Raw genomic sequence first — 72089 nt, forward strand, 5'->3', positions numbered from 1 at the left:
GGCTATGTATATATGTGTATATACAAGTATTCGCTCTCTAATCACCTGTCTGCTCTCATACCATCTTTGATATTTTGGGGTTCTTAAAAATATTTCCAGCACAGATAAATCATATGTATCAAATACAAGAGTTTAAGCCTGTGTTTGTATTACCAATTAACATTATTTACCAGGTGCCAGAATATAGTTTATTATATTCTAATACATATTATATGAAATAACATGTTATGATTTGGCTTCTGCCACTTATGGATGAATATGTATCACCGTCAGGAACTAATTTCATGCATCTTTCTCAGATCGTTGCCATTAAGTCATGTCAGCATTTCTTTCTTCCTAGGGACAGTCATCTCTTTATATACAATATTCTATTTTTTAATTTTAATATCAAAAGGCAAGTCAGATTAAGATTTTAAAAAGTACCAGTTTAATACTGAATATTTAGAAATATGATACACACAGACACTACAGCAATACAAATGCATACAATTTTAAACTACTTTTTAAAAATGAGAATCCTTAACATGGATGGCTCACAGCTTCCCACGCATAAAATTTTGGACAAAGTTACCAGGTATTATTAGGAGTTCATTTTAAATACAATTTAGTCATGCAATTAGATTTTTAAAAAAATAAATATGACAAATATATGGATTTCTGAAGTATAAATTGACATACAAATCTATATATTTTCTTAATATTTTTCATTAAAGCATCTTTATAGAAGCATTCTATAACATGAAATTGAGAGCTCAAATTAGACGAATGAAAAGGCATGAGATCTTATTAGAATTGTATAATTCATATATCAAATATTTATGTAACAATAAACACAAAATTTAAAATTCTGTTATTCTCCATATCCATATTTTATTCTCCACATCATCAACTTCAGAAAATTACTAACCAGAATAATTATAAAAGTTCCAATCCCAAATGGCTGTAACACACATAAGAGCAATTTGAGAAACCTAATTTTATCTTCTAAGAAGTAGTGGAGTAACATAACATTGCTTCCTGGGGATTGTCAAAGCTTTGCTAGAACTTCTGGTATATATTCTGTAAAATAACAAGAATTAAAACTCCATCCATTTACCAACACACATACTTTTGACAAGGCTCTCTTTTCCAAATTTAGAGATCCACAACTCTGAACCTTAGGTTAGTGAACTGGTCTTGAGTGTCTCCACCCCTATCTCTTAAAAAAGGCAGCTACAGAAGAAAAACAATCCATTATCTTTCTCACCTAAACAGTTTGAATAAAATTTTTGAGTTTATAAATAAGAAACAATAATTTTACACATAAGCAAGTTTAATAGAACTTTAAGATCTTAACTTTCAAGAAATGCATGTTTTTTATCAAAACAAACACCTTAGTGGAACTTAAACCACCATATCTGAATTGGGTTATATTACTAATCTAAAAAGTTAATAAAGGAGAGAAAAAAGAATTTTCCTGAACTAATTTAGATCAGTGGTCCTTAACACTAGTTGCAAATTGGTATCACTGGAAGTTTTGGAAAAACCAAAGCATGGTTCCATCTTCCAGAAATTCAGATTTAATTGTCATGGAGTGTGGACCATATTAAAAATCAATGATTTGGAATAATTATTACTCAGGATGGATTTGAATCAAATACATTACTTAAAATTCAAGTTTATGAGTACTTCCTGTCAGTACTTCCTATGTTATAGACACTTATTCTAAGTGCCAGTATGGAAGTTAATTTTCTATAAAAATCATTGGATAACATTAATATATACTCTTTGTCATTTGAAGAGTTATATAAATTCATTAAAGTATTATTTAAACTTTTATTTTGGTCTGTAACCATGAAGGATTGCTTTTTACTTTCCTGAACTGTCTGTCCTTCACTTAAAACTGTAGCCTAAGAGATACACTCAGAAACTCTTCCTCAAGATATATGAAGAGAACATACAAATAACATAATTTTATTTTCAAGTCATAATATATGAGGTATTCTTCACCTTATATCTGAAATCACAAAGCCATAATCTAAGAATTGAAATAAGATATTGCTTTGATGTTTAACAAAATCTCCTGGGTCTAGAATTAATACCCACTGGCACCTATGCTTGCCTAAAAAAAAAAAAAAAAAATCTATGCCAGATCCTCTGGGAACCTAATAAGACTGGGCCTTTAATACAGATCATATTTCTTGTGACCTATTTATAAAACAGTTCTTAAAAAACATTACTGGAATATGGTTTCTGTGACATATATTGTTAGAAATTAGTTATCTCAAAGGAACTAAAAAAATATAGTTTTTGAAATACTACATAATTAGAGTTACTATCCCATAATGACAGCTCACTTGAGCCTTAACATTTTAAATTAAAGTCAACGTTATTAGGTATTATAAAAACTCATTGGAAATGTATTTTAATTCAAGATAAAATCAGATCTAAATCTGTAAGTTTGATTTGTATCTATAATATTTTAAAGGTTTGAACTTGCCAAAATTCAATGACAAATTTATTAATTGTATCTTAGGCTAATTATCTCTATAACTGGACAATAGGCCAAATATGATACAATTTTGGTTAAACCATAATATATGCACATACAGGCAAATGCACTAGCAATTTGTTTTTCACACTTGATAGAATTAAAACAGCTTTAAAATTTTTATGAAAGCTCAGTAGTCAAAATAAATATTTAATAAAAATATATACCACAACAAGTTATCAAGAATTTAGTGTTCAAAAATAAACTTTGTGTCACATTGTTTTGCCTTTCAGTTAAACAGAACTGAATTTAGTGGCTTAACTTATCTAAGAAAGATTAAGGTGTGACTTAGGAAACAAAATCAAAATTCAAATACAACCAGAAAGCTAATACTAAGATTAAAGAGAATTATACTAATTCATTACTCAAAAGTCTACGGTTAGTTATCGGGACTTTTCAATATGACTGTGACCCTAAGAAACATGTGCGAATTAAAAGTAAAAATATAGTCATGATTATATGGTTTATGTTTTGACATTCTCAACGTGAAAAAAGAAAATACAGTATATATGAGCACCATTAGAAATATTTGACATTTTACTTACTTTCAAACTGCATTTTAGAGTGAAGAGTATGCAGTTATGAAAATATGTTCTTAAACATGTCATAATTCATTTGAAAATGTCTTACCCAGCATTCCTCCCCAAAATGAACCATAGCATTTAACATAAAGACAGTATTCTTTTATAGTGTAGAATTCCTTGATTTAACAGAAAAAATACTTAAAAAAAGAGAATGTGTCCAATAAGTTTTAAACCCATTGTTGGGTTCCAAGAGGTTAAGAGAAAATGACGCAGGCTAATGGGAATTCACAGAATGAACCAGCATATGTTGAATTTGTCCTCAAAGAATCACCATTCAGACCTGAAATGATTTTTAATTCAGAGTTTTATAATGATTATTCTGCCAGAAAAAAAATCTTTCTTCTGTAATAAAAAATTACATCCTGTAATTTGAAGTGTTTATGCTCTATTCACCAAAACCAAAAATTTCTACTCTATCTTACATAACACATATCTTGTGGTAAGACAGTCTTTAGTGAAAATCTTATTTTAATCCTATGTAGAGGCAGCTCATGATAGGCTGTAACATATTCCTGATATTTTTCAGAGCTCCCAGTACATGCAATTATGTAATAAAGACTGAGGTTCTTTGAATACATAGTCACATGATAAAGAATAATGCTATTCTCCATTTAAAATACGTTCAATCTCTTCTAGCCTTTTTAAAGCAGCCACTCTTTTCTTTTCAATTTCCTTGATGTCTTTTGTTGTTTTGTGGGGGGCCTCTTTGTCTGTATTTTTTGCTAACTGTTTGTTAGACTGACTTTTATTATCACTTGTTTTTATCATCTGTGTTGGTCTGGATTCACTTCCGATTTCTTTTACATTTTCAGCTGGAATTTTGTTTCCTTCTCCAACTGAAGTCTTACCAGGTGGGAATATTGGCTGTTCTATAAAACTAGAGGAGGAAATTTTATCCCTGACTATACTCAAATGGCGTTGAATATATTCTTCATGTGGTGCTAACGCCAATGTTTCAACCAGGCATCTTTCAGCTTTAAATAAGTCCTTCTCTTCAAAATAAACAACACAAAGATTGTGTTTTCCTTGTACATTGCTTGGATCCATTTCCAAAATCTTTTCAAAACATTTTTTTGCTCCAAGTATATCTTTCTTTTGATTCATCAGAATGTCTCCTTTTAAAATAAGACCCTTGATATGATCAGGGTAGTATCTCAGTAACTCTTCTAAAATTGGCAGAGCTTTTAATTCCTTTGCAGTCTGAGAATACAGGAGAGCCAGATTAAACAAAGCACTTCTGAAGTCAGCTTGTAATTTGATTGCTTTCTTCATCCATATCTCTGCCTCAGTGTCCTTATTGTCATCCATGGCAAGCATTCCCAAATTGAAGTAGCCATTAGCATCTTGTGGTTCTTCGTTTACATAGTTTAGAAGTCTTTTTCTAGCTTCTGGTCTGAGTTTAACCTCACCTAAGAAAAGTTTTTTAAAAAGAAGAAAAAATATTATCAATTTTGTTACATCTAAGAAACAGTCATTTCAAATATTCAGATTACAAAACATAGCATCAAAGCAACTAATTTCCATAAAGAAACAGGAAGCAAAAGCCTGTTTTCATTTGAAAACTAAATGTGTAACACTGAAATGACAGAAATGACAAATCATTTCCTTTAAAGCAGTAAGAATGCTTCAGAAACCAAAATGGGAGGAATCACCTCATAATTTAGAAACTCAGAGGCAATAATAGAGGAAGAGTAGAGAATTAAGAGAATACGGCATAGGATTTCCCCAAAGACACATACTCAATCTTGATTCTGTTAATATTATTACTTTATATACTGAACAAATTATTTAACTTCTCTAAGTTACCTTACTGAATTTGCTAAGAATTACATGACATATATTGTAAAAATGCTCAGCAAATAACAACTATTATTTGTATTAAAAATAGTTTCAGAATTACTAACTCAGATTTTTTGGTATGCTATGTCAAAATTTTTAGATATTTCAAGAGCAAAAACATACCATTAAATATATAGAATTAAGATTTGAATTACAAGCACTTATTGAAATAATTTACACTGCAAATAACCTTTTCAATTTTTACAACTATATACACCTTAGGGTCCAATCTTATTTTGGGTAGTGAGTAGATTTCATGACTATTAAGGTAAGATAATCTTACAAAATATTAGATTTTCTCTACATTTATATTGTTTTTTAATAGCAGGCTTTATAAAGACTTCTTTCTGTTATTTTAACTGATAACATGATAAGAAAAAATTGAAAATAAATCAATAGGCTTTAGCCCTTATCTTGGACTAGCTACTAAAGCAGCCATATGAAATTAGGGCTTAGGTCATTAGGTCTATTTTGACCTCACCTTTTTTTTTTTTTTGGTGGTACTAAGGATGGAACCCTTCTACCTCCGGACTATACTCCCAGACCTAATTTATATTTTATTTGGATCCTCCTGTCTCTGCCTCCCAAGAGCAGGGATTACAAGCGTGCATCACCACACCTGGCTTGATTTTACTTTTTAAAATACTAAATAGAAGACTGGTAAAAGTAAACTTAAAGGTCCTCTCCTAAGTTCTAAAATGTTAAAATTTTAAGATTCTTTCATTTTTACATAAATTTTAAGACATATATTTAGTAAATAATTAAAAGTATAAATAAAAAATTTCCAACAAAAAAACTGAAAAAATTATGAATCACATATGCTGTTTGTGAGGGAGAATTAAAATTCCTATAAAAATATTAATCAAAGATAAAGATTTATTGTGATGTGTAATCTAGCTTTAAAAATGATAGGAAATTACATAATATCTTGGAGAACTTAGTAAAGCTAGATATAAAAAGATTCCTAAAGTATTTTTTCTTGTAACTAAAGAAAAATATAGCTGGGTGTGGTGGCGCACGCTTGTAATCCCAGCATTCGGGAGGCTGAGACTGGAGGATCATGGTTTGCAGACAGCTTCAGCTACTTAGTGAGGCCCTCTGCAACTCAGTGAGACCCAGTTTCAAAATAAAGAATAAAATAAATAGGGCAGGGAAGTCGAATGCTCCTGGGTTCCATCCCCAGACCCACAAAAAAAAAAAAAAAAAAAGAAAAAAAGAAAAATATAATGCTATTTTTTAAAACTACATGCTGCTCTTGGTTACTTAGAACTAATTATGAAAAAAATTTCACAAAAAGGTATTATTTAGACTATATTTGATATACAAGAAGTTTGTTTACATGCATAGACTAAAAAACAATTAGGTATTGCTTAATAGACTGCCTAAAAAATTGGACTTAACATATACCAAAAGAATGAAGAATTAGTACTATAATTTATGTTAGTGCATTTTACTTGAGAAGAGCTTCAGTAATTTTAAATGTTTTTACTTTAATTCATTTAGGTACAGTTCTATTATAAACTATACGTCCAAGTATGTTTGTTTTGGGTAATGGAATTTAAATAAGGTTTTATTATATTCCAAACTACAATTTGATTATAGATGTATTTTGAGAAAACATACCTGATTCCTGCATTAATATAGCAGAATTGAATAATGCTAGCTTGTGCTTTGGATTTAGTTCTAAAGCACGATTAAAGTTTTTCAGGGCTTCATTTGGTTCTTTAAGTTCAATATACACAATTGCCAAGTTGTACCAAAGATCTGCATTATTTCTGTCCAGCTCTAGTGCTTTAAGATATGCTTCCTTTGCTTTGAGAGGTTTATTCATTTTTAAAAGCAATTCTCCCCTGTGAAAAAACAAAGATGAGGTTTTACTTACAACATTACCCTGTCAGTTTATAGATTCTATTTTTGACAAGTTTTAAGCCTTTCCACATACAACTTTTCTTCCCCTTTAAACTTAAAAGTTTCTTTTCAAAAATGTTATTTAAAAAAAATAACACTCTGAAGCTACTTTCAAATCTGAACTCTTTAGTTCAACAAATTTGGCTTGATGTATTTTCAAATATTACTAAGCAAAGAAAAACACCTGACTTTAAAGGATAAGATCTGGGTAGATATCTAAGAAAGAAAGCAACAGAAAAATTAAAAAAAATATATCTTAAATATTTTTAAGACTATAATGAGTCATAAAAATGAATGTAATCAGACTGGGAGATCAGTGAATTTGCCAATTAATAAAATTATACTAGCTGATGAAAAAATTAATATGGTAGTTATGGAAAATTTCAGTCTTAATTTATGGTATAAGGCTAACTGTATAAATAAACAACAACACCAGAAATTTATAACTCCTTATATTAATTTAGTATCATTCAAAGTATGAAATGACCATTCATTAAAAAAAGGAAATATCATTAAGAGTCAACTTGGTAGAAGGACAATAGTGCCACCTGCAGATAACTCTGAGAAACATTTAGAATTGGAGATCTGCTTAGAATCACTCTGTATCATCTTTCTAGTGTGATTCCATTTTCTGCTAGAAATGTAGCAAATATATCATTTTACTTATAATTTTTATTAATATTTTCATTAAAACAACTTCCAAGAATAAGTTCAATTATATTATTTTTAATGCAGAGAATACTGAATATTTATGGATTAAGACATGAAACAATGAGTACTGGGTAAGGCTAAAAAAGAAAACTCCCAGTTAAAAAGTAGATGTGTATCTCAAAAAGTTAATTTTTGAATGCACTTTTCCCATAGAAACAGTGTTATTAAGGTTTCCTGGCCAGGTTATAAACCAAAGTTTAACATACAGTTTCCTCAACTATACAAATGGTAGTACTTACACAGGATATTGTGTCATTTCAATTTATGATGCTAGAAAATATTTTTTTTAACTGATGACCAAGAAGTTGTGGCTACGATATTAATAATAAGGCAACTCTCAAAATTTATTTAAAAAGCTCCTAAGAGTTCAACAGTGGAAGTAACTATCAGAAAAATATAAGTTACAGATGTTTTAAATAGAGGGGGGAAAAAAGATTTTGGTGATGAAAAGAAAATGAAATTAGAAGGAACTTTTTCTATCTTTTCTTTAATATAAACTTAAGTTAGCTATTAAAAGTAGGATTCCTATGTCAATTTCAAATCAGTTTATTTAGTTTTTATGGTAGTGGGAATTGACCCCAGAAGCATTTTACCTCTAAGTTATTCCCTCAGTACTTTTTATTTTTTATTTGAAACAGGGTCTCATTAGGTTGCTGAGAGTGTCACTAAGTTGCTGAGGCTGGTCTGGAACCTGCAGTCCTCCTGTTTTAGCCTCTCAAGTATTGGGATTGCACCATCATGCCTGACCGAATCAATTTAATTTGTCCTTCTAAAATAAGCTATAATCTATGTACTTGGCTGTTAGAATAAAATCATGTAAAAAAAAGCATGCTAATTTAATCAATATGGAGATGCAGATGCAGCTTCAATCTTCTGCAGAGTTATCTCTAAAGTGAACTATGATACCTGCTAATATAAGCCTGCTTGAAGTCAGGCCTCATGCTTATTGCTTGTCGGTACAGTTGATCTGCTTCTTCCAGGCGGGACTCATTTGCTCGGATCAGGTTAGCCAGATTGATATAAACATTTAGATGGTTAGGGGCAATTCTGGCTGCATATTTTTTACCAGGAATAATCTGTATAAAAGAAAAGGCACTTTCATAATTTAATTTCAGTACCATGTAAAGTACCACAGAAACCATCAGATGAGTATGCTGCTAGTTCTAATGCATCAAAATAAGTCATAAAAAACAGTATTATTCTATTGAAAAAATGTAAATAATATTTTCTGTATGGAAGGATGCAATTTTTATTCATGCCAGTTTGGTGAATCATCATTAGCATCTATCTTTTACATCTATCTTTTAGTGAAGTCAGGTAAATCAGAATTTTTGGAGGGCAAGGTCCCTTTGTAAATCTGGATCAGAACAGGAATCTAAAGGTTAGCATACATAATATACATGGATTCAAGATTTTAACATACACAGTAGTTATGTGCTAAGAACTATCATATAGTCCAACTTGGCTATTAGAAAATTTATTAAATTGCCCAATCATGATTAATATTGCTATCATTGTATTATAATAACAAGAAATCTACATCCCACATTAAATTATCTTTTCTGACACTGAGAGTTACAGATCAGATCTTCAATCCTTGATACTGTAACGTTGTATTCAAAGAATCTTAAACTTAAATCAGTTATAATAACTGATGAATGCAACAGAGCAATAGAGATATACCCACTAATTTTATTATTTGTATTCTTTTTAGGAATAAGGTTGAATTTAGTGCTTAAGGTACATAAATATAATTCTCATTATTTAAAGTCATTTAACTCATGATAACTTAAGAAAATATAACAGCCATTCTCAAAGATCTAGGATTATAAGTGGATTATAAAAATATTAAAAAAATTAAGTGACCTAGAAAAGCAAATAAAATCATTTATAAAATTTATAGGAATAGAAGATTTATTATACACCTTAATTTTATATCATCAAAATACAAAAAAGAATTTTCCATCTAGTTAATTCTATTCAATATGGACACATAACAGACATGCCACAATGAAATATCACAACTTACTTGAGGCATTAGTGATTTAGCCATCATGTAAGATTCTTCAGCTTCTCGAGTTCTATTTAAATTTTTATAAGTTCTTCCTACATTCATGTGAGCACCAATATCATCTAAAATTGAAAACAAAGACTTGTTGACAAATACACTAAACAGTATTCAATGTAAATTACCGAGAAGACATGCTTCTAGAAACAAATGGACTAGGCAAAAGAATTCAAAAGCAGAAAACAGGCCCTACATTCTCTCTGAAGATTTTTTAATATTTGGTATAATTTATGAGCAACTATACACTACAAAATTACTTAAAGTACTGTAAACAAAAAATACACACAACATGAAAAACTATTTGCATGGACTTTTGGATGGAGATAGAGGTGATGATGAAATTTATATCACTTTTCTTCACTATAATCTTAATCTCGTAGCTTCACCTTAATCTTGTAGCTTTGAAATTCCCTCAAAAAATCAAGGCTCTATTCCATAAGCAAAAAGGATTATCATGATTCCTAGAATTGGCTCAAGTGTTAAAGTTAACAATTATGCACCATGGTGAGAGATAATAACAAAAAGAATAAGAAAAAGGGTTGTGTTAATAGCAGAATGTCAGAAACTTACGTCTCCTTTTCTGATATGAAAAATGAAAAAGAGTCACAAATTATTTCAGAGAAAGAAAAAATGTTTAATTAGGAAAGCTATGAGGACTCAATGCACACCATTTTTTTTTTTTTTTTTTGTACTGAGGATGGAACCCAGGGGTATTCTATGTCTGAGCTACACCCTCAGCCCTATTTTTTATTCATTATTTTGAAACAGGATCTCACTGAGTTGCTAAGGGCCTCAGTAAGTAGCTGAGGTTGTCTGTGAACCTGGATCATCCTGTCTCAGCCTCCCAAATGCCGGGATTACAAGTGTGAGCCACCATGCCGGCTGCACACTAGTTTTTAAACAACATACACTACCCAGTAAATATTTTACAGGTTTGGAACAAAGATGAAAGGAAGAGAGATCTTAAATTACTTTTATTCAACATGAATAACTAAATGACATGAAAAACTTTCAACTTATGTTTACAATACTTTCCTGTGACATCAATGAATTTGCAATTATGGAATAGTATTTCTCTGACTGCAACTCCCAGGAAACATAGGGGCTGCGCATATCTGTATCTATTCTGAGCATTATCCTAGGAGAAGAGTGACAGTCCTAACTAAGATCTTGCCACATTGTGTTTCAAGCTGGAAATTGTGTGTACTGCTGAAAAACTGGCAGATGTAGTATAAGTTTGATTAGAGCATTGGTGGGCAAAGCTGTGAGCAAGAAAGTGAGTTTTTATTTTTAGATGCATTGCTGAGTCACATAAAATCAGTAAGGGGTCAAGCAAAAAAAAAAAAAAAGAAAAACTAAAAGATGCTTAGGTTAGCCATCCTTAATTGTGGCAGAAAGTAAGAATACCTGTGTAGTTTTAGAAACATTTCAAAGGAAATTATATTGCACAGCTAGGATTAAAAAAAATCATTGTATTACCAAGTATATATAAAAATACAGAGTAGGTAATCTTTATTTTATAAAACTCACTTGTTTTTTTGAACAACAGATAATTTATTTGTTATAGAAATAGGAACTTATTTAGGAAAAACTAAGCATATATAGAACCTGAAAAAATTAAAGAGTAAGAGTTTAACCTAAAAAATCTAAATGGGAAATTTAGATAAAGTATAATAGGTCAACTGAGTATTTAAAATGTTACTGAAAACAGTCCCAAAAAGGACTAGGAAAAAAAAAGAGGTTATTTACTTACATAAAAAAATGAGGCGAATTATTGCCCACTGGAATAATGCCTTATGGCAAAGAGATACTGTTATTAGAGCAGACTTCAGACATTAGGGTACAGTATCTCCACTTTCTCAAAGAACAAAGGTAGCAATCAGATATTCTTTGGCATCAAAAGGACAATTCAACATAGCTAATAAAATGACAGACATAATTTCTAAGCAATGTTTTAAGTTATAAAGTTATAAGGCTTCAGAGGGTTTAGGAAATAGCATTACTTCTAAGGTAAATTTGAATTTGAAACAAGGTAAGAAAAAGACAAGACAGAAAAAAAAATCAATGACACTAAAAATAACTAAAGAGCTACAGAAAATGTCAAATATCAAGATTGTTCTTCTGAGTGCACTATTCAAACCAACAGCAGCAACTCTCAAATGTACTGTCAATACTACTTCTCTAATGAAATAACATTTTTAGAACCTCAGTTGACTAGCAGTTCATTCCTTCTCCTCTCAAATCTCTAATACCTTATTCTTATCAGGGAAATCAGACAAGAAAGGAACTTGCAAATCACCCATCACCAATGTTATAAACTTATCTGTATTAGTGTGTGTTTACAATACTAACACACACCTGTGCCTATGCACAAAATCATGGTCTGCTTTCCCTCCTATCCCTCCTCTCTGATTTAAGGTCAACCAGTTTTCATATTCCTTTTCACAACAGGACTTAGTTCAGACTTTTATTGCTAAAATCTTTATTTGTCTGTATAGCATATATCTTTTAAAGAGTTATTTATATATATTGTTTCTCTTTCTTCACTTCCAAGTGATTCATGAACAGTATTCAACATTTGTGAACTTGGAAGAGAAAACAATTAAAAATATATTTTTTTCTGACAGTGGTACTGGGAACTGAACTTAGGGGGTTTTCTACCTGTTTTACACCCCAGCCCTATTTTATGTTTTATTGGGAAACAGGGTTTTGCTACGTTGCCGATAGCTTGCTGAACTGCTCAATCTGGTGGCAAAGTGTGATCCTCCTGTCACAGCCTCCCAAGTACTGGGATTAAAAAGAAGCATTACCAAGCCCATCTAAAAAACATTTTAATTTTTACTAACCTCTACAAAAGTTAGAATTTTTATCATTTAAAAACACAGGCACCAAATCCCAGTAGAATTAGCAGTACCTCAACTTTATCACCAAGAAACCATAGATTTGCACATCACATTACAATAGTAGTAGTTATCTTGAAACTTAGTTTACATTTTCCACTCCTCTAAAATGACAACAGTTAGTGGACACACCACTGACTCCCATGTGATGTAGATGGCAATGATCAGACAATAGTGTATGGCTAATGATGCTTGAGCAGAGAAAGAGTGATGGTAGGTATTCTCATACTACTACTGTTCAAGGCATTTATGTTCCTTTCCAGTATTTCTTAGCCACAAAACTGTCCGTTTGTTTAAAAAGAAAAATCTGTAAGTATTTGGCAACTCCTAAAAATTCTTGTAACAAGTATTTCCATTCAAATGGTATCAAAGTACAGGTCCACCATCCTTTTCTTATTAGACAGTTTCCAAAGATTTATGATTTAGAAGTGAAATCATCTTTAGGCAAAACAAAAGAAAAGCAAAAAAAAAAATTTAGAAAATTTTGTTGCTTTTTGAAGAAAGTCTATCCTTGACTCTTAAAATTATGTATGGAAACTAATTTCATCTGCAAAACTTCATCTTTGCTTTTATTGGGATTTTAAAAACATACTTATAACTATCAAAAAACAACAAAAACCCCCAAAATCAATTGTTTTACCTAATGTGACATTTCTTGATAGAAAATTTAGAATAACTGTATTGAATTTGATAAGACATCTGACACCAGAGTACAAGTTCTTAACTAACTAGCATAACTTTTCCCTTCTTAGCCCTATCCTCCCCCTTTAACATCTACCTCCTTATATCTAGTCACACTACAGTTTAAAAAAAAAATACATTTCTTCTGCCAGATTCATTATGAACACAGCTATAAAACAAAGAATAAAAGTCTCTGAACGTCATTCAAGTTTATACCTTTATGTGGCTTATTTATGACAAATTCTAATAAATGTGATGACCTGTCTTCCTGCCCATGGCTTATTAGAAATAGTAATTCTGAAAGTGTGGTAGTGAAGTCATACCTAAGGAGATAAGTTCACCAAGTATCTCAAAAACAGTAATAAGTGGCAGTTCACGATGTGGAAAATTATTTAAAACTGAGTACTATACCTGCCGCATTTTGTGACAAGACACTATTTACTAGTTTAACCTGAACATGCATACATACATCCACACATATAATTTAGCCTTTACAACAAGGCTATGAGGTGGAAATTATTATTTAAATTTAAAAATGAGAAATGTGACTAAAGGAGACTGAATAACATTTTAAGAATCTCAAAGTCCTTGTGCATGTGACATGAAAGATGACAACTTCTCTAAAAACTTCTAAAATGATTCTAAAAAGCTTGAAAAAGTAATGAATTAAAACTGTCACATTTAGTGACTCTTGACTACTATAGGATCCTACAAGATAAGGAAAGTAAAAGATGATGCCAATATTTTATGCTGTCCCCAGGAAGCTCCATAGTTTAAATAACTAAATATTTTAAATAAATAAAATATAGCACTAGATAAAAATTAAAATTGTAAATATTATAGGAAAGAGAACAAGTTGAAGATTTATAAATTAAAAATATTTGCCTCTAGCTCCTAAGATAAGAAAGTATTCCAGAAGAGAGGCCATGTGAGATGGGTTATTAAAGATGACTAGTGCAGATGACTAGTGTATGGTGCAAGTTGAATGAGAGGGAAAAGAGAAAGGTGGGAGGGAATTCCTGTTTAACTAAATTCTTCATGCCTGAAACATCACTACTGTGGCTAAAAAAGTAGTAGCAGGAGAAAAAATGCAACCACACTAACTGGTTTAATTTAAATTCATTACTAATCTCAAGTAGAGTGTTATGAGCTATTTGACAATGATGCTATATTTTTCTCATCTATAATAGGAAATTATTATTACTATTTTTTGCGGTACTAGGGATGGAACCCAGGGGCTTTCTACCTCCAAGTTACATGCCCTGCCCTATTTTTTATTCTTTATTTTGAAACAGGGTCTCACTAAGTTGCTGAAGGCCTCACTGAAGCTGTCTGTGAACCTGCAATCCTCCTGTCTCAGCCTCCTAAGTACTGAGATTACAATCATGAGCCACCACGTCCGGTAGAAAATTATTTTCAATTATTTTCTTAGTTTTCTAGATCTTTGTTTCTCCATCTGGAATCTTTGAACTAAGCATCATGTGAGTGTTTATGAAAAATTGAGAATTTCAGACTCTGTCTAAACCTATAGTAGACTATGCTTTGTGGTAAGATTTCTAGGTGATTCAAATGTACAGAAAATTTCTGTCTTAAAGCACTCTTTTATACTTTCTCCTATTCTTTGATCTCAAACATTTCCTCCCATTTACTTTCTAATGATTTCACATTCTATTTTATTGAGAAAACAGAAGCAAACAGAAGACAACTTCAGAAGCTTCTTCCATGTCTTCTACTAATCTTTCTCTATCAAGGTCCATACACTTTGTCTTCTGTTACCACAGTTTAATCATCAGTCCACATTTGAATGAAATCTTTACCCTGTGCACCGGATCCTATCTATCTCCTCTCCTCTATTCAGTGACATTGATCTAGTTTTTCTCCTCCTCCCCACCTTATGTTACTTTTCCCAGCTTTACTGGATTAGCCCCAAACATGCCTTGTTTTTTCCAAATTAAAACAAAAACCCTGCCACACCATCTCTTCTCGTGACCACATACCTAGTAGCATGTCTTACCAATACCTTTTAAAAGAGTTTTCTATACTGCTTCCAATTATTCTTCCTCTACTCTCTTAAATTCACTATTGCTCCAACAAAAAAGCACTTCAGTGCCATCTAATGCCTATGTATATATAAAAAAACCTCTTGAAATGTCTAATGTAAGTGGATTTTTTCCAAATATGATCAAGGGTTTTTTCCTTTCCTTAAAGAAAGACCCTATTAAATTACTAATTAATCATGCTTACCTGGCTGAACATGAGTAGCCTGTAGGAAGAATTTCAAAGCTCTCTCAAAGTTCTTTTCATTTTCCAGAGCATGCCCCACATTGTTCCATAATTTGGCATTATTTTTATTTACCTTAAATACAAATGAAAATAGAAATGTTACAATTTTAAAATGACTCCAATTCACACAGATCTTTGGTATACTATTAAAAACTGGAATGTTTCATGGAAGTGTCCTTGAGGATGAGGAAGGAGTCAAATGATGACAGTTCACTTTCTTCTCCTATATCAATATACTAAAAACACAGGAATGTGATTTCATCCATTTTATGTATTATAATTATGTTAAAATTTAATCAAAGTACAACACTGTTTAAAAACTACAGTTCTTTTATTTGCATTATTTGGGGAGAGAAGGTATTGGAGTATGAGAAGGTATTTAAACATTGCATTGATGATTTACTTTTATGTTCGATATATTTAGAGCTATTTAATCTACTATGGTAACAGGAGTCCTGGGATTATGTTTCTGAGCACTGACTGCAATATGTGCCTGAAGAATACACAGATAGGCAGGGTGTTCTTGCATGTAGAGAATGATACCCAGCCAAGCGAGCTGCAATGGTTAGAGGTATAGGTTTACCACTGGCCTGAGAGTGAGGGTCAGTAAAAGTCCTAAAAGCTATGGAGTTCCATTGGCATAACAAAAATGTGGTGAATATAAATGGTAATGAGTTTTGTATGGAGAGCTGGGGAGACAAAATACTGCGTAGTATAAGCGTCATCTGTTAAGTACATGTCAGAGAAGTCACATAAATTACTGGAAAGAGGCAGCAATTCAACAAAGCTGGCAATGGAGAGTAAATAGTCAAAAGGAAGAATTCGGAGTTTTGAAGTGGGGCATTGGTAAGGTAGGGTTAAAAGAATCTTTGCTGATAACTCTTATAAAAAATTTGTGCTTTTAAAAAATATTTTCCAGATTTATTTTGTCTTTTCTATAGAAATGCTTTCCAGTGATTCTGTAACCATTGTTAATTTTACAAACTAGGGTACCAAGTTTTACTGCATATTTTTTTTTTCACTGAATGTAAGATGAATTACATGACTCACCATTATTTCATGTCCCATTAAGAGAGAAAAAAGGCCACAAATTAATTTTGAAATGCCTTTCACTGTAGGATTTATTTTGATTTCAGATCATCAGCTTAAAAAATATGTACCCTAAGAACCAATGAAATATAGTTGCTATTTAAATATTTGATCATATAAACTTCTAATACCTGTATAGCATTTGGAGAATTATTCAAATATGTATGGATATATAGCTAACTATTATCCACAGAATTTGGTTATGGTATATGTTAAATAAAGAACAAATTATTTTCATTAATCTTTTGATAAAGTGCTTAACATTAACAGTTAAACATCTGATTAAAAGTTAAGTAAAAACAGCCTAAAAATGGATACAAGAAATCACTGATGACATACTTTCCTTCCACTCTGCATAGTACTTTACCTTCAAGGCTGACATAAATAATGTATATTCAGACTCCCAGTCCCAATTTCTGTGGAGTGTTTTTAAGGCATGAGTAAGTATCACCACGGACAAACACATCCATGATAGTTTTTTTAATACACTGTTTAAGAGACAAAAAAATTGTTTATATTACCAAAAGCATCTAACTCTTTAGAAGAGAGGTAAGAAATGTGTTAAATGCTCCTTAATATCCTGTTTAAATCTAATTTATTCTAATGGTCATCCAATATTAAAGTGAACCAAAAAAAAAAAGAATTAAATAGTATGAATGATCTTTCAATTGAAACTTCAATTACATTATATAGTTGGCTCTTGTTATTTTGAGGAAATAGTTCTAGTCCTCTTCCCCCAAGATTCCCAAATTTGAACATGCTTAAAGTTCCTTAACTTACGCACATACTCTAGATTATTTATAATACCTAATACAGCATAAATGCATTGTAAATAATTGTTAAGAGAAAGTACATATTTGGAAAATGCTATTTGTTCCTCCAACAGATATATTTAAATCTGCAAATTAGAACTCATGGATACAGAGGGCCAACTTTATATTCTGATACTGTCTTTATTTGAAAAGTTTTTGTTTAGAATGTAAAAAAATCGAAGCTGGGTGCATGCTTGTAATCCTAGCATTCAGAAAGCTAAGATAGGAGGATCCAGGTTTGCAGACAGCCTCAGTGATTTAGTGAGGCCCTTTGAACTCAGTGAGACCCTGCTTCAAAATAAAAAGAATAAAAAATAGGGCTGGGGTGTAGCTTGGAGGTAGACTGTCCCTGGGTTCCATCCCCAGAAAAATAAATCAATAAAACCATGCTTTAATCGTGACTTTTATGACTAGAATCCTTTGTACTATCAGGTACAACTTGAATATTATTGCATTTATCAGAAAAATCTTATCTTGGGCTAATTTTTAAATATTTCTGCTTAAAATTTATACCATAAGTCATAGATTCCCCAAACCAGAGATACCTCTCCCCATGGGGTGAATACTGGATTCATGAGGTGGGTAGTAGACTCAGATACAATTGAAGGGAAACTGAATAAAAATAAGGGGTGGTGTAAGTGACTAAAGGGTGGTGAGTGATTTCTTTTTCCTGAAAGTGGGCAGGAAGCCATCAATGTTCTTAGAATAACTTTAAAGTGGGAAATGTTCAGTAGACAGCACAGTAAAATTAATTCTTTATAAAACAGATGCAAATTACTTATATTAACTTTAGGCTACTTAAAACTTAATTCTTCATTAACAATAATAGTTATATATCTATAATCTCTATGATCTTATGAGTATTAATGATCTGAGCCTGAACATGGTTCATTTTCCTGCGTTTTGATAGATCTATTCAGTCAAAACAAAGAAAGCATGGATCACTGAGAAAACTGTAATTGGAAGCAGTCAGATGCAACTTTGAATTGACTACTATTTACTAGCTGTAAATGATCTTGAGTACTTCAAGATAACTTGTATAAGCTTCAGTTTTCACATATGCAAAAATAGTTTAGGAATGTCATAATGGAAATGAAAAAAAATCTAAAGAATCTATTATGACCCTTGGAAGATGGTAGACACTCAAAAATTGAAAGTGATTTTACATGAATATATGGCTAGAAACTAAGAGAAGATGTCTGGTACATGGTAGTGAAAACTTAGACATGAATGAGCACATGCAGTGCAACATAAGTGGCTATCAGTAGAATTCTGAAAAATACAAATATTCGAAGAACAGGTACAAGAAAAAGAATCTGAGTAAAAATAAATATGCACAAGAGAAAATCAATAGAGAGACTTTTTTTTAATAGAAACCAGGAAATAAATTTAAAAGTGTTGTGATCAGATAGAGCTAGTAGGAGGCAATTTGCTACTAAAGTGATGTACAGAGAAATTATAATTCTCTGGGTTGAGGGGAGACTAGAAAATAAAAAAGTAAGAAGTAACCATTTCTTCTTCAAGTTGCAAATCTAAATTTAATATTGTCATTATGCAAAAAGTAAAAAATCAGATGCTTTTCCTAATATGCAGAAACTAGGGAGAAAAAGGGCAATAGGAAAAAATCCAGAGGAAGAAGGGAAAGATACAGATGAACAATTAAAGCGACCTGAGGGGGATGGGAGGGAAATAGAGAAATTCCCTAATGTACAAGGTTTATGCTCACAATCAAATCAAAGTCAATCACAAAGCCAAACATGAGAAGAAGGGAGGGTGGAGGAAATAGGGTGAGAACTGGGGAAGGGTTAAATGAGTGACGTGTGCATGTATGCCTCTACCATCTTGTACTCCATTAAGATGTATAACTACAATGCACCGATAAAAAATTAAAAAGATACTGTCATAGTAGCTTTATTTTTTTATGTGTGGTGTTGGGGATCTAACTCAAGGAGATTCTACCTCTGAGCTATACCTTTAGCCATTAGTATTTTGAAAGAGGGTCTCACTAAGTCACTACATGTTGGCCTCAAAGCTACAATCCTCCTGTCTTGGCCTCCCTACACTAGCATTTCTGACAATTACAATTTACTTGATTTGACAATTTTAGCAACACGACATATGTATAGAATGTGGTAATACCTATTACAATGGTAGTTTATAAGTACACTGTTCTTAAACTGTTAGTTTGTGGCAACTAGGGTACTAAGATTATAATGAAGATAGTGAAAGAAATAAATAGGAATCGCTTACTATATGCATCTTATTTATACTAAGAACTCAATATGACTCACTTAAGTAGGATGACTATATTCATTGCATATGGAAGAGGAAATGATCATTTGTGACTTTAGTTTCAAATAGTGTCCTTGATTTCATTTGGGTCTGACTCAAAGTTTGCTCTGTCTCAGGCTGTAAAATAAAATTATATATGTATGGAAAGAACACAAAATGAGTAGGTGCAGTGGAGCTTAGATTTCTAACTTGAATTACAGACAAAATGAGATGACTATCAAGATAAAAAACCAAAAGATAAAAAAATATGAAACTGAAAAATTCAAGTTTACACTGAAGAATTAAAAAATAACTTTACATTTATTTAGTAAATGAACTAACATTTTAATTCACCTTTTGTTTGAAATTTTCTGCCATCCATGGGCTACCAGAATACAGAAACCCATACTAGGAACATATAGTACTCGCTCAGCAACAACAAATCCAACTGGAAAAAAAAGGTTCGATGCAGGAATGAATGGTAATACCATTAAACAAAGTGCCTAGAAAGAAAAAGATAGTTTATTAAATTAGAAGATAAATACCCAACACCTAGATCTAAAGTCTTATCGTTTAATTTGGATTAATACAATCATAAACCATTTTAAATGATTCTATAAAATAAGTTAATTTAAACAAGAAGAGGTGAATGAAATGGAAGTTCTTAAATTCTAGAATTTATAACTGGAGGATATCTATGGGTTTTCTTTGAAAACAAGATTCCTAGGTATGTTTAGGAATGATTTCTTCTTGAAATTAAAATATAAACCTTTCATAGCATTTTAAATTTGAAAAGCATAATTAGTTATACTCATTTATTTTCTGTAAGAAATGTTTGCTGCTAGGTGTGGTTGCACATGCATAAAATGCTGGGTGTGAGGCTGAGACAGGAGAATTGCTGGTTGTAATTCAGCCTCAAAAAGTTAGTGAGGCACTCATCAACTTAGCAAGACTATTTTAAAGTAAAAAAATAAAAAAAAAATGGGGCTTAGGGTGTAGCTCAGAAGTAGAATGTCCTTTGGTTCAATCCCCAGTACTACATACACATAAAAAAGTAATAAAAACACACACACACACACACACACACAGTACAATTAAAAAATGGGCAAAGGAGATGAATAAATATTTCTCAAAAGCAAACACACAAATGGACAAAAGATGTATAAAAAGGGGTTCAAATATCAGTGCTATCAGATAAACACAAAACCTCAATGAGATCACCCTACTCCAGTAATAAAGGCTATTATAAAAAAAGATAAAAGAACAAGTATTGTTAGTGGTATGGAGAAAAGGGAACCATTATATACTGGCAGGGGTAATGCAAATTGGTTTTGCCATTATGGAGACTCAAAAAGTTAAAAACAGATTATCATTCAGCAGGCCCACTACTGGGTAGAAAATCAGTGTATTAACGAGACATCTGCATCCCCATGTTCACTGTTGCATTATTTACAACAGCCAAGAAATGGAAACACCTTAAGTGACCAGGAATGAATAAACAGATAAGTAGGGTACATTTGCAAAGTGTTATACTATTAAGCCTTTTAAACACAGATGAGCCAGGCGTGATGCTCACTTGTAATCCCAGCAGTTGGGGGAGCTGATACAGGAGGATCGTGGTTCACAGCCAGCCACAGCTACTTAGTGAGGCCCTTTGAAACTCAGTGAGACCCTGTTTCAAAATAAAGAATAAGAAACAGGGCTAATAAAGAATAAGTTACACAGGAATAATAAAAAATATTTTTTAAGAGTATGTAAAGAATACCCATCTAATTTTTGCAAATTTGGCAAAATAAACTGATAGTAAGACATTGATAGGTTTTCAACAAAGCTACAAAGGTTAGTAACACAAACATGTCATTTTTTATAACTTTATTATTATAAGAAACCATACAACATTGGAAATTTGAAAGAATGAAATAAGGTATGGTTCAGACAAGACAGCAGATTTTTTTGTTCTGTACCTTAAAATTATTTAGTATAACATTCTTAAGGCTCACATATTTAACTAGAGGCTTATTACATGTATAAAAGTAAAACTGCTCTGGTTAAATCAATAAATTGTATTCCATAAAAAATTCTAAAACTGTAACACTATATACTAAAGTGCATAAAATGTTCAGATTTATTGCCCTTGTAAACAATAGGATGATATGTAGATTCTTAATTATAATGCCACACAAAACTAGCAGACATGTGAAATTTAGCAATCTTGTGAAAGAATTTCAGTTGGTCATCACTAGGGCATGTGTCTCTATGGACATCTGTTTCTATATTTTATTAACCTGATTTGTTTTATAGTACCTAATTGAATAACTAAGTTAACCCTCCAACTCCAGTGAAACTCTTCTAATAAGGATGTCTTTTCCTTATCACACGTTATAAACAGATGTAGAGATGTATACACATTAAAAAGAATACGTTCTCTATGGATGTTCATACATTTATGACTCATAATGAGGCAATATTGAATCTATGGAAAAGAACTACTATCAAGCTGCTAAGTATCACATATGTCTGAAATTTTAGTTTTGTTTATTTTTTGAAGTACTGGGGATGGAACCCAGGGGCATTTTATCTTGGAGCTACAACCCCAGCCCTATTTTTTATTCTTTTATTTTGAAACAGGGTCTAAGTTGCGGAGGGCCTAACTAAGTAGCTGAGGCTGGTTCGAACCTATGATCCTACTGACTCAGCCTCCCAAATACTGAGATTAAAAGTATGTGCCACCATGCCCGGCTGAAATTTCAGTTTTTAAAACAAAAAATATATATAAAACTTAAAAGTGCATATAATTAAATTTTCATTTCCTAGAGATACTTGACTAAAATAATGTTCTGTTAATTTGTGGCTGTCCTACAGCAATTTTATTGAAAGGAATTAAGTTTTAAATTCATCTGAAAATACATTATAGACTGATGTATAAGTATACAGAGGAAAAACAATCTCTCTGGAAAACCTACTGGTTCTGTGATAAAGAATTTCTCTGATGATTACCTTTTTTAGAAGTCTTAATCAATGTTCTGTATTAATGTCTGTCAACCTAATTAACCATGATTAACTTATAATTTCCTTCTTCCAGTAATATCAACTGTTTTTTAAAAGGATATTAGTGGAAGGAATCTAAGAATCTGTCACTTATTTCTTATGTAAGATGAAGTAAATTACTAAAGCACCTTGAGATTATTTCTTTATAAATAAAATGGGGGTTGATAATGACTTATATTATGTTGCTAAGATCATTTGACATGTTATTTAGTAAGTGTTAATATGGTCCTTGAAAGGTACTCCTTTGCTTTACTTATCTCTTTTAGATCTTCAGAAGATATCACCATAAAAAGTATGTTTTAAATACACCAAGTACTGTGTGCCAGGTATATTTGTGTCACTTTGAACTTCACTATAATGTATAATTAAAATGCACTAATAAAATATAAAAAAGACCAGCCTGTTTTAAGTCTATGTCTAAAGCAAAGTTATGCTGAAGGTCACAATTTTTTTTTTAAACATACATACTGTATAATCCATAGAATTCTGTGTTTATTTCACTGGCACCATTCTCTTTTTATTTTTTTATTTGGCTTACATTTTTTTACAGCATTATTTTATTTGCCAAACTTTTAATTCTGCCTTTTCTTTCTTAGCTCTTTCTTTTAGTGAAACCTCAACTTTGAATATATTCTATTATTTAACTATTTACTTAAGCAGAAATGCACTTCTAGAGAAAGTCCCAAAACTGACTATATTAATATCCTCATAAACCTGGGATCACTAATTTCAAACTGATCCTCGGGATTTCCAGATTTCTCTGATAGGTTCTATTCTCTCTGAATGATCTGAATCATGACTCTTCTCAAAGTTTTGACCCCTGTTATTTCTGCATGAGTCATAGTGTCTAACTTTAGAAAACTGATCCATAAGACAAGAATTCCTTTAATGTCTTGCTACATTCACATGCATGTTAATTTTCCTTCTTCTTGTACTATGCAAGTTTCCTCCTCCTTCCATCTTGGATCAAACCTGTGTTCAGTATTCCCTTGCCCTTCACAAATCTCAACATCATTATCCCTTATCTCATTTATTCAACCACTTTCTAATTAACTGTATTCTTTGTACCTAAATTTAAATATATTCTTGCCTCTCCAACCTTGAAAATCTTTTCCTCTGACAATCCATCTTTAAACTGCCTTTGCCATTTGTTACATCTCTCAGGTATAAAACAAGTTCCTATAATTGTAGGAAGACTTTTGTAGCCATGGTAACATGTAGCTAGTTTTAAGCCCACTTAATCAATCAATATTTCAAACAAATATGTTTTTGCAAGCCAATCCTCAGTGATATCCCCTTGCTTTTAAAAGCTGAATACTCAAATGCTTCTAAATTAACCAAATAATCTCTCTGACATTGACTAGTTATGTTATCTTTCTCATCTCTAAATCAAATCACTCCATAGAAATAAATTTCACCTTAGTAACTGTTAGAGCTATAGAAGTCAAATTCAATATATATCACTTTTCTATTCAATAGCATTTATTAGGTTAACCATTCTGTCTTTCCTAAAACACTTTCCTACTTTTCTGTTCATTGGACTGTCTCCTATTTAGGTTAATTTTCTCTATTCAGAAACCTGAATCTAATAGGAGTTTCTTAAGACCTAGTATCAGGCTCTTCTTTTGCCACCCTAAATATTCTAGGGGGAAATTAAGACCAAATACTCTAGGGCATTAACTTTAATTCTATGCATCTAAAATGATACTAGCTAGCAACCATCCTTGAGAGAACTGACAACACCCTGGTTAAGAAAGGATGCCATGTTATCTACAACTTGGTTTCAATTATTACCTCTATGCTAATGAATAAACTTCACTTTGAAATTTAGGCATCTTGTCTAAATTCCACGCATGAAGTTTTGTGCCAAAAAACCCCACAAAAAACAAAAAACAAAAAACCCATGCCAGGACATTAAAAAAAAAAAAAGCCAAAACCTCTCCAAGAATGACAGTGAAGATGATTACTCTTCCAAATGCTATAATTTTCAATATTCTCTCTACCTAGGCCACTGACTTTAAATTTCTGTAGAATGCAAGCTTTCTGGAAATGGAGGACTGCTATTTTCATTTATTATCCTACCTTTAGTGTTTAAAATGCTGCCTGATATGTAGGGTTTCATAAATTTATACTGAATGAATAATCAAGTCTAGTGGCTCTAGCTATATATATATTTGTAAGTTATTAAATATACTTTCTAATATACAGTGAAAGCTAGAGAAAATGTTAGAGATTATTAATGTCTTCATTAACTAAAAGGAGGGAGAATAAAAATGGTGAACATTTCAGAAAAAATACAATAAAAATTCAAATAGAGTCTAAAATGTAATCAATTTCTTCAAATATGTATAATCTGGTTAGAGCTAAGAAACATAAGAAAATGAACTCGAAAAAAATGCTTCATGATTTTAGTGTTTCTACCAAATTAGGAAAAATTCACCATCAGTTTTCATTTTACATGCTGAATCTGTATGTCAATATTATACAAATTAAATCCCAATGTATAATTTTAAAATAACCTAAAATAAGGTCATAAATTGGGTTAGTGTTGAACAAAAGAAGACATTGCTCCTAAAAATGTGGTTTTGGTGAATTAGTCTCTCAATGAACTGGATACAAAATTTAATCAATTTCATACCATTAAAACAGTCTTGGAGGAATCACCAGGGTATCGGAGACTGAATATTCCCAAAGCTCCCAAAAGGCAAAAGAAAGCAAAAGTGGCAAGATTTCGAATATCTAGAAATGACTCTATTAGTGGTATTGTTCCCATGGTCCAATCACAGCAGAGTTCTGAAGGATTTAGTAGAAGCCAAGCATTCACAGGTAGGAGGTAGTTGAAAGTTAGCTGCCTTGTAGGAGTTGGGCTTACAGCAGCTGGGTTATCAAACCTGTAAAAAGAATGAAAACCTAAATTATTTAAAAGAAAACACCCTTTAAACATAATTTTTTCTGTAACATATGTAAATAAAATACTGAATAATGTGTAACCTATTAAATGACAGAACAAATATATTCTACAAGTATCTCAGAAATCAAACTATCTGAATTAACTATCTGGATTATATGAAGTCTAGGTGAAAGAAGTAATATCTATGAAGAAATTTTTGAAAGGCAAGTAGGTCATCTCTTCCTAGTTATTAAAATAACTCAGATGTGCACAATACAATATTATGACATTGGGCAGAAGTGCTTTCAATATATTATGTTCTTCAAATTAAAAGTCATACAAAAAGCTGCATAACATGCACTACTTTATTTTTATATGGATGCTTTCAGAGACTCAACAATGTTTTACTATATGTGACACTTCTTTAGAGCTAAATGCTAATAAAAATTATGCTTCCGAGAAAGATTTCTATGCTTTTCTCCTTTCATGGACAAAGAAGACTGTATCAATCTAGTAGTATATCCTTCTTGCTTTGACTCTAAGGAAGCTAAACTTTTCTAGCAAAGAGTAGTGACTGTGTAGGCCTATAACATTTTGTGTTCAATTTTCTGCTAGTATATATTAAAATAAGTTCTGTCTTAGTTTTTCTGAAAATCATATATTAAGAATGCATTTCATTAGCATAGGCCATTTCATGTAAATTAAATAAGATTATTTTTTAAAACAAGTGCATTACAAAATGAATAGCTTTAGATTTTCTTTAATCTGTTTCAAATTTTATAGACTATATCAAAATATTGTAGTTTAATAATCCAATGTTATTTTAAAGTGACTAAGTAAATTAAAAAGAACAAGTTTTACCATTTAGAATTGATTTTTAGAAAACATATTTTTTTCAGTGGCTGAGAAAAAAATATGCACTATTGAATAATATCATTTAAAAACATTTTCCTTTTTGAATCCCTATATGGATGAAAAATAATAAATTGAGAGTCAGGACTTGACTTAAAGTAGTTACAGTCAAAGAAGCAAAAGACCTCTACAATAAAAATTATAGAACACTAATGAAAGAAATTAAAGAAAATCTTAGAAGATGGAAAGAAACCCCATGTTCTTGGATATACAGAATAAATACTGCAAATAAACATACTACCAAAAGTGATCTACGAATTCAATCAAGGCAATACCTATCAAAACATAACTGTCATTCTTTAAGGAGCTAGGAAAAAAAATACTGTTGGTGGGACAATAAATTGGTAAAACCACTATAGAAATTAGTATGAAGGTTTCTCAACAAACTAGAAATGGAATTACCCAGATATACAATCCTCAGTATATAATGACGCACACATATCCAAGTTTATAGCAACACAATTGCCAAATTATGGATCCGACCTAGGTGTCAGTCAACAGATTAACAAAGAAAATGTGGCATATATACAATGAAATTCTAGTCAGACAAAAAAGTACAAAAATTATGTCATTTGCAAGAATATCAGCAGAAGTAGAGAATATTATGCTAAATGAGGTCAGACAGTATGAGAAGGTCAAAGGTCATTTTTTCTCTCATATGCATAAGGTAGAGAGAAAACAGGAAAACAAAAATGACTTCAGATAAATGAGGAGAGACCAGTAGAATAACAGAATGGGGCTGGGGGAGGAGTCTGGGAGGGGAAAATAGAGAATTGATGAAGAAAACAGTCCAATACTATTATACCCAAATGAGTTCAATTTATCATGGCTAGACTCAGAGGGTAAAAATTCAGGAAGTTGAAAAATAATTACCTTTAAAGAAAAAAAGTGCCAAGGACAAATAATTATATTAAAATATTATAAAGTTTGCTGTAGTGGTTTCATGAGTATACAATGTATGCCAGAACTAAATTTGTATATTTTAACTACTCTATGCAGTTTTTAGAATATATCGATAAACATCAATAAAGATGTTGAAAAACTCAGTGCAAATTAAAGACTTTCTGGAACACTTATAAACACTTAGAATATAAGTAAAAAAGACAGTATAGTTAAGGAAAAAAAAAAAAAAAAAAAAAAAGAACCAGAATGTCATACCTTGTAAATACGGGAAGTTGGGACTGAATAACTTGGACTCTAATCACAACAAGTAATAATGTACTGAACATCAAGACAATGAGTTTTATTAGTGTCTGCAGCATAGAAAATGGAATACTACCCTTTCCACGGAGGAACTGTCCAGCAGTAGTACACAATAATGGCAAAGTATACTGTAAAAAAAAAAAAAAGGTATTTAAATACTTTATTTAAAAAGCTTAAAATTAAAAGTTTAAACCAAATAATATATTACTTTAAAGTACTTTTAAAAAGTACTTTCTAAATGCGAGATTAGAAAATAACTGACTGCAACTATAAAATCAATGTAGAATAATTTGTAGAACCGATACTGAAAAATATTGAGCTCAATATTCTTATCTGATAATTAATTGTATTAATAACATTATTGCACATTTTTGGCAAACTGCCTAACAATTTCATTACTGAAACTTAAAAAGCAGTCCTTAAAAAACTAAAGGTGTCATAAAATGTTAAGTAAGTAAATATAAGTGGGTAGGAAGATAAAACATGTTTGTTTCTCAAAAATATTTAGTATCATTATTAGTAAGCAGACAAATGTAGTAACCATATTTTTAAATATAAGGTTAGCCTGGTGTGCAGTGTAGGCCTCTAATCTCAGTACTTGGGAATATGAGATAGGAGGATCACAGGTTCAAGGCCAGCCTCAGCAATTTATAGACTCAGTGACCTAAGGAGACACTTTCAAAACAGACAAAAAAAGGACAGGAAGTATAGCTCAGAGGTAGACTGTCCCTGGGTTTAATTCCTCTCCTCTCCCCCAAATTATAAATTTATTAATATTTATTGTTATTATTATTAAAATTTGATAAAACTAGAACAAAAGATAGTAAGAAATTTTTTATTTTTCCTTACCCCTTGGGCAATAAACACTTCATACACGCAACAAATCCCCACAACTGTTATTCCTTGTTCTTTACACAATGTTGCAACAGCTACTAAAAATACTGTCAATGCAATTGGAGTCCAAACTGAAATTTAAGAATAGAAAAAAATAAATAAAACTACACAAAATTTTATAGCAACAGTTTTGTCATTTCTTACTGACTGACACTTTACATTTCAGAATGTACTTATGGCTTATACTTTTTGTCTTATATCTTAAAAAAATACTGATGTGTAATTTTAACTAAGACTGTTTGTGGAGACAAAAGTTATATATTCAAATATTAATATAATACAAAGATGGAATGAGGACTTTGAAAGAAGCCATAGGCTTTAATGTGATTATCAATAAAGTATCAATTTAAAACACCTTGAAATAGCATACAGATACCTATAATTTATTAAAGATTTGAAATTTAAAACCCTTGGGTAAAATAGGATACCATTTTCATAGACTATAAAATTGACTATAAAAACTAAGATGAAATAAGTTAAATATTCAAATCAATACTATTCTTAAAAAATGTAACAAAATATTTATAAATTCCATTTAAATGAAAAACTTACTTTATCAACTTTAATAAAATGTCTATATTTAGTAAAAATTTGATTAAAGAGCAATGAATGATGACAGTAATTTTGTATCTACTACTGCTCTAAAGGTCTGCGTAACTTCTGAGCCTCAGTTTTATTACTGGAAAATGACTTCTAATTATTTTCTAGTTTAAAAAATGGTAGGATGACTGTATAACTTCAGTTTTTACTCATTAGGAAAATTAACTAAAACAAAGACTCAAATAATTTTCTTAACTCCAAGTATAAAATAGTATCGAATACATTTTCTTTTGTCAGTGGGCTTGAATCAGAAACATGTATTTTTAAAAATTGTTTTCAGTTTCACATAATACCACAGACTCAAAAGGAAAACAACAAGAAATCAAACAACCAAAACCAACTCAAAAAATCAAACTAAAAAAATAACAGGATAATATCCTTTTCTTTTTGTTTGTGGTACTAGGGATGAAACCCTGGGGATGGAACCCAGGGACATTCTATTTCCAAGCTACACCCCCAGCCCTATTTTTTATTCTTTGTTTTGAAACAGGATCTCACTGAATTGCAAAGGGCCTAAGTATCTGAGCCAGTCTGTGAACTGAAACCCTCCAGTCCTTTAGTCTCAGCTTCTCAAATGCTGGGATTACAAGTGTGCACTTCCATGCCTGGTTATAATGTATTTTTAAAAATCATAATTAGGTCAAAACCATCAGTGCCAATGTAACAGGTCATATCAAAGGCTGAATTACAGTTCTAAACTCAAACGAAAATTCATAACAGGTTGATAAGTCTTCATGGGCTGGGCGTGGTGGCACATGCTTGTAATCCAAGCATTTGGGAGGCTGAGACAAGAGGATCCTAGTTTCATGGCCAGCCTCAGCTATTTAGTGATGCCCTTTGCAACTCAATGAGACCCTGTTTCAGAAAAAAAAGATAAAAAAAAAAATAGAGCTGGGGGTGTAACTGGGAGGTAGAATCCCCCTGGGTTCCATCCTCAGTACTCAGTACTACAACAAGTAAGTAAGTAAGTAAGTAAAGAAAGAAAGAAAGAAAGAAAGAAAGAAAGAAAGAAAGAAGGAAAGAAGTCTTGATGGGGTAAGGAAAAGATTAAAAAATTAAAAGTAGGAGGCATTTTACTACCTGACTTCAGAGTGTACATTGGAATTAGCATGGGTTTTTTTTGGACAAGACCCCCAAAACACAGGAAACAAAAGCAAACAAAGACAAATGAGGTTAGGTCAAAATAAAAGCTTCTGCATGGCAAAGAAAGCAATTTTTGGAGTTAAGACACAACTAACAAAATAGGAGAAGGTATTTGCAAATTATACAGGCGATAAGGATTGATCTTGAATATATAAGGGACTCCAAAACCTAACTAGCAAAAACCTAAAATAGTTTGATTAGCTCTAAGTAGGAATTTCTTAAAAGAAGACACACAAAAGATAACCAGGGCTGACAAGAATGTGGAAAAAAGGACCTTTATATACTGTTTGGTGGGAATGTAAATTAGTACCATCAAAATGAAGGTTCCTCAAAAAGCTAAAATTAAAACTACCAAAGGAATAGAAATCAAAAGAAAACAAAACAAAAAAACTACCACATATCCTAATGTTTGGTATACATCCAAACAAAATGAAATCAGTTTGTCTCAGAGATATAAGTACTTTCCTATTTATTGCAGCAATATTTCCCACAGTCAAGAAATAGAAACAACCTAAATATCCATCAACTGATGAATGGATGAAAAAACTGTGATAAATATTACCACGAAGGTTGGACATGGTAGATTATGCTTGTTACCCCAGCATTTGGGAGGCTGAGACAAAAGGATTGTGGTTCACGTACAGCCTCAGAAACTTAGTGAGGCCCTTTACAACTCAGTGAGACCCTGTTTCAAAATAAAGAATAAAAATAGGGCTGGTGGTGTGGTTTGGAGGCAGAATGCCCCTGGGTTCCATCCCCAGCACTGTAAAAAAAGCAATATATATCGTGTGTGTGTGTGTGTACCACAAAACTATTCAGCCATATAAAATCTTGTCATTTACAACAACATATATAAAACTGGAGATCATTTTGCTAAGTGTGATAAGCCAGGCACAGAAAGATAATTATTGCATGACCTCCCTCTTATGTGGAATATAAAAAAGTTGGTCTCATAGAAAATGAGAATAGAATACTAGTTAACAACCCCTGAGAAGACTAGGAAAAAGGTAAGACTGGGAAGGATTGATGGGTACTAAGTACGTATTGGTTAAAAATAAATTTAAAGCTGGGCGTGGTGGTACACACCTTTAATCCCAGCATTCAGGAGGTGGAGACCGAAGAATCAAGGTTTGCGGACAGCCTCAGATACTTAGTGAGGCCCTTCACAACTCAGTGAGACCCTGTTTCAAAAATAAAAAAGACTAAAAAATAGGGCTGGGGGTGTAGATTGTAGTTAGCATGCCCCCGGGTTTCATCCCCGGTACTGCCAAAAAACAGAGAGAGAGAGAGAGAGAGAGAGAGAGAGAGAGAGAGAGAGAGAGAGAGAGAGAGAGACAGACAGACAGACAGACAGACAGACAGACAGACAGAAATAAAACTTAGGTTAAATGAACGATCACTATCCCTTGCATTAAAAAAAAAATGGTGCGAACTAAACAATCACCCTTTGGGAATAACTTATGTCCCCCATTTAAATGCAGTGAGATGGTGAACTAGTTCCCTTTCTATGATTAAGAGACTAGAGGTGTTTTTTGGTAGAATTAATAGCGATATTGATCAATAAAGGTCTTGGGAACCTGGAATGTCCATCCTGGGTTTTAATTTCTGTCATCTCTTCAGAATCATAGGATAAAGCTGCGCATGGTGGTGCACGCTTTTAATCCCAGCATTTGGGAGGCTGAGACAGGAGGATCACAGTTCATGGACAGTCTCAGCTAATACTTAGTGAGGCCTTTTGCAACTCAGTGAGACTTGTTTCAAAAATAATAAAAAATAGGGCTGGGGACATAGCTTGGAGGTAGAATGTCCCTGGGTTCCATCCCTAGTACTTCAAAAAAATAAAAAAAAATAGAATAGAAATAGAGTGGCCCTGACCTTTTAACGGACATGTTGGTTGACAACTTTAGAGGCAAAATAATTAAATATGTTCATGGTACAAGAATCATAAAAAGAGAAAGATTAAACACAGTACTCATCCTACTCAATCAGAATTATATGAACATATAGACCAAACACTTAAAATAAGTAATTCTTCAGAAGATAAGAAAATATATTAGAATTACAGAATGAGAAATTGTTAAAAAGAACTAAGTGAAATTATTAGGAAGAATAGCAGGAGGTATGGTTAGAGACATAAGCACAAGGTTTACCATGGTCTTTTTGTGGATGACAGTATTTTCTAACTTCATTCATACTTTGCTCTTGCGGGTGCTTTAAGGAGGATATGGCTTGCAATTCCATATTATTTAGCTGAACTCCCTCTTACTGCATAATATACTACATAGGTAAGGATTCTTATACCCAACTTTTACAGAAAAGAAGCTAAATAAAGCACAGAAACGAGTAGTTTGTCAATGGCAATAAATAAAACTAGCAAATTGTGGTACATTTGAAACTTGAAATCACACTCTCCACTCTGTGCTTTAGCCACTATGTTATGTATGCTGCCACACAAGCTGGTTTAAGACGGCAAATCTCATAAATCTAAAAGACACTAAACTTTTTGGCTAAGTCACTTATTTCTTGAAACTTAGTTTCCAAACATACAAATTTAGCTTCTTATCAACAGTTCCTTAGAACCACAGCAAAAGAATACCCCCAAGACCTGAAGGAAAAAAACCCTCAGAATTAAACTTTAAGATTAACCAAATAGAGGGTAAGACAGTACCATATGAAGCTCTTTTCATATCCACTGTGCCTATACTCTGAAAAATCATTTCTTATTGACTGAAATTGCTTTCTATTAATGCCAAGTATCATTAGGACTAAAAGCTAATAAGTACAAAACAGTTTCCAGAGTAGGTGTCATAGTAGGGGTTCAATAAATAGCTGAATTTTGATCAACACATAATCAAAGTTAAACTTTAGCATGCTGTTAACTTTGTCTAAACAACATCAAAACATACTAGATCTTATTTACTGAAAGACAACTGAAGTAGAATACTCATATTGTTCTTCACAAATAGCAATAGAGAAAATGAAGAGTGACTTTATTACTGACAATGTTGTAACTTTGTTTTTATACATGCCTAAGTAAAACAATACATAAAAATAAACCCCAAAAGTGGCACACAGTTTTTAAGTAGCACTCAGAGTAAATAAAACTTATTTGGTCAAATTTTATAGGTATAGAAATAAAAACAGAATGTTAGACATTTACCTATGGAATTATCTGGTCCTTTAGATTTGGTATATGACAAAAATGCTGCTAGAAAAAAGATAGATGATAAAAGTTCTGCTCTTCCTACCACACCTGTTACCTAGAATGAGAAAGCAGTGGCTTCATATTAATAAAGAATATTTTGAAAATTGACTAGATATAGTAGTAACAACACTTAAACTAAGAACTAAGTTCTATTACATTTCAAGAGCACACATTTTTGTTTTTGAAATATTCTTTGAGTGCCCTCAGGTGGTGAAATTTATGTATCTTTCATAAATAGAAAGTTTTCGTTGGCTCTTTAACAGCTTCTTAAATTATTTTGAAATAACTATAGATTCACAAAAATTGCAAAAATACATAGAGGTTCTGTGTATTCTTTACTCAGATTCAACTAATAATAATATCTTATAGATACATACATATCTTATACATAAACCTTATAATATCTTGTATCTATAAGAGTTTTTAAGAAAAAAGCTAAATATTTCTTAGTTACTTAAAATATGTACATTTAAAATATATCATTTGTAATAAACAAAGATACAAAGATATCATTTGTAATAAACATACAAACTAAAGAGACAATACAAGCCAAATACAAACTAAAGAGATAATAAGCTTTAAAATCCCTTTAAATTTTAAAAAATTTAAATATAGATTTCCCAAAGTTCTCCCATTAAAGCATTTTGAATTCACTATAATGTTTAAAATAACCTATCACTTTTGTAAATATCATGTTCAAACAGTGTAAGGGAGAGAGATACAATCCCCCTCCAAAGCATACATACACTTTGGCTTATGCAGGAAAACTCACAACAAAGCAACTAAACAGAATACTCTTAGTTCTTGTTGGGAGGCAACCACAGATTTAAAGTTACCAAGAAGCCAGACGTGGTGGCACACGCTTGTAATCCCTGTGCTTGGGAGGCTGAGACAGTAGGATTGCATAGGTTCGAAGCCAGCCTCAGCTACTTAGTGAGGCTCTTAGCAACTTGGTGAGACCCTGTTTGCAAAAAAAGTATAGAAAAATAGGTCTGGGGGTATAGCCTGGAGGTAGAAACCCTCTGGGTTTCACCCCCAGGGCCACTAAATAAATAAATAAATAAATAAATAAATAAATAAATAAATAAAGTTTCCAGAAAAATAAAAGCATTTGGGTGTACCTTCTTAGGAATGGGTTAATGGACATGCTGACATCAGCAGAGATAATTCGGTTTGAAATATATGGCAATAGACAGTATACAACTGGGGAGTGACAATATTGTTAGAATGTTTCTGCTCAGACACTTTAATACATTTTCATCCCTTTAAAAAATTTCCAAAGAGGCATGGTGACACATTTGTTGTAATCCAAGCATTGGGGAGGTGGAAACAGGAGGATCACAGGACAGCCTCAGCTACTTAGGCCCCTTGCAACTCAGTGAGACCCTGTTTCAAAAGTAAAGAATAAAAAAATTATAAAAAAAATTAGGGCTGGGAGTGTAGCTCAGAGATAGAATGCTCCTGGATTCTATCCCCAGTACCAAAAAAAAAAAAAAAAAAAAAAAAAAAAAAAAAAATCCTAAATGATTATTTGCTATCCTTTGAAACACAAAAGTGACAAGCTGTCAAATATTTAAAATCTGTACTGAGCCAGGTGTGGTGGTGCATGCTTATAATCCCCATGCTTGGAAGGCTGAGACAGGAGGATGGAACAGGTTGGAAGCCAGCCTCAGCTACTTAGTGAGGCTCTCAGAAGACACTGTTTCCAAATAAAATATAAAACAGGTCTGGGAGTATAGCCTGGAGGTAAAAAGCCTCTGGGTTCTACCCTCAGTACCACCAAAAAAAAACCCAAACAAAACAAAACAAAACAAAACAAAAAAAAAACTGTACTGACAAAAATTCATTAGCAAAGAAAATAAATTTTATATAGTTTATGTTCTTGAATGAATAAATATATTTCAAATAATATTTTAAATTTTACAATTTTACACAGTAGGCAGTTAACAATTAGCACATGGAGTTAAGATATAATTTAAGAATCTTCAAATGATTGAAATAAAATAAGGCTAAATTATTTTTTAAAGATACAAAATTACAAACCCAGTATAAAATTTGTAAAATAAAAAAAGAAAATTAAATTAAAAAGTCAATTTACAGTTTTACTTACTGCTTCTGTGTGTATTGGATGCACTGCAAAAAGCAGAGCAGCAATTATGCTACTCCTGTTGTCCAGAAAAAGCTTGCAGACTTTAAGAAATATCACACTAACCATAGCATGAAAAATCATATTTAGGAGATGATATGACATTGGTTTTAGTTCACTGAAGAGATAATTTAAGCGAAATGTCAACACAGTTAAGGGTCGGTAGGACTTGTGGCTTCTTTCCTAAAAACATACAACAACAAAAAAGAATCATTAATTAATAAAATACTTTGGTCCTTCAGTGTACAAAACCTAATACCCCTGCATGGTGGTATATACCTAGGGCTTGAGAGGCTGAGACAGGAGAATCGCAGGTTAGAGGAGAGCCTCAGCAACTCTGTTTCTAAACAAAAATAAAAAGGGTCTTGGGGGTGTAGCTTGGAAGTAGAATGCCATGGATTTAACTCCTAGTTCCACAAAAAATACCCCCCCCCCAAAAAAAACCCCACAAATCATTGCTTTCACTATTAAAGATACCTAAATCTGACTGAGAAATAACAAAATAATGAATGTTCCAAGAGTAATGCAAATATAAAAGACAGCTTATAATTTATTTATTTCCCTACTCAAAATACAAGGTAAAATTTTTCTTTAAGTAACAGTATAGGAAGAGCATTTGACTATTAAGTCCTCTCAAGTATTCAAAGTTTTTAAAAAAGGTAGAACTTTGGTCAAACTGGAGCAAAAAATTTGATTTGGAAACTGGTACAGAGGATTCTCTCCAGAGCCTGCATTCCTATGTATTACTAATGCAAAAGTTTATTTAACTGCTAGCTAGCTTGTCAAAAGGAAATATAAGACCAGAATGCTTACCAGTTCAAGGAGTGATGATTCAATAGGTACTTTCTAGTTATTTTGTGAAAAACAGCTACATAATGCATACACATGAATACATTAAACTAAAAATCTCCAACTAGTACCCAAAGTATAATATAAGAATACAAATAGAATAGAACCTTTTTTGGTGGTATTTTTTTGTTGGCAAGAAATTAAATTTTATGTGAAACAATGATAAAGGATAAAATAGAAGTTACATTTAACTAAAAATGCTTTTTACCCAAAGGTAAAATTAAAACTCAGTTCAAAAATGTATAAAATAATATACTAGGTTTTTTGTAGTTTGATATAATAGAGTTTTCTATGTCTTTCTATATTCTGCTATTACCCTCGGTCAAAAAGGTATAGACTTGCTGGGTGTGGTGGTACACGCTTGTAATCCCCATGCTTGGGAGGCGGAGACAGGAGGATGGTGCAGGTTCGAAGCCAGCCTTGCTGGCTTAAGAGACCCTGTTTCCAAATAAAAATATAAAATAGGTCTGGGAGTGTAGCCCGCAGGTAGAAGGGTTTCCAGGAACCCCAGTACCACCAAAAAAAAAAAAAAAAAATAGACTTAAGCTTGTTGTTACTTATTGAAACAAGGAGCAAAACATCCACCTTCTTGGAATTGGAAATATTTTATACCTTGTTGGTACTGACTACATATACTATGATGTGCTATCTATTTAGAAGGCTTTTTTCCCTGTTTATATATACTTTGATTTTCATATGAGGCATATGAAATTATTCTATTTTTTTTCCTATGGGTCTCTGGAGATCAACGGTTGGTGTTAAGGAGCATAAGTTAGAGTTACAGAAATAATATATGATAATAATAGAGACGTATTTTCTTGTCATTACCAAGAGTTGTTGTTGTTGTTGTTGTTGTGTGTGTGTGTGTGTGTGTGTTTAATACTGGGGAATGAATCCAAGGCATTCTATGTCTGATCTATACCACTAGACCTTTTTTTTTTATGGTCCTGGGGATTGAGCCCAGGGATATTCTACCTCTGAAACACACCCTGAGCCCTACTTTTTATTCATTTTTTTGAAACGGTCTCACTAAGTCACTAAGTTGCAGAGCTTACTAAGTAGCTGAGGCTGGCTGCGAAACTGTAATCCTGTCTCAACCTCCCAAGTACTAGGATTACAAATGTGTGCCACCACATCTGGCTTAATTTTTTTGTTTTTGAAACAGGGACTTATTAGGTTGCTAAGAATCTCACTGCTTGCTGAGAACGTCCTCAAATCTGCAGTACTCCTGTCTCAACTTCCCAAGTTCTGGGATTACATGCATGTGCCACCACACCTGTTCCAAATGTTTTTTGTAAAGGCTAAAAATGGGTGCAATCAGCAAGTTTGCAGGAAAATTAAGGTCTGCTTGTTTCATAAGAAAAAAAAAAAACATTTATTATGTAAAGCTTATGATCCCTACCCTTGAGAAGATTCAAAAATTTGAAGAGAAAGGTAAAAAATTAGATCACTAGAGTATTACATGTTATGTTTCAGTAAAAAATTGAAAATCTATGTGACAGACACTATAGATACACTTATTCATTTATTTACCCTGGAGGTATTATTCTCCCTTATACATCAGGAAAATGACTTACTATTTAAGTTATATTCCCACCTACTTCACAAAGCTAATAAATGACAGAACATTAGAACTTCATCTTTGTGCACATGTGTGTTATTAGGAATTGAACCCAGGGCTGCTCTACCACTGAGTTATATCCCCAGGCCTTTCTATCTATTATTTTGAGATGATCTTGCTAAGCTGCTGAGGCTAGGCTACAACTTGAAATCCTCCTGCTTCAGTGGTCTGAGTTGCTGGGATTACAGTCATGTACCACCATACATAGCTAGTTCCCATCTTTCTGATCCCAAACTGATAAGAGTTTAATAATAAACAATCTAACACTGACATTTAAAATAAACTTACTGGCAGAATAAAAATACCTTCAGTAAAATGAATAAAACCTTTAGATTCTTAATATAAAAACAAAATAAATATTAGTAAGAGATAAAATAATTTTAAAATTTTAATAAATTACATTTTTTTTCTATAGAGAAACTAGCAAAATATGTACTTGTTATTTTTAGCCCTAAAGTCCAATTTATTTATATGAAAGTTACTATATTTTAAAATGGTTAAATATATAACAATCATCTCCTTTGCCTGACTCACAAGACAGAACAGAGACACAGTTAGAAACAGACTTGTATTATATCTCTTGTTCTCCCTGTGAAGACAAATGAAGCCAGGCGTGGTGGAGCACGCTTGTATCCCTGCACTTGGGAGGCGGAGACAGGAGAATCGCGCTGGGTTGGAGCCAGCCTTGCTGGCTTAAGAGACCCTGCTTCTAAATAAAAATATAAAATAGGTCTGGGAGTGTATCCCGGAGGTAGAAGGGTTTTCAGGAACCCCAGTACCACTAAAAAAAAAAAAAAAAAAAGAAAAAGGCAAATGAAGGTGCACAGCTTAAAAAAGAATCAAGTATTGTTTTAAAGAGAATTACATCTTCAACTTCTTGTCCAATTAAATACAAATAAATATTAGGTGTCACATTGTAAGTAATTACTTACCTCGGACATAGGGGTTCCCCAGAAATCATTCTGAAATAAAGTTTTTAAGGGCGTTGATGGATGCAGGTCTTTATTATCCAGTATTGCTGAAACATCATCAAAAACAAATCCACAGAAGAGGCTGTTCCAATAACATGCAGTAACCACACCTATTATTAAGGTTACTTCTTTCAGGTTAATATCAGCCATCTTTTCAGCAAGATGTGTTGGCAAAAACTGGAAATAAAAACATGGAAGATAAAATGAAATGAACAACATTCGATGGATAACAAGTAAAATTAGGACTATTCATAAAGCATGTTAATACTTTCAGAGAAAAGCTCTGCTCAAATGCCATCTACCTTTAAGAAGCATTAGCTGACTATTTGTTCATAATTTTAACCTAAAGCAAAACTCTTTCAAGTGTGCTTGCATACCAACATCAAAGTCCTTTATCACACTAGTCTTTGGACCTATGTCTCTAGCTAACTAGAAAATGAGTTTCTTATCAACTGTCATAGGTCAGGCCATCTGGGAAGCAGAAATTTACAAAATAACTGTAAACAACTAGAAATGTGCCCTATCTAAAGGACTCTTTGTGGGGAAACAAATGCTTGAAAAGACACTATGCATAGGTTTTCCAAAAAGTCAACCTCACTTATATTTTAGTTCTGTGTCTAAAAACCAGTTTAAATCAGAGGGCCTGCAACCTTGCTTAGTTTGATCAAATGTTTTGTCAAATTATTTTTTCTCGAATGCTTTTATGCTAACTGTATACTAATGGGTTAACTATAATCTCACTATTCACTACTGTTTTTCACCCAGAATAATCTGTTATTTGTTTGGCCATTTGGCAATCTAAATCATGATTTTTCTTTTCCCCTTTATTAAGAAGGTAGTGAATAAGCTTCCTACATGACAATCCAAAGCAAAATCAAAATATAACATGAGAACCACTGCTTTAGAAAAGATTCAGCGAGGTAATGATTTAGAGTAGAAAGAATTGTATTAAGTAGAAGGCAGAAAAAAAAATCAGCTTTATAATAGATTAACTTGAAAAGTACCAAAACATAATCTGATGGTATACTTTTACTAATAAGTAGTATCATTATTAGCATTACTTATTGCTATTAGTTTTAGAAGGCAGAACGACCCCCCCCCCAATAGTTCATGTCTTAATTCCCTGAACATATGAATATGTTATCTTACATGGTAAAAGAGACTTTATAGGTTTGTTGGTCTTACTAGAATATTTAGAGATCTAGAGTTTATCCTAGGCTATCTGGTAGGCCATTCAATAGCAAGTCATTCTAAGTCAAAGAGGGAGGCAGAAGTATCAGCAGAGGTCAGAATAATATGATTTCTGAAATCCAATGAATGCAGGCAGCATCTGTAAGTTGGAAAAGGCAAAAAACCTTAATGGAGATAAGAAAGTGAATCCTAAGCTAAAATGATAAAGCCTAAGAATTTTGGTTCCTAGCATTTCTGTCAGCAGCAATCTCAAAAAGTAGTGCCACTGATGTTAGAAAATAGGGCTGCGGCAGATGAATTTGTTCCAATTTAGAGCACTCACTCAATGAACCCATATCAATAAGCATCCTTGGCTTAGTACGAAAGACTGGAGATTACCTCTCCAGACAACTTAAAACACAGGATCTCTAACATAGATAATATAAGTGAGAACAAAGGCAGCTTATTGAAAATTAAGGTTAAGTAAAAAGTCACATATTCTTTCTTTCTTTCTCTCTCTCTCTCTCTCTCTCTCTCTCTCTCTCTCTATATATATATATATATATATATATATATATATTTTTTTTTTTTTTTTTTTTTTTTTTGGTGGTACTGGGGGTGGAACCCAGAGGCTTTCTACCTCTGGGCTATACTCCCAGACCTATTTTATATTATATTTGGAAACAGGGTCTCACTAAGTTGCTGAGAGCTTCACTAAGTAGCTGAGGCTGGCTTCGAACCTGCATGATCCTCCTGTCTCAGCCTCCCAAATGCGGGGATTACAAGCGTGCACCACAATTCTATATATTTTATGTTGAGACATAATAGCTATCTTCTCTAACTTGGCACAGCATTCTAAAAATTTTATACAGAGTAAACAAGAAGAGGATTATAAAATCCAGAAATAAAATGGGGGTTCCACATCAATTCAAGAATTGAAATCAATTACTATTATTATTTTACCAATGACATTAGAAGTTAGGGAAAAAATGGAGCAATGCTTCAAATCTCTGAGGAAAAATAATTTCCAAGCCCAGATTCTACCAACGTTTTAGAGTTCTCACTTCTCCACATCCTAGCCAGCATTTATTGTTGGTTTATATTTTGAATGATTCTATACTCATAAACACAAATTTTCCAAGTGGGAAAATAGAATAAAAATATCTTAAGTCATTCAAGGCCTAATAATATTTACTGCTCAGGAAATTAGTAAAGAAGGTACTCTAATTAAAAAAAAAAAAAAGAGGGAGTATTCTAAGAAGAAAAACAGGAAATTGGGAACAGGATCCAAAGTAAGAAAGCAACAGAGGAAATCTCCAGACTGACAGTCATACAATCAGTCCACACTGGAATAAGTCAGAAGACCATTGAAGGATCGTCCCACAAAAAGATGGTGAGTAGTCCACCTGATGTATTTAAAAACACTCAATTGAAATACTGTACTCTTATACCATGTGTACTATCCTATGTGACTTCCTTTTATGTGCACATATTAGATATATATACTCATGGATAGCATATATAGTTTATATGATATATAAGTATGCCTTTTTATAATATATATGCATACAACTTAGATAAAGTTATAATTCAGAAAAAGAAAACAACTCAGGCATCCAGCATTGAGTAGATTAAAAATCAACTTCTGTACATAGATCAGAAACCTCTCCCCCATTAAATAATCTCAGGTGCCTGAGCTGGTAACATTATTTCATTTGGGGTGATAAACTGACATTTGATTAAATATTTTAATAGAGAAATTTTAAATTAGAAGAAAACAAGTAAATTAAGCTTGTGGTTTTAATATGCTGAATTTACATTTGGGAATAACATATATGATTTTGTTAAATTTTTTAAATTTATTTTTATTGGTGCATTGTAATCATACATCACATTGGAATACAAGACTTGAGAGGATATACAAGCACACATCATCCAATTAGCCCTCATCCAGTCCCCCCATCCCATTCCCTCCCCCTCCCTCGATACCATACTTGTTTGGTGATTAACTTTGATACATATGCTTATGTACCTCCTGCATTTTAAAGAGGCTCCATCCTTCCCTATTCCATACCCTCTGACTGGTCACCTTAATTGACTGACTATAGGGCCCTTTCTAGAGCTTGAGCACTTCCTGTTGCCCCTTTCCTCCTAGTTATTGCTGATTAGGGGAAGCATCTGGTTTTAATTTTCTGCGATATTTCTCTGTGCATGCCATGTTGAAAATACCAATCCCACTCTTGACGGCCCCAGTTGTGGCCTGGCTACCCGGTACTCTGATCCAGACCTCGCTGGCTCAAGCTGCGGCCTCGCCTCAATGGGAGGCCCCAATTCTGGTCTCGCTGGCGCTGACACTGGCCTAACCCCTCAGCTGGCTCCGATCCCGGCCTTGGAGGCCCCAGCACCAGCCTTCCTCATGGCAGGCTCCGATCCCGGCCTCGCTGGCCCCGGCATCGGCCTAACCCCTGGGCAGGCTCCAATCCAGGCCTCGGAGGCCTCAATAGCGGCCTTGCCTCACAGAAGGCTCCCATGCCGGCTGTTGGCCCCGGCACCGGCCTAACCCCTCAGCAGGCTCCAATCCCAGCCTCGGAGGCCCCAGCACCGGCCTTGCCTCACGGTAAGCTCTGATTCCGGCCTTGTTGGCCCCGGCACCGGACTAACCCCTCGGCAGGCTCCGACCCCGGCCTCTAAGGCCCCAGCACCGGCCTTCCCTCACGGGAGGCTCCAATTCCGGCCTCACTGGCCCCAGCACCAGCCTAACCCCTCGGCAGGCTCCGATCCCAGCCTCGGAAGCCCCAGTACCAGCCTTGCCTCACGGCAGATTCCAATCCCGGCCTTGTTGCCCCCCGCACCGGCCTAACCCCTCAACAGGCTCCGATCCTGGGCTCGAAGGCCCCAGCACCGGCCTTGCCTCACGGCATGATCCGATCCCAGCTTCAGTGGCCCCAGCATCGGCCTAACCACCCGGCAGGCTCCGATCCCGGCCTCGGAGGCTCCAACACAGGCCTTGCCTTACGACAGGCTCCAATCCCAGCTTTGCTGTGTCCGTCGCCGGCCTCACCCCTCGGCAGGCTCTAATCTGAGCACCCTCTTCGCCCAACCATTTGTCCCACGTTCTTGAGGGTGCATGGTTCATGTTCTTGAGGTGCATTTTGCCTCTGGTGTCATTACTTCAAAGGTTCCAAGTGTAATGCATCAGATCTCTGCCTCCCCTGAGTACTGGCCACTGCCAGTGCCACTGTCTCCACCATTTCAAATCTTTACCAAGCTCTGAATGTTGTCCAGTGTTTCTAAGCATGCGCCACGGTAGCATTCGACCTTTGGTGTAATTTCTCAAAAAAAAATAAAAAAAAAAAAAGTTGGTAGGCTCCGATTTCTGCTTCTCTTGGATACAAGTCCCACCGCCAACGCGGAGACCGCTTTTAGCACCGCTTTTCTCCTTGGTCTCCGCTAAAGTCTCTCTCCTTATAGGTGATGTCCAAGATTCTTAACAATGTAGAGAAGAAGCAGTCCTCCTTAGTGGGAAATTTTTCCAATAATTCCAGTTCATTTGGATAAGTTTTGTCTGCATCTCCAGTATCCTGGCATCCGCCATGGCCTCCTTGACCCCTCTCCGATATTTTCCTTTTTCTTTTCCTTTTTCACAGGGTCCTTCAGGGTGGAAGGGGGTTGCCTAGGGGTGCCCCACCAGCGCCTGCCCACCTGCCCAGGGTTGGGGCCAGAGCCCCGGACCACAGGGTCCTTCCGGGTGGAGAGGGGGTCGCCTAGGGGTGCCCCGCCAGCGCCTGCCCACCCGCCCAGGGTCGGGGCCAGAGGCCCGGAACACAGGGTCCTTCCGGGTGGAAAGGGGGTCGCCTAGGGGTGCCCCACCATCGCCTGCCCATCCGCCCAGGGTCAGGGCCAGAGGCCCGACTTATATATGATTTTTAGAATACCTGCAATGTTTAAAGACTCTGATACACTGGACATTGAATATATTAGGTTCATAATTAAATTTAAAATATAATTTTATATAATATGTGTAATACTAAATTATTGATGATGCAATTTCTGAATTTAGAATTTTTACTTGGGAAGAGTTTAGCTGAATTTATATATAGTATTGGAATTTTCATAAGAACTTGGAAATTGCTAGTTTTAAGTTAAATTTATTGGCTTTACAAAAGTTATCGAAAAGCTGGGCTTGGTATGCCAGTTATCTCAGACAGGAGGATCACAGGCTTAAGGACAGCCTCAGCAATGCAGTAAGACTCTCAGCAGTCTAGTGAGACCCTGTTTCAAAACAGAAAAATAAAAAGGGCTTGGGGTGTAGCTCAAAGGTAGAATTCCTCTAGGCACAACCCCGAATACCAATAAATAAATAAATAAAGCTACTAAAACACAGGCATGTGCTATGGAACAACATTTTGATCAATGTCAAACTTCATACAGGATGGTGGCCACATAAGATTACATCACCTAGTGATGTAGATATTTTACTTTGTGAAAATACATTCCATGATATTCTCACAATGAAACTGCCTCATGATGTATTTCTCAAATTATATCCTTAACATTAAGTAGTACATGACTGTATTAAGAAAGTTTTGCTTAAATTAGGCATTTGAAGTATTTAAAATAAAAATGAATACATGCAAATTATAAATGCAGTTTAAATTAAGAAAATTTAACCAAGATTTAAACATAGGTGATTGTGGAAGTACATTCCTCTTAACTTGAACCGTATAACAAAGTCATATGTTACTTTATAAACTGAGTAAGATGTTTAAGACTTACAGAATACAGGTTGCCAGACGAGGTGGTGCATACTTATAATCCCAGTATTTGGGAGATTGAGACAGGAGGATTGCAGAGCCTCAGCAAGGAGTGAGATGCTTATCAACCTAGAGAGACTGTTTCAAAGTAAAAATAAAAAAGGCCTGGGGTATAGCTCAAAGTAAACTGCCTCTGGGTGCAATCCCCAGTGCCACAGACATACACACACAAGAAATACAGGCTATAAAATGTTAGTTTAATAAGCTTGGATGCATCCCATGATTTCTAAAGAGATAGCAAAAATGATATAGCCATTTTAAACTGTAAAACTGTTTCATTCAATAATTTAAATGTTAAGTTCTAAAGATCAAAACTCTGAATTTGATTTTAACACTGAGAATTGTCCTCTTGCCTGGTTTAGTATTATTCCAAATGAGAAAGTGTTTGCCATGGCATGAAGACAGGATTGACTTTCTTTTCTCACCTAGAAATAGTACCTTATTTAGATGCTAAAGACTTATTTATTTTGGTGCCAGGGATTGAACCTAGTGGCATTCTACCCCTAGGGTACATCTCCAGCCCTTTGTATTTTTTATTTTTTAGTTGCTGTGGTACTGGGGATGGAACCCAGGGGGATTCTACCTCCCAGCTCTGCCCTCAGCCCTATTTTTTACTCTTTATTTTGAAACGGTCTGAGTTGCAGTCTCCCAAATGCTGGAATTACAAGCATGTATTACTGAGACTCTATGCTGCTAGGTTGATCTTGAACCTGTAATCCTCCTATCTCAGCCTCTCAAGTACTGTGATTAAAGACCTGTGTTGTACCCACCATTCCTGGCTGAGGAGAGGTTCTGAACACTATAGTCTTATGTGTAAAATGAAGAGGAAATAAAGGAGAGTTAAAAAAAAAAGTGCTTAACCACTATATTTAAAGACAAGACTCTCATGGGTGTTTGAGGGTGCTTTGAGGGAACAGAAACCCACATTACCTGCTGTTTCCTTTACCTCTAGTTCACCTCCTTCATAAGTTTCCTTTACTTCTAGTTCAGCTCCTTCCTTACACCCTTGGAATCCAGTTTTTCTTTGCTGAGGTCTGCTGGTAACCATCACCCCTCTCCCCAAACTTTATTCCATTGATGGCTCTTTTGGGCAGAACCTCAGATGTCTCCACAACTGAACTCTTAGATCTATCACTGTCTCCCTTTCACTCATAATAAGCTCCTTTGGGGAAATCTTTAAAGATTCTCTTGCACCTTTAGAAATTTTCTATGAAGTGTTTAAGAAGCACTGTGAGGGTTTATCAATGAAGCGCTAATATTCATTGACTGGATGCCATAGGAAGATGTTTACTTTTCATGGTGACTATTGTGACAGCTTTATATGTCAACTTGGCAAGGCTATAGTTAGTATTCAAACACTAATCTAGGTGTTGTTATGAAAGTATTTTGTAAACTACATGGACAAAATTTTTCATCTATAATTAGATGACTTTAAGATCATCCCCTATAATGTAGATGGATCTCATTCAATCATTTGAATCATCTTAAAATTAAAGTTTCCTTAAAAAAAAAAAGAAATCCTGCCTCAGAGCTGCAGTATCAGATCTTGCTGGATGGTTTCCTGCTTGTCAGTGGGATTTGGACTTGTTAGCCCCATATGCCTTTAAATTAGTGATTTGATAATAAGTATTTCTTACACACACACTCTCCTGGTTGTGCCTAGGATCATTCATGTTCTTAAAGATATCCTCTGGCTTAATTAGAACTTGACAGTTTATAGATGTTTCAGCTTTGAAAATGAGTCTCTGCTACATATAGTTACATTCTCTAGTAGGTTAGCCTGGGTTTCTTTAAATCAGATCTCAGTATAGTAGAAGGGCAAGTTCCAATGTACAATCTCTTTATATGTCTATTTACTACCTATATTTTTTAAACTACCAATCAAACAACATGAGAGAATCTGGAACCAATGTCAGAAAGGTTATAAAATGGCCAGGATAGGAATTTTAAAAAGACTCCCAAGCGAGTTTAACATGAGACAAAGGGAGAGAGAGCTAGTCATAGTGTATAGCTGAGCTCAGCTGTGGAGCCATTGCAGGCTACAAGAATCACCTGCAAGGTAGAGATTTTGGAAAGGGATACGCAGGGCAGAGAGGGAGACACAATTAACTGGGGGCCGTGCTATACTTAACATCACTACTGTTCGCTGTACAAACGTCTAGGTTTTTTTAGGCATATAAGCTACTCACAAATGTCTAAAGTCTAAGTGGACAGGATAGCTGATTGATGTTTGCTTATAAAAATTAGATGTCACAAAATAAATTTTCAAATGAAGACAACTCCTGAGCTACAATACAGAGATACAAAATGTAATTCCTTCAATAAAATTCTATGGGATGCTCATTTTCTGTAGTAAGCTAACAGTACAATTGTGGAAGCGATAAACCTGCAAGAAAATTTTATATGAATTTGGGGATATTTAGCCTACATATTCCTTCCAGTTTAATTTCTTTGGAAACTGAGACAATTCTCCTAATTTGCATTATGATTGCATCATCCTTTATCCTAAGAGTAATCTTCAGTATTTTATTACTAAAGTTTGTTAATGTCGGCTTGCAAGGTTTGCAAGTATGAATTCACAATGAATCCTACTAATCTTTCTAGTCTCCTCATGTTGAAGGAAGACAAGTATCTTCTTGTTGCACACTAATTCCTCTCCCTGAAAAGAAAGCAAAACAAAACCTTTACTATACATGAGAGCGTACTAAATTTCTTATGATCATGATTTAGACACTGGACAAAAGCAAGCTACCAATATTTTTTATTGATAAAAGAGAAAGTAATACCTAAGAAACATAAGTTGATCAGTGTAGAGAATGTAGATAGCAATTAAAAAGGGCAAGGCTTTCTTATGCTGCTGGTTAGATAAAACTATTCATAAAAGCCTGGGAAAGAAAGAAGGCAGGTCTAGACAAGTTTTCCTGTAATAAGGCTATTTACAAAATTGTCACATAAATCCACCTCTTGGTGAAAACCGACTGATGTAGAAAACTTGATGAAAAATAATGGAGACCATATTAGTTCTTTTCCTCAAAATTATACAGTGAGTTAACTGAATTAGAACTTGAGTTCAATTTTCTGGTTCACAGAGATTACAAAGCAGAAAACTGGACTACGGGAAATTTAACTCCTGCCATATCACTAGTATCTAGCAGTATATAAACTCAAAAGTATGCTACAGTGAGTGAAAGAATGAAATTTAAGCAAGATTTCCTTGTAGTCAAGATTGTCACTGAGAATTACTACACTAGTTTTTGTTAACCTGTTCTCATTTCTGAAAGATATGAATAAAACTTAGCATTAGACTAGCCAACTTGAGTTTTTGAGAAAAATAAATATGAAAAATAAAGTGAAGAAGGTGGGGTAGAAAAGGCCAATACGAATAAAACAAAACTAGTAAATGAGTAAACAAAACAAATGAAATAAGAAAAAGTGCTGCAGTTAAAATAACAAATTTCTAATACAAAATAAATATACCCATGGCATGACATGTTAAATATTAAATTTCATATCTGCTAAATAATGAATTTAAAACATTGATCATGATAAATATTTAATTCAAATTTTGAGTAAGCAATGTTAAAATTAGAATATGATTCTATTTAATAAAACAGCAAGACTGAAGAACAAGTACAAAAATAACAGTTTCCAGAATGTCTGATGAGGCACTCTAGCAAAAAAAGATCTACATTCACTCAGACCAAGTCAGAAGAGTGTACTTAAATCTCTCCAAAAGAGATCTTATGACATATTAAAAAAATGAGGACAGTGTAAGCACCCATTTTACTAGACTATGATGAAGAAAAATTGATACAATGAACCAGAATTTAGCAAATAATCTTTCAGAAATGGAGTAAAAGCATTAATCATTCCTATATATTTGATATATTCCCTTAAATTTTATCTCATGAAAATCCATGATTATATTTTCTACTGAGCTCTCTTTTGTTTTACTCAAACATGTGGTTTAGAAGTAAATCAAAAACGGGCGTGGTGGTCCACTCTTGTAATCCCAGCGCTCCAGAGGCTGAAACAGGAGGATCACTAGTTTGAAGCCAGCCTCAGCTATGTAGTGAGGCTCTCAGTACTTAGTGAGACACTGTTTCCAAATAAAATATAAAATAGGTCTGGGAGTCTTACCCGGAGGTAGAAAACCCCTGGGTCCCACCCCCAGTACCACACACACACACACACACACACAAAAGTAAATCTAAGCTGGACTGTTGGCGCACTCTTGTAATCTCAGCATTTGGGAGGCTGAGGCAGGAGGATGGTGCTGAGAAAAGTGCCTCAGCTACTTAGTGAGGAGGCCCTTTGCAACTTAGTGAGATCCTGTTTCAAAATAAAGAATAAAATATAGGGATGGGGGTGTAGCTCGGAGGTAGAAAGCCCTTGGGTTCCAGTCCTAGTACCGCAAATTAAAAAAAAGAAAAGAAAAAGAAAGGAAATCTATTATTCAATTTCAAAAGGAAAAACTTACTGTAATTACAGTTTTTTATTTTTATTATTTTGGGGGATCTTGGGGGTGGAACCCGGGGGTTTTCTCCTCCGGGTTATACTCCCAGACCTATTTTTTTCTACTTTACTTAGAAACAGGGTCTCACTATGTAGCTTAGGCAGTTTTTTAAAATGCAGTAAAAAGAGAGAGAGAGATAAGATACTGATTCACATGGTTGGAGTCTACAGCTTCTTTGAAAAGTTACCGAGTGGTGTATCATACTCCAGAAAGCCGCAGACGAACCAGACTTCCTAGAGTAAGAGTGATAAACACCTCAGGCGCTTTCCCAGAAGAGCACCTCGGTAACCAGACAGTGACAGCAGCAGCACTGGTGAGTCCGCGCGGTGGCCCCAATGAAGTACTAACCTCAGCCTCCAAAAGCCCTCACGATGCTACATCCCAGCTCCTCACCCTTCAAGTCTCTCAAGGCAACAGGGCTCCTGGTAAGGTGGGTGGGGTCGAGGATGGAGTGTGCCCTCATTCCTCACTCGCCCCTAAACCTGGATCTCGGCTGTGCGGCTCCCCCTCCGCGGTGCCAAGGCAGATTCTCACATCGGAGAAGATAAAACTTTCTTCCGATCTTCTTGGGGAAAGCACTCCGTTGGGTGCCCCGGCACACGCCTGAAAAGCAGCCGGAGTCTTCCTACCTCTGCTGACCCGGCCCGGCCCTTCTGCCCCAAAGCTCGGGGTTTCTCCAAGCCGGGATTGCACCCCTCAACTCCGCCCCGGCCGCTGACCGGCTTCGCGACCTCACCTGGGAGCGGACCCGCCGGGGGATGGCTCAGGGAAGCCTCGGGAAGAGCGGCTCAGCGAGTGACGCCACGGAAGCCACAGGCATGGTCCCCCGATCCAGGCCACCTGCGCGGACGAGCCTCCGCCGCGGCGCCTCCCGCCGCTCGGTCCCTCCCCAGCCGCCCAGGCACGGTCACAGCCTCCCGCACGGCACGCCGGGAACGCCCCGCCGCCTCTGCGCCGAGACTTCAGCTCCCAGCATGCACAGCCGCGAGGCAGAACTGCATTCTGGGACTTAGAGTCCTCACCACGCCTTTTCCGCGTCCTCATCAGCGTGTGAAGGAGTCGGGCGGGGAAATCTAAACGTAAAGCATCGCCCGTCGTCGTGAAATGTAGGCTCTTCTTGCATCCGGGGCCTGGATCCCTCCCGGCTGGGTGGGGAATGGTGTCGCTTAGCAGCCGCTGCCGCTTTTCCCTGCTCGCGACCAGTTGGCGGGACCCAGAGTCGGCGTGGGAGAGCTCTAGGGAGCGTCAGGGGCAGCGGCGGGCCGGCGTGGTGGTGGCCGTAGATGAGGAACTGTCGCAGGTTGCCAGGCTTGGTCTAGGTGGGTGGATCCTTTTAAATCCGAGCGTACCTGTAATCACTGGTTCTTTGGCCCCGGGGGCCTGCGTGCAGCAGCCTCCCGACACCGCCCCTCTGCTCTGGCCCGCAGTTTTTCTGCCTTCTGAGTTCAGCCCTGGCCTCCCCCGCGCATCACTCAGTCTTTTATATGTGCACCGTTGGAAGCCCCGGCTTCTACTTCTGAGAATCAGGGATCGTTTTCAGGTTTCAAACACCCCCGCGTTTGGCCCAGCAGGTGTTCGCGCTTTAGTGGCGGTGGGCGTGGAGAAGGACTCAGAAAGTGAGTTCTGACCTGAATTAGCCTTAGCAAGAAAGTCATCATGGTTTTATTTAGCCAGTACAGTATCTGAGGGTTTGTGTGGAATGCTATCATTTTGATCAGTGCTTTTTTGCCCACGTATCTGTTTGCAATTAAGCCTAAGCTTGTTAACACCATAGTTATTATACTTTAAACACAGTAATGCTGTTCACCTGGAAAAAACTAATACCCACCTGTTTTGTTACAGGAGGTGGAGCACAGTGAAAGAATTCAAGATGCCGCCTAATATAAACTGGAAAGAAATAATTAAAGTTGACCCAGATGACTTGCCTCGGCAAGAAGAACTGGCAGATAATTTGTTGATTTCCTTATCCAAGGTGCTTAATTGACAAATAATACACATATGTGCACACCACCGTGATTAACTGGGGGAGTTTTTATATTTTGCTTAAAGGTTATAAAATAGTTGCTTTTTCTGTTTACTTAGGTGGAAATAAATGAGCTAAAAGATGAAAATCAAGAAAATGTGATACATCTTTTCAGAATTACTCAGTCATTAATGAAGGTTTGTATGCAGTAGTTTTAAAGAAACTTACTTTTAGAGGAAATTCTGTGAAAGTACTTGTAATAAATAGATTACATTTAAAAAGTGAGGTACTTTTAAATGTGGATTGAGAATTGTGTGCAAAAAATATCTATTTTATATTCTGAATATTCTAAAAAAATGTGTAGGGAAACAGGATAAGTATGTTTAAAAATAACATACAGAGATATGTCCCAAACTCCAACCCAGGCAATAGTAGTGCATGCCTGTAATCTCAGTACTTGGGAAGCTGAGACAGAAGGATCACAGGTTCAAGGGAAGCCTGAACAACTTAGCTAGGCCCTGTTTCAAGTTAAAAAATAAAAGGGCTAGGGTGTAGCTTGGAGGAATGCCCCTGGGTTCAATCCTCAGTTCCAGATAAAGAGAAAAGACCCCATCTCCAAAATCAAAATACAAACAGCTGAAATCCAAATTAAAAAATGCAGGCATTGACTGCTATAGGAATTTGTTGCAAGAAAAGTTGATTCAAACCCTGGTAGGAGACTTCATAAAGGATGAAAACTGAGGAGTAGTTTTAGATAGGTGAAAGGCAGTGACAAGATTGTAAGGTGATTCTAGATCTAGTGGTTATCATAAACAGTAGAAATAGGAAATATACTTATTGTTTTGTGTGCATATGTAGGTTGGGGGAGGTAGTGGGGATTGAATCCAGGGGCATTCTACCTCTGAGTATACCCCCGGTCCTATTTTATTTCTTTTATTTTGAAACAGGGCCTCACTTAGTTTTTGCATACTGGCCCGTCATCTTCCTGACTCAACCTTCCAAGTAGTAGCATTATAGGCAGGTGCTTCCACATCTCAGCAGTCTGTTTATTCTTTACACTTGAAGAAAAAAAGTGCAGAGGTTTATACAGGTTGTAGAGAAAACAGATGTTTAGTAGTTTGTGATAGACTGTCATTGGCCATCAAGGTGTATTTATGCTGTCAGCAGTAAAGAGTTTTGAACCATAATGTATAGATATAAAACATAGCTTAGTAAGGGAAAGATAGTATGTTCTATAGGACATAGATAAAACATAGCTTAATAAGGGAAACGTGGCATGTTCTATAGGACGAATTGAAGGGAAGTAGAGCTGATTATCCTTAACATTATGAGGGGATTGAGACATAAATTATGGACTAGAGCCTGACATTGTGGTGCACAGATACAATTGCAGCTGCTTGGGAGACTGAGGACAGAAAAACCTTAAGGTCAAGGTCAGCCTCAGTAACTTAGTGAGACTCTGTCTCAAAATAGATATTTACTCAATATCTCTGTGTGACTGCCACTATAGGCAATAAGAATTGAGATAGGAATTAAAACAAATTTCTTATTATCAGCGCTTACATTTTATTGTACAAGGTATGTTGAAATGACTTTCTTTTTTCTCTTTTAATGCTTAGATGAAAGCTCAAGAGGTAGAGCTAGCTTTGGAAGAAGTTGAAAAAGCTGGAGAAGAACAAGCAAAATTTGGTAAGTGCTTTGAAAATAGAAAAATCAATTAGAAATGAAACTGGAAAATTAGCTGGAGGCATGTCCTTTATTGTAGTGTCATTCAATTTTATTAAGCAGTATTAAACATTCTATAAAATATGTATATATCCAATTTGTTTTGAAAGATATTTCTCTAACTCTTATTTTATAGATCTGATATATAGTACTTCCTTTCATGTTATCTTATTCTAATGATGAAATCTTTTAGAATAATTTATTTTATTGAAATTTACTTAAAAGTTTGTTTTGAGGTAAATAACCAATTGGACCATTTTCTTTTTTAAAATAGAAAATCAACTAAAAATGAAAGTAATGAAACTGGAAAATGAACTGGAGGTATGATCTTTTCTATTTCCCAGAGAGTAATTGTCATTAGTTATATTATTTTGAAAATCTTTTGTTATTATTTGCTGGAGAAAAATCACAAAGATGCCATTGTACTCGTAGTTATTTGTTCAGTATACTACGCATTATGTACTAAGAATTCAACTAGGGATTAAACATTCAGTTGTAAACAAAATAAAAACAGCTAATAAGTGGATGGAGCAGATGGTCTAGAAAAGTATGTGAAAAGAGGGAGATAGGTAGAGACTTAAGGAATAATGACAAAAGGATATGGTAGAAAAGTCATTTGTGACAAACCCAAGGGCTAAAATTTTAATGGGTTAGCTTTTGAAAGGAGGAAGACCCTCTTCCTTCCATAGGAAAGAAAGAAAAGTAGATGTATGCAGAATGTTTTATTTTTATTTAGATCATCTGCCTAAAGTAGGAGAAGATGGTATGGTCAAATTTTAGTTGAAAAAGGACTGGAGACTAGAGTCCTGAAGTAAGACATATTTGAGTTCTAATTCTGATTCTTTTTTTTCGGGTCTGGAACCCAGGGGCATTTCGACTTCCAAGCTACACCCCCTGCCCTAGTTTTTAATTCTTTAATATGAGACAGGGTCTCACTAAGTTGCAGAGGGCCTCACTAAGTAGCTGATGCTGTCCGTGAACCATGATCCTCCGGACTCAGCCTCCTGAATGCTGGGATTACAAGCATGCACCACCATGCCCAGCTCTAATTCTGATTCTTTTAACTTTATTTCTGTGTACTTTGACAAGCTATTTTTTATTTCCTGCTATATGTCCGGCCCCTTAGAAAATACAAGTTCAATAAGTAGTTATATAATAAATGGTTTATGGATTCAAATTGATTCTGTGTTACTGTTAAGTCAGTCAGGAGCTTTAGAATCAAAGGGTAGGGTGGTTGAAGGGTAGGGTGGTAGGAAGAGGTTGAAGGAGAGGATTATGAAATCTTAGCTGAATAAATAAGTAAGTCAAGATTGGGGTGGGAGCATGGTGTGGTGATGCGTGCCTATATCGAAGTACTTGGGAGGCTGAGACAGGAGGATTGCAGGTTCAAGGACAGTGTCAGCAATAAATGAAGACTCTCAGCAACCTAGTGAGAAACCGTGTTTCAAAACAAAAGGGGTGGGGGTGTAGCTTGGAGGTAGAATGACTCTCTGGGTTCAGTCCCCAGTAACACACACACACACACACACACACAAATGAGCAGGATAAGGTTAGGAATAGGGAAAAAGAAGTCAAGGGACTATAGGGTCCTTTGAGGTCAAAGGGCTAATAGATCTTGGATCTCTTGTGGGTATGAAAGTGGCAGGCTATAGTGAATTCAGTATTAAACATATTAAAAAAGAAAAAACTAGGGTGAAGTTATATGGATGTGGAAATTGCTTAGGCTGGTTCTTGATGCAAGGCTGTGAGCCACCACGTGCATAAATTCCCTGTAAATTTTAAGGAGCATCTGGGAAGTAGTGGCTTGCTGTTGTCATGATTATGAGTGTGAAGAGCTGTATATTTTGTGAGGTTCAGGATGGCAGAGGCATGATAAGATATTTAACCTGGAAGTTCTGGGTGGAGTAAATCTAGTAAAATACCAGCACTTTCTCTTAACCAGGAAAGAATAAGGAATTCTAAAAAAAAAAAAAAAAATAGTATTCTAAAAGAACCAAATTGTAGCTAAGGTAAAGAAATTAAAAGGAGGATTCAGTAAAGAACTGAGGATGTAGTCATTTATCTTGGGAAGGGACATTAGAGAGCATAGAGGAAAGCTTTTTGAAAGCGATGAATGAAGAAAATTTGGGGCAAAACTATAGAGGGAAAAGGTGAATGGGAAACAGGTTAAATCGCCAATAAATTGATGTTTTGAGCCTTGACCTAAATAAGCAGAAATGTGAAACAAAGTGAATTTTGATGTTTGCAGGATTTTAAAAATAACCTAAATCTGGGCTGTCCAGTAGAGTAATACTGACCACTTCTGGCTATTTATGTTTGTTAAAATTAAAAATATAACTCTCTAGCGGTGCCAGCCACATTTCAAGTGCTCAGTAGCCAAAAGTACATAGTGGGTACTGAACTAGATAGTGCAGAGAGCCTCTCCAGTATGCCAGAAAGTTCTGTTTGGCAGCTCTGGGTTAAGTAGTCCATGGTATGCATGGTATGAGGAGAGCGGCAGGTCAGGAGCACCAAAAGGCTCTTGTGGGTTGGAGCCCTGGTTTCAGATCTCTAAGGCTCAGGAGAGGCCTTGATAATTCCTCATTTACCTTTTTTTCTATTTGCAGTTTGGCCTGTTACCTGTGTCTTAGTAGCTATAACAGATCCCTACGTGATTAATAGTCAATTCTTTGTAGCTCTCTGTGGTTCATAAAAGCTTAAAAAGTTGTCAGCCTGTGAACTAAAGCTTAAATAAGTTAAATTAAAAATAAGTCCTGCCAGGCGTGGTGGCCCACGCTTGTAATCCCAGCATTTGGGAGGCGGAGATTGGAAGACTGCAGTTCGTGGATAGCCTCAGCTACTTAGCGAGGCCCTTCGCAACTCAGTGATACCCTGTTTCAAAAATAAAAAGACCAAAAAATAGGGCTGGGGATGTAGCTTGGAGGTACAGTGCTCTTGGGTTCCATCCTCAGTACCTCAAAAAAAAAAGAAAAAAGAAAGAAAAAAAAAGTCCTTAAGCTAGTAGAGCTAATATAACTATATGACTTTAAACATCTGGTTCTGAAGCATAATGAAAATTTTAAGTCAAGGTAATTTTTATTTTTGTGGGTTTGAGGATGGAACCCACGGACATTTGACTTCTGAGCTACACCTCCTGCCTTATTTTTTATTCTTTATTTTGAAGCAGGGTCTCACTAAGTTGCAGAGGGCCTCACTAGGTAACTGAGGCTGTCTGAGAACCACGATCCTCCAGTCTTTTAGGCTCCCGAATGCTGGGATTACAAGCGTGCGCCACCATCCCTGGTTCAAGGTAATTTTTTGTTTGTTGATTCATTGGAACTGCCAAATATAATGAAATTAACTTATACATTTTGGTTTATTTTAAGATGGCACAGCAGTCCACAGGTGGACGGGACACTCGGTTTTTACGTGATGAAATTCGCCAACTTGAAAAGCAATTGGAACAAAAAGATAGAGAATTAGAGGACATGGAAAAGGAGTTGGAGAAAGAGAAGAAAGTTAATGAACAAGTGAGACACCTTTTTTCAATAAATCTTGATTGCTGAAGTTAAGATGTTCTTATAGAATATTTGATTTTGCTTTTTGTAATTAGTGGTAATATCAATTTTATGTTAAAGTTGAGAAAGTTTTTTTTTGGGGGGGTAGTGTAGGTCTGGGCTACACTCCCAGACCTATTTTATATTTTATTTGGAAATAGGGTCTCTTAAGCCAGCAAGGCTGGCTTCGAACATGTGTGATCCTCCTGTCTCCGCCTCCCAAGCGCGGGGATGACAAGCGTGCGTCACCACGCCTGGCTAAAGTTGAGAAACATTTTATACCTCCAAGGTTTTATATTACTTCATTTTGTTATTACATCTTTAAAATTAGTGGGTTGAGTCCTTCTAGTGAGTTAGAAATTAATTTTTTTATATTTGGAGGCATATTTCTGAGGACATGAGTATCAAATACATAAATTAATGCTTTGGTCTTAAGTTTTGTTATGAAAATATTAATAGGCATTCAGAAACAAATGTTTTTAATAGTAATATTTTAGGTAAAATAATAACGTATGTTTGTATTAATATATTTATGTTAGTGATAGACTTGGAAAACTTGGATATATGGCTTGTGTGCCTTTCAAGCTCCTAGGAGATAGCAGGGTACATGTTTCTTTGGCAGTCAGTTCTTAACTGTTCATTCTGTTTATCAAGTATTTACAGCATACCAAAGACTGTGCTTAGTTACCAGGGATACAGTGAGTTACTATCTTCTAGTTCTCAAGGGTTTGGATTCTTACGTGTCCCTTCAAAAGGATATTTTTAGATCTATAATTCACAGGAGGCACTAGGAAAATTATTAGGCACTAGGAAAATAATTAGATATTATTGAAGCCAAAAAGATTACTTTTAGATGATCTCAGAAATGTTTGATAAAGCAATTAAGTAGGAATAGGTGCTTTGTGGGAAAGCCCATTACAAGTGTGATGTTCCAGTCGCCGAGGGAAAAGAGCATCAGGAACATTAAATGCTTTAATATTAAGTTATTGGCTTCCTGCTCATTAAAAATTTTCCAGTTCAGAAAAGAATTGGACTGTTCTCAGTTAATAATAATAGGCAAACTTCTAAAATCTGTATTCTACCATGCATTCTATTACAGGCTTAGTAATAGGTTATTAGTTCTCAGTTAATAATAACAGGCAAACTTCGAAAATCTGTATTCCACATTCTACTATGTATTCTGCATTCTATTATGAGCTTCTTTAAACTTTATTTCCTTTTAACTTTTTATTAAAAATAAAAAGTTTTGAAGTTTTTAAAGTCTTACCTTCAAAAAGACTATTGAAAAACAATAAACATATATAGTCCCCTCATATAGATTCACCAGCTCTTAACACTGTGCCACATTAGCCTTATCTTCTTTTCAGTATCTTTGTGTCCACGTACTTTCTTCATATCTCTCACTCACTCTTTTTGGTGAGCCATTGAGATTTCATTGTAGATATTATGATACTTTACACATAAGACATTTCAGCATGTCTCTCCTTAAAAGGATATTCTCCTGCATAATCCTAATATTATATGATCATAATATTTCATATTGATTCAGTACTGTTATCTAGTCTGTAATCACATTTCTTTCTTTGGCCTAATAGTACTCTTAATAATAATTAATAATATTTTCTCCCACCCTGAACATCCAGGGTTCCACATAGGTTCCCACATTACAGGTTTTACTGTATACTTGAAGTTGTGCTTGTATACCATTGTGATTCTGTCTTCTTGAATTAGGGAGAAAACAAAAGTGAAAGGTCACAAGAGGAATGGGTTTTACAGAATAGGTGTAAAAATCATGAAATGGTTATAATATTTGCCTTTTTCTGGGAAACAAAGTCACAAATGAAACTATGTATACATAAAACAGAACACTCTAAAGTATATGTAATATATATACATTTTATATATGTATATATGTTGTGCATATATATATATATGTGTGTGTGTGTTTCTGTTCATACTGCTCTTATTTTACCCAGAATTCTTTTAATTTTTGTTTCTTATGAAATTTTGTATTTTCTGATTATTTGGTTCTTTTTAGCCAAATCTTTTTAGAGTGTGTGTGTGTGGGGGGGGGTTATTGGGGGTGGAACCCAGAGGCTTTCTACTTCCGGGCTATACTCCAGACCTATTTTATATTTTATTTGGAAACAGGGTCTCACTAAGTTTCTGAGAGCCTCATTAAGTAGCTGAGGCTGGCTTCGAATCTGTGCGATCCTCCTGTCTCAGCCTCCTTTTTTTTTTTTTTTTTTCTTTTAACAATTTTTTTATTGAACATACTGTCTCAGCCTTCTAAGCGCGGGGATTGTAAGCATGCACCACCATGCCCGGCGCCAAATAATCTTCATACGTTTTTTATCCTGAACATAATTGTGCAATCAAAATGTTTGTTTGATAAATAATATTCTTATACACACATTTTTTTCTATTTAATTCTCCAAGCATTGTTCAAAGGATTTTATGTAAATGTTACTAAGTTCTTATGTCATTATATGAGGTAAGAAAACTAAAAATAAGAGGTATTAAATGATTTGGTTCATACTTTACTAGAAATTGATAGCTAAAGGATATAAACTTGGACCAGTTTGGTCTTATATTGTTTCCTTTAATCTTTATGTTTTGCTGCTACATCTTTTTAAGTAATTCAGTGTGAAGTGAGGAGTTTTCTAGCCATGACAGAAGAACATGCATAGAACACCAAATATTTTATTAGAGAATTTATTTGGTAAGGAAGATTATTTATATTTTGCTTTTGTATTTTGGTTAGGTTTTTTGTATGTCCTTTTTAAATCTTTTAAGTTGAGCCTATTTTTAATGATTAGTTTTTAATAATTTTGTCTTGTTACTTGTTTTATGTTGACTCAGAGTCCTTAGTAGTTAAATGTTCTCTACTTTATTGGAAAGAATTTAGGATTTAAGTAGACAAGCTCAAAACTTGACTTGTATGGAATGCTGCTGAATTTTATATTATTTATTTTTCACTATTTTAGTTGGCTCTTCGAAATGAGGAGGCAGAAAATGAAAACAGCAAATTAAGAAGAGAGGTTGGTAAACAATTTTAGTAGTTGTGGTGGTTCAACAAAGATACCTGTTAAAAATGTTTACACAAATTTATAATGTAACCAGAAATGGAAGCTTATAAGTAACTGATGTTTTTATACTGATTGATTTTATGATATGATTTTGTCTCAGGTAACTAGAAAATAAAAATATGAGACCATTTTATCTCTTAGATCTTTGTGGGTAAAATTGCTTTCTTTTGTATAAATATTCCTTGCTAATTTGCTAATTGAATATGATTGGCTTTCTGTTCTTATTGCTCTTATTTTATCCAGAATCCTTTTAAAGTTTTTGTTTCTTATGAAATATTATAAATTCTGATTATTTGGTTCTTCTGAGCCAAATAATCTTTGTACATTATTTATCCTGAACATAATAGCATAATAAAATGTTGTTTGTTTGATAAATAATATCCTTACTGTCTTTGATCATCCAAATAATATACTGCATTCTCCTAAATTTCCTTATTTTTACTTTCTTTAATTTCTGACTATTATTTTTAATTATGTATTGCCTTTCTTATTTCTAATTACCTTTTTTCTGTCCTTTTCTGGAGAACAAACGTCTAAAGAAAAAGGTGAGGCTTTAAGGGTGGTCAAACTTTGGGGAATTTATATGTTCTGAGAGCACATTTAGAGGAAGTAATTTTGTTATTCTGGATAATTTATTAATGGATTGCTGCTATTGGTCTACCTTCAGAATGAACAGCTTCGTCAGGATATTGTTGACTACCAGAAACAAATAGATTCACAAAAAGAATCACTTTTATCTAGAAGAGGAGAAGACAGTGACTACCGATCACAGTTGTCTAAAAAAAACTATGAACTTGTCCAATATCTGGATGAAATTCAGGTAAGACAAGTCGGTTCAGAGCAATGATTCTTATATTTAATTTTATTATATAAATCTAGTATTTAGCCCTTTGTGGAAATTCTTTATTATAAATCTGCCATTCTTCTTTATTGCTGAGTAGAACTCCATTGTGTGTATTTCTCATAGTTTTTAATCCATTTATTTGTTGATGGGTACCTAGGTTGGTTCCCTGATTTGGTTATTGTTCTTTGGTTTCAAACCCCTTTGGAAAGATACCTAGTAGTGGTATGATCCAATCATATGGTGGATCCATCTCCAGTTTTCTAAGGAATATATACACACTGATTCCCATAGTGGCTGAACTAATTTGTAATTCTACCAACATTGTAGAAGAGTTTCTATTTCCCCACAGCCTAGCCAACCTTTATTGTTACGTGACTTCTTTATAATTGCCATTATGAGAGGGGTGAGATGGAATCTCAGTGTGGTTTTGATTTGCACCTCCCTGATTGTGAATGACATTGAGCATTTTTTTCACATATATCTGTTGGCCATTTGTATCTCTTCTTTTGTGAAATGTTTATTCAATTCAGGTGCCTATTTCTTAATGGGTTGTTTTTCTAGTTTAAAGGTTTTAAAGTTCTTTATATATTCTAGATATTAGACTTCTGTCAGAGGGATAGCTGGTAAAGATCTTCTCCCATTCTATAGGCTTTCTCTTTAGACTCTTGATAATTTCCGTTGTTGAGCAGAAACTTTTAGTTTGATGCCATCCCATTTGTTAATTTTTACTTTAATTTTCTGATCTGTGAGGGTCTTGTTGAGGAAGTTTCTACCTGTGCCAATATGTTGGAGTGTTGAACCTATACCCTTCTCTAATAGCTTCTTAGACTCTCATCTAAATTCTAGGTCTTTGATCCATCTTGAGTTAATTCCTATGCAAGGTTAGAGGTAAGGATTTAGTTCCATTTTTATGCAAATGGATAGCCAGTTTCTCCAGCACCATTTGTTGAAAAGTTTGTCTTTTCTACAGTGTATGTATTTGGGCCCTTTGGTTGAAGATAAATTGCGTGTAAGTGGGAGGGTTAGTTTTGGTATCTTCTATTGTGCTCCATTGGTCTGTGTTCCTGTTTGTGCCAATACCATGCTGTTTTAATTACTTATCTCTAGTATAATTTGAAGTCAGGAATTGTGATGCTTCTTGCATGGTTCTTGTTGCAGAAAATTGCTTTGGCTATTCTGGGTCTTTTGTTTCTCCATATAAAGTGCCATTTGCAAGAAAATGGATGGACCTGAAGAACATTATGTTAAGTGATATTAGCCAGTAATAGTGAAGGGACATATGTTTTCTTTAATATGTACAGGATAGCAAATACTTGGGATATAAGAGAGACTCCAGATAATAGAGGAGAAATCTCAGTGAAGCCAGGGAGGAAATATAAAGGTAGGGGAGGAGAAGGCTGAGGTTCATTAATGGAAATAGTACCATAGGCTATGTGTATACATGTGAATATATACCAATATCAATATGGATACTCTGTATTGGGAGGGAGAGAAATGGGGAGGTGAGGGAAGGGCACCAAGAGCCTTGTTACTATGTTATTGTCAAAATGATTTGGGATGTGACTATAATGTATCAGTAAAAGCTCCCGCCACTTATTGATACACACACACACACACACACACACACACACACACACACACACACAATTTGTTATTTTGTATTTGTAAAACATAAAATAAATTGCATCTTTGATGTTCCAGTTCTTTATTCTTTTATATATCTATCTTCAGCATTAAGAACAACTGAGATTCTGTGTACAGTTTCTTTTCATGTTCAATTTGAATACTTGGTCAGCACCAATTTATCCTAAAGATTTTTAAAGAATTTTCTGTAGTGGACACTTAATGTCATTACTTAATTTCAATTTAGTTTAAATTTTAATTTCTTAAACTTTTTATAATTATGATGTCTCTAACTTTTTAGACCTTAACAGAAGCTAATGAGAAAATTGAAGTTCAAAATGAAGAAATGAGAAAAAATCTGGAAGAATCAGTACAGGAAATGGAGAAAATGACTGATGAATATAATAGGATGAAAGCTATTGTGCATCAGACAGATAATATGATGGATCACTTAAAAAAAGAAAATGATCATTATCGACTGCAAGTAAGAATTACTGTTGGAATCACTTATTTATACAGTCTTCTTATTGTTTCATTACCATTTATTGGAAACTAGTAGTATTTCAATTTTCTAGGATATGAATTTTGTCTTCTTAGTGCTGTAATATGTTGCCAACCTAATGTATATGGCCATATGTATTTCTCTGATTTCCTCACAAACACCTTATAATTCTTGCCATCTAAGGTATATAAATGATACCCGAATGAATGTACAGACAGCATTTCTGCAAGCTCATAATTATGGGGATTTTCTACTAAAGATTCTTAAAGTTTTCTGAATCATGACATTTGATTTTATTTCTTAAAATGAATACACTATAAATGTATTAAATCAACACATTGTTCATTATTTACATGTGATTAAACTTAACATCTTATAATTTACTAAGATGTATGATTACAATGCACCAATAAAACAAATTTTATAAAAGCACATTCCAAGCCAAAAAAATAAGGTAGAGTATCATTTAAGTATAATTTTCTAGTGATGAAAGAAAATTGTGCAACTACAGGTTAAGTGTCCTTTATGTGAAACGCTTGGGACGAGAAATTTTTCAGATTTTGAATTTTTTTCAGATTTTGGAATATATGTATATACATGTGATATATATCGGGGGTAAGATCAAAGTCTGTACACTAAATTGATTTGTTTTATATACATCTGGCATGTGTGGCCTGAAGATAATTTCCTATAATATTCTTAGTGTACCTCCCATATGTCTGAATCCAGTCACCTGAAGTCCAGTGTGAAATTTCCCACTTGTGTCACATCAGTCCAGTTTTGGAGCATTTTAGATTTTAGAATTCTGGATTAGTATTGATCAACCAGTATAAAGATACAGAACGCATTAACTATCACCTGTAACTACAATATTACTCCTATAGTAAATAGCATATGTAATATAATATTTTTGTGTATATGTATATATGTAAATATGCATATGTAAAAATATATATTGCACCGGTTTGCACCAATTCTTGAAGTAATTGTTGTTTATTAGGTGCAGGAGCTTACAGATCTTCTGAAAGCAAAAAATGAAGAAGATGATCCAGTCATGATAGCTGTTAATGCAAAAGTAGAAGAATGGAAGGTACTTTTCTTAATTGATACAAATACTGTTTTTGTTTTATATTTTAGATTTAAATTCTCATATTTCTTTAAAAGAATTATGCTATTTAATAACATTTTTATAAGAGTTTTTAAAAAAAATCTAAGTTTAAGCTGGGTGTGGTGGCGCACGCTTGTAATCCCCGTTCTTGGGATGCAGAGACAGGAGCATCCGTGCAGGTTCGAAGCTAGCCTTGCTGGCTTAAGAGACCCTGTTTCCAAATAAAAATATAAAATAGGTCTGGGAGTATAGCCCGGAGGTAGAAGGGTTTCCAGGAACCCCAGTACCACCAAAAAAAAAAAAAAAAAAAAAATCTAAGTTTATTATATATCTTAGCTAGAAAAGCTCTAAAACTCTTCTATGTCGTTTTATAGCTCATCTGTTCCTAAATGAGCAGTTCTAAGCTAAGATTATTCAGTGGGATTGGGAGTATGGAAAGAGATCTCTGAGAATCACTTAGGGAGTCTTTTCAAAATATACTTCTTTTCCTCCTCACCACACTCTCTGCCTCAATCATTCCACAGCCTTTCCATATCAAAAGCTGAAATTATGATGGCTGTGTATATGAAAAACATCTGAGATGACTGAATAAATAACCCGTGTTTTAAAATTCTTAAAAAAGCAGGGACATGCCTCTGGAGTCATTGGTTCTGTCAATAGTCACATAAATCTTATTGACAATTTGATATTGGTTATCATTGGGGACACTCAGATAATCTGTATTTTAAACAAAAGCAGTAGCAATGGAACAGAGGCCTAAAGACTCAATCAGGAGTAGGTAAATTTTATGTAAAGGGCTAGAGAGTAAATATTTTAGCCCATCTTTTATAACTAATGAATTTTGTTATAGCATGAAAACAACCATATTATGTACAAAAATGAATGAACAAGACTATTTTATAATAAAATCTTATTTCTTAAAATAAGTGGCAGGCCAGATTTCACCTTTGGACAATAATTTACCAGTCTTTGGAAAAGTAGTTGTTTTTTACCACATTGAATTTTTTTGGTGGGGAGATGATATTATTGTACACCTACACAGACACACATACACACCGACATTGTATTTTTTTCTGACTCTATAACTTTTAATAATTATCTTTTTTCTCAGTTTATATGGTATTGCTTTATTTTGTTTTATAATTTTTCTTTGTAGCTATGTATATTATTTGCTAACTGATTCCCTATAATGTGATATGTAGGAGGTTCCCCAGCTTTTGCTCTTAGAAACAGTATTCTAAGAAATGTTCTTGTGTATAAATTATTTTGTAAATGTACAAGTATATTAGTAAAATTAACTGTTACAAGATTATACTGTTGCAAATATATTCCTCTAGCTTGTTATTTATTTTTTTGGATCTGTGATAATTTTTTGAAATGAAGTGTTTTTTTTTATATCATGTAGTTAAATTTACTTTTTTCTAATGGTTTATTACCTTTATGTCATAAATAGAAAGACGTCTTAGTATATATTTGTATTCTCAGCTTTTTCCTAGTATATATTGGTTTCATCTTTTACATTTAAATCTTCAAAGCATATATTCATTTGGTATAAAGAATGTACTATGGATGTAACAGAGCTACTCTGCTATTCAGACACCATTTATTTCATACTGAAATACAGTTACATTTTTATTATATACAAATCTCTTTTAAATTCAAATTTATTTTTGGACGCCCTTTTATTATATTGATTTCACCTGTTTTCTAAACATAATTATTACATGTCTACAAATTTGAAAAAGATATTCTCTTTTTTGTTTTATTTTTCAATACTTGTGAACATTGTTAGATGAATTTTAGAAATGGCTTCTCCAATTTTTGAAAAAAATTTTGTTATTTTATTGGGTATATATAAAAGTTTTGAATTAATTTATAGATTCAGAATAAGCATTTAAGATAGTTGGTCCCTCTAGATAAGAACACAAAATACTTTCCCTTTTATCCATTCAAAATAGTTTATGGGATTTTTAAAATTTTTTATTTTTTATTCCATAAACATCAATTGTATAAAACTTTTTATAGTTGAATGGAGAAACTTGTAACATGTTTAGAAATGATTTCTGAGAAGTTGAGTTTTTTACAAAAGTGTAAGTACTGTGTACATTTTGAATTATATTTTATTTGAATTTCTGGACATACAAAAAGAATTAAGGTTGTACAGTGGTTTCTGATACTTTTTGTTCAAAGAATTTTATTTCTTGTATTTTCTTAAAATTACTGTAAAAGAGGAATACTTTGTTAACTTTTCTTTTGTGTAACAGGATTTTCTTTTATTTCTAGTTAATTTTGTCTTCTAAAGATGATGAAATTATTGAATATCAGCAAATGTTGCATAATCTCAGGGAGAAACTGAAAAATGTTCAGCTTGATGCTGATAAAAGTAATCTTATGGCTTTACAACAGGTAAAACCTCAAAATTTGGTTTCTCATCTAATTTTATTAAAGTTGGAAGTCTGACAATTTGTTATGTCACTTGTGCCTACTTTAATGGCTTCCATTACTGAGTGTATAATAAGTCTTGAAATTTCTTATACCACTCCCATGAAAAAAGAGGTTTAGAGAGGGGATGAATTAAGAGTAGAATTATTTTGTTTATTTTTCAGGTATGGATATGTGTATTATACACATCACACATTGTTTTGGTCAGTAATTATTTAATAAGAAACTACCCAATGCACTAATAAAAAGTTTATAAAAATAGAAATCAGACTTCTTTTGAACTTAACCTAGTGGCTTTAAAAATATCTTCCTGTGCCGGGCGTGGTGGCGCATGCTTGTAATCCCCGCGCTTGGGAGGCGGAGACAGGAGGATCGCGCTGGTTCGAAGCCAGCCTCGCTGGCTTAAGAGACTCTGTTTCCATATAAAAATGTTAAAAAATAGGTCTGGGAGTGTAGCCCGTGGGAGTGTATCCCGGAGGTAGAAGGGCTTCCAGGAACCCCAGTACCACCAAAAAAAAAAAAAAAAAAGAAAGAAAGAAAGAAAAATATCTTCCTGTTCAGTTGTTAGGATTTATTATATACTTTATTCCTGACATACATTGTTTCAGCGTGGAATAAACTAAAAGGATTGTTTGAATGTGATACTTAAAGATCCTATTTTTAATAAAATTTTACTCACATAGAAAGAGTCACATTAACCTTTTTTTTTTTCTTTTTGAAATCACATTTTATGTTCTATTTAGTCATAGTCTAAAAGAAAGAATCAAATTTGAGAAATATTTGGAGAATAAGAATAATTATTTAGGGTTAGTATTTCTGAATGAATTGCTAGAAAGACAGAAGCTTAAGTTAGGTAAAAGAGATCCCAGTCCAAAACAAATATACAGTGTTAAAAAGGTGAAATTGGATGGAGGGTAAGGAAAAGTAACATGTAATGAGTTTTTAAAAAGCCACATATGAGCTGGGTGTGGTGGCGCACGCTTGTAATCCCTGCACTTGGGAGGCAGAGACAGGAGGATCACGCAGGGTTGAAGCCAGCCGCACTGGCTTAAGAGACCCTGTTTCCAAATATAAAAAAGTATAAAATAGGTCTGGGAGTGTAGCCTGGAGGTAGAAGGGCTTCCAGGAACCCCAGTACCACAAAAAAAGAAAGAAAAAAAAGCCACATATGTTGGGGAGTTTCTTTTTGACAAGAATGTTAGCCATTTTATCCATCTTTAAATATAATATTAGCGTAGTTAACATTTTGTAGTGCAGTTGAGTCATATAAAATATAAAAGCTGTGGTTTCACCCACAAGAAAATATATATTAGGCCGGGTGTGATGGCGCATGCTTGTAATCCCAGCATTTGGGAGGCAGAGACTGGAGGATCATGGTTTGCAGACAGCCTCGGTTAATTAGCAACCCTTCGCAACTCAGTGAGATCCTGTTTTAAAAAATAAAAAAGACTTAAAAAAAAGGGCTGGGAGTGTAGCTCAGAGGTTCAGAGGTAGAATGTACCGGGTTTCATCCCCAGTACTGCAAAAAAAAAAAAAAAAAAAAAAAGTATGTATGTGGGGTGTGTGTGTGTGTGTGTGTGTGTGTGTGTGTGTATTCTATAGTCTTTTTGAAATAAGGCCAACTGGGGCTTAATTACAGGCACATGCCTGTAATCTCAGTACTTGGGAGGGATAGATAAAAGGATCACTGATTTGTGGCTAACCTAGTCAATTTAGTGAGACCTTTGCCAGCCTAGTTAATTTAGTGAGACCTTTACTTCAAAGTAATAAGAAAAATAGGGTTGCAGCTCAGGACTAAAACTCCCCTTGTTTCAATCCTCAGTAACACACAAACACACACCAAAAAAAAAAAAAAAAAGAAAGAAAGAAAGAAAAGAAAAAGAAGAAAAAAAAAAGACCTACCTTTTCTCCTTTACCTTTAAAATATGAAGGGATATGTGATATTTATATTATTTTATAGGGTATACAGGAACGAGACAGTCAAATTAAGATGCTTACTGAACAAGTAGAACAATATACAAAAGAAATGGAAAAAAACACTTTTATTATTGAAGATTTGAAGAATGAACTCCAAAGAAATAAAGGTATATAATAATTTATTAGCACATAATATTTCATATTCCATTGCTTTATGTTTTTTATTTTAGATATATTAATAACTTTCCATTTCCATTTATATTATCAAGGTGTACAGGATATTATTCTACATATCTTACTAATGCTTTAATTTGTAAATGATGGATGTTTTCTATGATTTTTCTATTTGATGAAAGCTACATTAAACACTTATGACTATATTGGTTATATAAAATAATGAAAATTATACTGTAATTGTTTTTGTTTATCCAATTTATAATTAACAAGGAATTTAGAGAAACATTTGATCAGTGTATTAGCTTTGCAAAAAGTTTTTAAAAGTAACTTGGCATGTTTGCATTTGAATTAATCTTATCCAAATTAATGTCTCTTCATACTCTCCTTGCATCATCATACCACCTTGTATACACATCAAATCCTCTGAATAGAAGCCCTCACAGTATCAGTCCTATTAGATGCCATAGCATTACACAATATAAGTATGCCAAGACTTGCCAGTCCAACCTGCTCATGATCGATTCCTGAACATGTTTATTATAATTGCTGAAGATGAAAAATAAAAAGACATGAATGGGAAATAATGAGTGTGTATGGTTGTAATTTAGATGGTGAAGCAAAAGACGCACTGAGAGGATAATTGAACAGACTTAAATAAGGGAATGAGCCATACAGTTGGCTCTAAGAAGTGGGGGTAAGTTCAAAGACAGACACAGAAGCAAGAATATACCAACCATGTTGGAGGATCAACGGAGAAATCTTAGGGCCTGGAGTAGAATGAGCAGTGCGGTAGTGGGAGGAGATAAGATGAGGGAGATTACCAAAGGCAGTATTATGGGGCCAAGTAATTCATTACTTTGAGAAGGAGAGGCGCCACAGTTTATAAGGATAGGAGGGAGGAGTGATGTAATTTGACTTAGGCTGTGTCTGCGGTAGACTGTAGGAGTGCTTAGGATGAAAGCAGGGAAACCTCTTATATAACTGTTGAAATAATGTAGGGGAAGGTAATGGCTGTTAGAGAATGATGATAGTAGATTTACTCGATATAACCAAGTCTAGATTAATTAATTAATTTATTTTTATACTTGGGATTGAACCCAGGAACATTTTGCCACTAACCTGTACTACTAGCCCTTCATATTTTTTTATTTTGAAACAGTGTCTTGCTAAGTTGCTGATGATCTCCTTAAATTGCTGAGGCTGGCATTGAACCTGTGATTATCCTGTCTCATTCGTCTAACTACTTGGGCTTTGGACTTGTACTACCATTTCCATCTGGGTTTATTTTGAAATGGAGAGAAACAGGATGATAGAATGAAATTGAATGAAATGATAGAAATGGAATTTGCTGAGAGGTCAAACATAGGATGAGAAAGTTACTAGGACTTTTAGTCTAATCATTGGGGAGGGTGGTGGGCAGAACAGGTTTAAAGAAGATCAGTACTCAGTTTTGGAGATGTTAAGTTTGGGAGGCTTTTTAGACATCCAGGTGAATAAATTAAGTGATATTTATATATACAAGTTTGAGTTTCAGGAGGCAGTCTCAGCTAAAGATATAAATTTGATAACCATCTCCACAAAAATGGCATCTGAAGTCATGAGATTCCCTAATGTCATCAAGGTAATGAAAGTAGGTTAAGAAGAAAAATCTAAAGATTGAGCCATGGAACACTTCTAATTTAGAGGTTAGGGGAATAAAAAGGAAGGGCAAAGGAGACTGAATAGGAATGACCAGAGAGACAGGAGGAATACCAGGAGCATGGAGAGTCATGAAAATCAAATGAGAAATGGAATCAAAGAAGAATAAGAAGCCACTCAGAGCTGTGTGATAGGTCAAGATGAGCACTGATATGTCGAAATGTTCATCACACTTAGCAATAGTCATTTTGATTTAAGAAAAAAACAGGAAATGGAGAGAAGAAATAATAGCATCTCTTCAGGACTGTTTCCATAAAGGGAAGGAGAGAAATGAGGTGGTGGCTTGAGAGGAAATTCAGGTTAAGAAAGTGATTTGAAGATGAAAGATATAATTCATCATATTAAAGCATGATGAAGCAAAGGAGGGAGAACTTCTGTACCACCATCCTTGAAAAAGCAATGGGATGGGATATAGTCTACCAATGAAGAAGGTTCCTTTAACTAGGAACACAGGACTTCATCTACAGTTAGAGGAAAAATGAGGTATGTATCCATACAGATGTAGGTGGCTGGGTAGACATTGGTGGTAGGAACTTAGAGTAAGTTCTCTACTGTGATTGCTCCTTTTTTCTTAGTAAATGAAAAAGCTGAGTTCTCAGCTGAAAATGATAGGGAGCGATGTGTAGGTTTGAGGAAAGAGAAGGGAAAAAATGGTCATCAAGAAGAATGAAGACTTGGGAAGTACAGTGTGGCTGTTTGAGTTGTTTTTAGGACCACTTAATGTACATATTTTTGTGTGTATTAGCTCACTGTATGTTACTTTAGTATAGTTTAAACTGCTTTAAAAGGATGGCTGAAGCCAGATACAGTACACAAAACTATAATCCCGGTACTTGGGAGGGTAAAATAGGGAGATCACAGGTTGGAGGCTAGCCTCAACCATTTAATAAGAAAGACTGTTTCAAAATTAAAAGAGCTAGGGGTATAGCTTGGTGGTAGGACAACTATAGGCTCAATCCCCAGTGCCAAAAAAATAAATAGATAAATTAACAAATGAATAAATAAATAAAAAGAATGTCTGATAATTTGGATTTTTTTCTGGGCCAGGTACAAGAGAAAAAGTGGCAGTTAATCCCTGCTATTGAATAAGGAAGAGATCTTAATGTAGTAACACTTCAACTGTACTTATATAATTTCTAAAGTTCACAGAAGATGTGTGTACTAGTCTGTACTCTTAAATTTAACTTTAAACCATGATAGCTAATGGTGTTCTTTTATTGATTAGAATTAGCTTTAGCTATTAAAACAGAGTTCTGGGCCAGTTTTGGCCCAGTACTTGGAAGGCTGAGACAGGAGTATCATAGGTTTACAGGTCCTCTGCAATGTAGTGAGACCCTGTTTCAAAATAAAGAATAAAAAATAGGACTGGAATTGTAGCCTGGAGGGAGAATGCCCCTTGGTTCAAACCCCAGTACTATAAAACAAAAAGCAGAAAAACAAAAACAAAAACAAAAAATGCCAGAGTTGTCATCTAGCATTAGTCAGTCCAGTTTGTAACCTTCATCTGTTCTGTCTACAGTGGAGCTTTACCCTTGTCTGCATTCCAAACAGTAAGATAGAAGTAGAGGGGACAAGAGTTGAAAAGCATGTGCTGGAGGATAGATGTATAAAAATAGTACTTACTGTGGGGCTTATGGAAGAAATGGAGATGAGGTAATCTTTCACAGCTAGGCTATTTGCTCCCAAGAGCATGGATCATTTTTTTAATAACTTATATGACCTTTTCCCATCTTAGTCCGGTGCCCAAATAAGTCTGATATAACCATATTAGTAAATGTTTATTATGAGCATGACAATTTTTTGTATC

At 34.3% G+C, this 72089-nt stretch overlaps 2 protein-coding genes across 4 annotated transcripts in view; one reads left to right on the plus strand and one right to left on the minus strand.

Moving 5' to 3' along the window:
* Positions 1 to 3714: 3714 nt before the first annotated feature.
* On the minus strand, positions 3715 to 39308 carry TMTC3 (transmembrane O-mannosyltransferase targeting cadherins 3; the record flags this gene model as incomplete). 2 transcript variants are annotated; one of them, XM_080706246.1, is made up of 13 exons in its annotated part: positions 3715 to 4523; positions 6577 to 6803; positions 8479 to 8648; positions 9602 to 9705; positions 15466 to 15577; positions 16961 to 17081; positions 20031 to 20179; positions 25363 to 25615; positions 27685 to 27857; positions 28579 to 28694; positions 33527 to 33626; positions 35682 to 35900; positions 39120 to 39308. In XM_080706246.1, the coding sequence occupies 13 exons, from the start codon at positions 39306 to 39308 to the stop codon at positions 3715 to 3717; spliced, it is 2742 nt and encodes a 913-aa protein (XP_080562372.1). The 2 variants fall into 2 exon arrangements, with proteins under 2 accessions (XP_080562372.1, XP_080562373.1); XM_080706247.1 differs by lacking the exon at positions 35682 to 35900.
* A 12220-nt stretch (positions 39309 to 51528) lies between these two features.
* Positions 51529 to 72089, plus strand: part of CEP290 (centrosomal protein 290) — a gene marked incomplete at both ends in the record, with an annotated part of 100544 nt that continues 79983 nt past the window's right edge. For both annotated transcript variants that reach the window (XM_080706162.1, XM_080706163.1), the window contains 12 exons: positions 51529 to 51630; positions 51741 to 51818; positions 53241 to 53310; positions 53621 to 53667; positions 56712 to 56855; positions 59870 to 59923; positions 60496 to 60516; positions 60639 to 60791; positions 62740 to 62922; positions 63941 to 64030; positions 66332 to 66454; positions 68451 to 68574. In XM_080706162.1, coding sequence (XP_080562288.1) covers positions 51529 to 51630; positions 51741 to 51818; positions 53241 to 53310; positions 53621 to 53667; positions 56712 to 56855; positions 59870 to 59923; positions 60496 to 60516; positions 60639 to 60791; positions 62740 to 62922; positions 63941 to 64030; positions 66332 to 66454; positions 68451 to 68574 — 1189 coding nt within the window. The remainder of the gene's footprint in view (positions 51631 to 51740; positions 51819 to 53240; positions 53311 to 53620; positions 53668 to 56711; positions 56856 to 59869; positions 59924 to 60495; positions 60517 to 60638; positions 60792 to 62739; positions 62923 to 63940; positions 64031 to 66331; positions 66455 to 68450; positions 68575 to 72089) is intronic.

The sequence above is a fragment of the Muscardinus avellanarius genome (genome assembly GCF_963383645.1).
Source record: "Muscardinus avellanarius genome assembly, chromosome: 11".
NCBI lineage: Eukaryota > Metazoa > Chordata > Mammalia > Rodentia > Gliridae > Muscardinus > Muscardinus avellanarius.